Source organism: Pleurodeles waltl, unplaced genomic scaffold, assembly GCF_031143425.1.
Source record: "Pleurodeles waltl isolate 20211129_DDA unplaced genomic scaffold, aPleWal1.hap1.20221129 scaffold_67, whole genome shotgun sequence".
In the NCBI taxonomy this organism is placed as follows: domain Eukaryota; kingdom Metazoa; phylum Chordata; class Amphibia; order Caudata; family Salamandridae; genus Pleurodeles; species Pleurodeles waltl.
This window is the reverse complement of record NW_027150384.1, coordinates 3,213,229-3,285,317: the sequence shown is the minus strand read 5'-3', so window position 1 is coordinate 3,285,317 and position 72,089 is coordinate 3,213,229. Positions and strand designations below refer to the sequence as shown.

Genomic DNA, 72,089 nt, shown 5'->3' with positions numbered 1-72,089 from the left:
GTTAGACTCAATAAAGAAGATTTAACTCACTGTCCAGTGTGAGTTACTACAATCCGCTAGGCTGAGACTGCTCTGACTACCAAATTCAGAATTGACCATCAAATTGACGCTCATTTCAAATGTATTGGCAGGAACGGCCGTCACAATGATTCCAGTCAACGCTTTTCGCATTTTGGTGCAAGGCTCCATCAGCATGATGGAGCCTTGCACCAAACTGGTTTATTTTTTATTTTAAAAAAGATAATCCCATTCTGGGGGCAACCCCTCTCCCACTGGGATTTATGCCTGCCTGATGGGGGAGCAAAAAAGGGCCATCACTAAGTGACAGTAAATATTCACCTATGACCAGGAAGGCCCTGGTGAAGTTAATCATGTTGCCTGGCACACTCCAGATGATCATCCTTTCAGAGAAACAGTAACACCTCCCCACATCCAATGCTTTTGTTCTGCTCTGGAACAGTTTTCACACCTCATCAAGGGGGCTATGAAGCTGGCAGGTGACAGTCGGAACCCAGGGGCCTGCAGAGGCTTTAGTCAGGGAAAAGGTTATTAAAAATGTGATTTTACCATTAAGTAGGATTCTGAATAACTATCAAAAAGAGACTTTGAATTATATTTCTAGCTGTTCTCTAGCCAAAATTAGCATTATTAAATTTAACAGTGTAACTCTGTATGTTTCTATGGAACAGTCAGCATTGTTACAGTGAAAATAGCGTTAAGGACCTTTTCACTGAAAGGAAATGCTCAGCCTTAAACGTTTACAAATCCTAATTTTAAATACCATGCATTCTGTCGTATAGACAATAATACCTACTTAGGTGTGGCTTGGTAATATTTAAAAGGACGTTTTAGGCCTGTCAAAAGAGGTTATTCTGGAAGGTTCATTTCACAGCTTGGAACTGCAACAGTCAGGCTAGAATGGTAGGACTAGAGTCAAGTTTGCAATGTGACTATTGTGAGTGGCACAATGGGGGTTGCAGTTCACTGATGACATTTAACTTACAGGCCCTGTATACAATTTGTACGGTACACTAGAGATATTAGGAGTACAGCAGATGGGCAAGGACCTGGGTAGCAGAGTTCCAGTGCACAGAGTTAAAAAAAACAGCAGCATCTGTCAACACAAAATGGGGGTGGTCATGCAAAAAGAGGCATTTCCTACAGTAATCTCCTCAATTAACTGCAAATAAGTTAAGGCATGTGCATCATTCTAAAATTGGATTTTCAATAATACATATCCAAAACATCCTGATATTTTGACTTCTAACACCTACATACTCCATCACCATGTGTCCAGTCGTGTCACTGTTACTGGCAAATAATCGACTATTGTGTCATTCTCCGCCTCATGATAAACAAAAATGCCAGTTGGACCATAGGGACCTACCTGAGCAGGCTTCTCTGCTTAGGTTCCATTGACAACAATGCAATATGAGGGTAACACATTTAGGGCTAGATTTAAGAGAAAATTAGGGTGCGTGTGGCTTGCGCCAAATTTGGCAGCGTCACGCACCATAATTTTCACAACGCAGGGGTGCGCCATATTTAGAAGAATATGACGCACCCCTGTATTTCCCCCTGCACTAGCGGTGAATTTGCTGCCATGCGCCCGGGCAGAAACCCTTGCACCATAGTGCAAGGATGGCTGCATTGAGGGGGAGATTGTTTTCCTACACAAAAACAATCTTAAATGGCAATTTGCTTTTTCTATGTGTGCTGTAGAATGCAATACAAGAAATTAAAACGTTTCTCCTCGTTGCACCCTGCTAATGCCACCCTTGGGGTGGCGTTAGATTTTGGTGCTGCCTCTGGTTTACGAAAACTTGTAAATCTGGGACAGCGTCAAAATGCAATGGGTGTTGCTGTAGCAAGTGGACAGCAACACTCATTGCACGCCCTTTCCACGCAAAGTGCTGCATGTGAAGGGCCGTATTTACAAGGTGGCGTTAAGCCAAATAAAAGTGGCTTTATGCCACCTTGTAAAAACGGCACAGGGCATAGCGCCACCGTAGCGTCGGCTCTTAAATATGCCCCTTGGTTTCAGAACCATTAAAAACCTTCCACGCAAAGTGCTGCATGTGGAGCATTTAAGCAAATAAATCAATTTGAATGCTTCCAGTTTACAAGCTCTTGGTGTCAAAAGTTAAACCATTAAAGCAACAACAATATGTTCAGGAACCTTATGGTGCTGACTGCTTAAACAAACCAAACTAAAATATCTTTGTGTCAAACAGAATACCTGCTCACCTCAAGGGCGGCTGAACTCAATATTAGATCTTTAAAACAATCAAATACAAAAGAAAAACTGTGCTCAGTGCACTAAACCTCAAAAGGTCAGTATAATGTTAGACAAGCTCTTAATTTAGCATCATAAAACAGGAAGTTGATTTTGGATTGCACTATGGACTGTGTTGGGTGTGTTTCTTCTGTGTTGATACTTTCTGTTCGGGAGAGCAGGATTGTGGGAAATGTAGTAAACTCTGAATGCACTACTTAAAAGTAAACAGAATTTCCATTCCTTCTCCAATCTGAACTGAAACCTGCATGTTTTCTTACAGAAAAAAATCCTCTTCTTAATATCCCTTCTGGTGCACCCAAGGTGCATAATTTAGTGAAGAGCTTGCCAATAGTCTCAAATGCATTCTCTAAGTCAATATCCGTGAACTTAGACGCAAGTTAGTTTTTCGAAAGCCGGTGAGCTAATGTAGGAAAAAGCAGGCCAGTTTGAGAGAGAGCAGACGTAATTTACAGAAATCTGTTTGGGTGATGGATAACATTTGGTTTGAGTCCATCCTGGTTTCTGTGCTCTTATGTAGGATTCGAGCATGCGTGGCCCGTCCTTTAGGGCGGAGAGGCCACGCCGCCCACCTTTTGCCCCTCATGAAGAGTGTCTGTCAGGCTGAACAAAGGTCAGCCTGACAGACACTCTTCATGTGGTCAGGCAGCCAGGAGCAGACATGCGCGATTTGCGCAGACTCCTGGCTGCCTGAGCTGAACTTTGCTAGGCTGAGGAAGTCACAGCTCTTATGGGCGTGACCTCCTCGGCTCAGCAAAGGTGCCTTGAGGCCCTCCCCTGGATGACCAGGAAAGTGTCACCCATTGACTTTGACCTGGGTGCTTCAGGTTTAAGCCCTGAAGCGCCCAGAGCGAGTGTCAATCAGTGACACTTTGTCACAGAGTGGGGTGGGATCAGCAGTCTCACTGACCCCATCCCACTCTGTGACGAAGCTGGGACTGCTGCCTTCCCTAATTGGCTGACCTAAGTTCAGCCATCGAGGGAAGGCAGCAGTCCAACCCTCCCGGGACCAACGAGGCTGAAGGTAAGTGTGTGTGTGTGATCTTATAAAATTAATATTTGGTGCGTGCGTGCATGTTTGAATGCTATGAGTGTTGTTAATGGATGTGCGTGCGTGCGTGTGTGTGTGAAAGAATGAGTGTGTGTGTGTGCTTCCCACCCCCCCTCCTGCCTAAAGCCACCGGCCGCCACTGGATTCAAGCAAATATTTTAGTAGCTGGACACAGTGGCCCTCATCACAACCCTGGCGGTCGGTTATAAAGCGGCTGTAATACCGCATATAAGCCGGCAGTAAAAAAAATGGAATTATGACCACGGCGGAAACCGCCAACTCAGAGAGCCACTTTAACACATCAACTGCCAAGGCGGTAGCAACAAGCACCGTGGCGGTAACCGCCAATAGCCAGACGGAAGACAATGCTCCGCCCACTGTATTACAACAGGCCTATCTGCCACCTTTTCCGGGGCAGTACCAACGACAACAAAAGCATGGCGGAAACAGTACACAGAAGGGAAACGACTCACCTCTGGACACCCAGGGAAGAACCACGCCACTATGGAGCCCGAACTGCAGATCTTCCCCTTGCTGGTCTACCTCCTCCTATACCAGGAATACTAATGCCGGAGACGACGACCACGGTGAGTACTGCCGCCTAGCACACAGGTGAGGGGGGAGGAAAAAGAGAGTGACACACACACGCAACACCCCCACCCCCAACAGCATACACACAAACAGATGCAAGAACATTACACATCCACCCGTACCCCACAGGAATAATGCAAGGACAAAAGGAAGTGATTGAAGTGAGGGTAATAAGATAAAATTCTAGAAATACATCCTCAAAATTCAAAACAGTATTTACAGATATACAAATGGAGGGACAATGCCCAGTCCATAATGTCCGTGGGCCACAGGGCAACATCACATAGGCCAAGGCACCCTCCTGCATCAACACAGAGAGAACACTGCTGGGGCATCAGGTCGAAAATACACAGGCACCTCAGGGGGACGGGAAATGGGGGGGCACCTCAGCCGGAAGATGGTACAACACCACTTGTCCTGGAGGGGGCTACATGCCCTGTGCTTGGTCCTGGGGAGTGCAAAGCCACAGTCTCTCTAGTGGGTGGTTTGCCCACTGCTTGGTCCTGGGGAGTGCAAACCACAGTCTCTCTAGTGGGTGGTATACCCACTGCTTGGTCCTGGTGAGTGCAAAGCCATAGTTTCTCTAGTGGGTGGTTTGCCCACTGCTTGGTCCTGAGGAGTGCAAAGCCACAGTCTCTCTAGTGGGTGGTTTGCCCACTGCTTGGTCCTGGTGAGTGCAAGGCCACAGTCTCTCTAGTGGGTGATTTGCCCACTGCTTGGTCCTGGGGAGTGTAAAGCCACAGTCTCTCTAGTGGGTGGTTTGCCCACTGCTTGGTTCTGGGGAGTGCAAAGCCACAGTCTCTCTAGTGGATGGCTTCGTCCACTGGGTCTGGAGGGGGCCTTGTGCCCAGTGTGCTTCATCCTGGCAAGGAGGGGGTGAGTGGATGGCTTCGTCCACTGGTTCTGGAGGGGGCCTTGTGCCCAGTGTGCTTCATCCTGGCAAGGAGGGGGTGAGTGATGGCTTCATCCACTGGTTCTGGAGGGGGCCTTGTGCCCAGTGTGCTTCATCCTGGCAAGGAGGGGGTGAGTGGATGGCTTTGTCCACTGGTTCTGGAGGGGGCCTTGTGCCCTGTGATGCAGATCTTTGGGAGTGTAAGGTCACAGTCTCTCACCTGGGTGTCATACCCACAGGATTTGCTTTGGGCAGGATGCATTACACTCCATGGAGGCAGCATTCCAGACCGTCGCCCGGCGGCGACGGCTGCACAGTGGTAGCAGTGCCGGTGCTGGTGTCGGTGCTGCCAGTGGTGGGGGAGTCTCCGGCCCTTCCCCTGCAGCCTCAGACAGCTGCCCACTGGGGCTGCTGGCAGTGCTGGCAGTGCTGGGGGGAGGCTCCAGCCCTTCTCCTGCAGCCTCGGACGGCTGCCCGCTGGGGCTGGTGCTGCTGGCAGTGGTGCAGGAGGCGGTGCTGATGACGGTGCAGGTGGTGGTGCTGGCAGTGATGGGGAAGGATCCTGCCCTTCCCCTGCAGCCTCAGACGGCTGAAGCGTCATGGTTGGTGTTGGGGGCTCAGATTCTGTCACAGCACCGGGCCTCCTGTCCCTCCTGTCTGCAGGGGCAGGCCCTTTGCCCTTGCCGTCTGGTGGTGCCTCCTTGCCCTTCCCTTTGAATTATGGTGGTGCCTCCTTGCCCTTGCCTTTGGATGCTGGTGGTGCCTCCTTGCCCTTCCCCTTGTAAGCTGGTGGTGCCTCCTTCCCCTTGGCAGCTGGTGCAGGCACACTGCCAGTGCTGATGGGTGTCTCCTTGGAGCCTCTCACACCTGCAGTAGCTGAAGAAACTACAGTGGCCATGGACAGGGTGGCTGAGGTGCTAGCCTGGGTTCTGACCACCCTGGCCAGACGTCAAGGACAAAGGGGGAGGGGGAGGGAAGAGGTCAACGGCTGAGAGGAAAAGCTGCTTAGGGACACTGGGGTGGGAAGAGGGTGAAGGTATAGGAGTGGAGGGAGAGGGAGAGGGAGTGGTTGTAGGAGGTGTCTGTCTGCTGTGTGTGGGTGCAGGTGCATGGGCTGGATGCTATTGTGAGCTGGATGGCTGTTGGGTGTCTGAGTGTCTGCGTTTGGGTACTTTTGGAGGAGGGGGCACAGACACAGTGGGAGAGGACACAGGGGACGTGTGCATGGATGTAGGGGTCGTGACTGCCAGTGAGGGGCGTGTAGTGTTAGGCGTGCTGGTGATGGAGGTAGTGGATGAGTATGTAGTGCATGCAGGTGTGAGTGGAAATGCTACTGGGAGGGTGGTGGACGAGGAGGAGGGGGACACAGTGGAGGCAGTGGATGTTGGTGTATCTGCAGCTGGATGGTGTTTGTGTGAGTGCCTGTGGGATGATGTTAGGTGCTTGCATTTGCCCGAGCCACTCCTGTGTGTTGCGTTCAGTGCATGCTGGTCTGCCTGTGTGCTTGGGATAGGTTGGGGTTCAGGGGAATGGGACTGGGCAGACGAAGTTGGAGGGGGGAGGCTAGAGACAGGAACAATGGCTGCCATCAGGGAGGAGGCCGGAGCCTGGATTATTCTCCGTTGGGCCGCCATGCCAGAGTGAATGCCCTCCAGGAATGCATTTGTTTGTTGCAAATGCCATGCCAGCCCCTGGATGGCATTCACTATGGTTGATTGCCCAACAGAGATAGATCGCAGGAGGTTGTCTCTGCCGTGGTGCTCCCCTCGCCCTCCGTCCCACTGGTGCCCTCACCGTCGGTGGATTCGGCCTCAAGCGCCATGTGGGATGCAGCTCCCTCTGTCACCGGTGCCTCTGCTCCTCCGCCAGATGATGCTAATGCACAGAAGAACAGGGTGACAAAACAAAAAGGGGGGGGAGGAGACAGAGGATACACTTGGTCAATGGCAGCAACAACACCACCGTTGGTGTACACAACACACAGGGAACAGCCCTATGCACTAGGCACTGCACTACCAGTCACAATGCTAGTCGCCAGGCTATGGACAGGAATACCTAATGTCAGTTGCAGCATACCTGACACCCACAGAACCCTGCCCAGTAGTGGATGCCCACTAGCTTGTTTGGAGGTGGAGTTCATCAGCCCCTTCCCAACATGGAATCTACCCTGCAATGTCTGGCCTGGCCAGGAACACCAACAGGGTCACATCTCCACCCAGAGACCAACCCACCACGCGCAAGTAGTATACTGGGAACTGTACTCACCCCATTGTGGCTGCTGTGATGCCCCCAAGCGCCCATCTAGCTCTGGATAGGCTACCGCTAGTATGCGGAACATCGGGGGGTCAGGGTTCGACGGGCACTCCTTCTTCGTTGGGAGGCCATCCCCAGCTGGGCCTCCGCCGTCTTCCTTGCCCAGCGTCTCAGGTCCTCTCACCGTTTGCGACAGTGGGTGCTCCGCCTGCCGTAGACCCCCAGGGGCCATCCCCAGCTGGTCCTCCGCCGTCTTCCTTGCCCAGCGTCTCAGGTCCTCTCACCGTTTGCAACAGTGGGTGCTCCGCCTGCCGTAGACCCCCAGGGGCTGCACATCCTTGGTGATGGCACGCCATATACCCTCTATTTGATGGGCGCTGACCTGCAGAGGAAACACACATAGAAAAAGGATACCGTCCGGCCTGTTACACTAATGGACCACCATATTCCTCCCATCCCCTTACGCACATACATTGCCCATCATACATGCAGCATGCAGACCAGCACCCCTCAACCACCCCACCCTTACATTAGGCCCTCACATACAGCACTCCATGCATTCATGCCCCATGCATCGTGCTCACAGTGTACTCCCCTGTTGGTCTGGAGGCCCATACAGCATTCGGCACTGGGGTAGGACCCCATCCACCAGTCTCTCCAACTCCGCAGCGGTGAAGGCCGGTGCCCTTTCCCCAGTGACTCGAGCCATGGTTGGTTCCAGACACAGGTCATAGCAGCACTTGCAGTGTAGGTCCTCTCCTGTTGAAGGTCAGGTAGCAAATGAGTGAACAGATAGAAAACGGAGGTCAAGTCCGCGGCGGTGCATACTGTCACCGCCGGCGTATGTCACCATTGGCTACTGTAACCCATAGGGCCCAATGTTAATCAATGAGGAGTTGCACGGCGGTACTCGAGCGCCTCCCGTAACGGCACACAACGTCAGCGCCATTACCTCATTTCCACCTGTCCATCCACCCAGGACAGGCAGCCACCATTTCAGGGGGGAGCAGGCCATGGCACCTAACTGCATCACAGCACACATAGGCATAATTTGGGACTTTACATCAATATACTGTTTGTGTCACAACATGCAATGCACTGTACATTTAAGAAATGTGGAAAACTGACCAGATGCTCATTGTTTTGCCCCCTAGAGTACAACTGCTGAGGATGAATAGGAGATGGAGACATCCCCCGTGTACAGGCCCCTGGTGGACTTGGCAACAATGGAGGACAGGCACATTATCCTCACCTACAGACTTGATAGGGCCACAATCCAAGAGCTGTGTGCCCAATTGGAGCCAGACCTGATCTCAGCTATCCGTCACCCCACTGGGATCCCCCCTCTTGTGCAAGTCCTGTGCTCCATTTCTTGGCAAGTGGCTCCTTCCAAGTGACAGTAGGGTTAGCAGCAGGAATGTCACAGCCAATGTTCTCAAACGTGCTGACCAGAGTGTTGTCTGCCCGATGAAACACATGTGCAGCTACACTGTTTTCCCCCAGGTGGAGGATTTGGCAATAGTGAAAGCGGAGTTCTATGCAATGGGACATATCCCCAACATTATTGGGGCAATAGATGGTACACATATTGCCTTTGTCCCTCCTCCCCCCCGGAGAAATGAACAGGTGTTCAGAAATTGAAAGAGCTTTTACTCAATGAATGTGCAGATAGTGTGCCTGGCGGACCAGTACATCTCCCATGTGAATGCAATGTATTCTGGGTCTGTGCATGATGCCTTTATCCTGAGGAATAGCAGCATCCCATATGTGATGGCTCAACTCCAGAGGCACCAGGTGTGGCTCATTGGTGAGCCCATGGTTCACACCCAGTGGATGTTGGTGTATGAGTATGGAGTTGGCCCTAAAGGTTAGTGTCTGGCTAACAGGTATCCCTCGGTATTTGCAGGTATTTGCAGGTGACTCTGGTTACCCCAACCTCATTTACAATGAGGCACATGGGCGAACAGGAAGAATTATAGAATTGTAGAGCAAACCTTTGGCCAGCTGAAGGCCAGGTTTTGGTGCCTCCATCTAACAGGTGGTTCATTGTGCTACTCACCCAAGAAGGTGTGCCAGATCATCGTGGCATGTTGCATGTTGCACAACCTTGCCGTACGTAATCAGGTGCCTTTTCTGCAGGAGATTAATGCCGGAGATGGGCGTGTGGCAGCGGTGGAGCCTGTGGACAGTAACGAAGATGAGGCAGAGGATGAGGATGTGAACAATAGAACATCAATCATTCGACAGTACTTCCAGTGACACAAAGGGAAGACACTGTAACTTCACCTACCATTGCAGTTTTGTGTAGTAAATTTTAACTGGCATGCTGATATTCTCACTACTGTTGTTGCGTAGGCTCTCATTATTCTAATGAGACTACTGGATTTTGAGCGGCAGAATCGCCCGCGGTGTGGGAGACTAAATCCAACCCACTGCGGGTGACACGTGTCGCTCCAATACGGGTTTTGCTCCGGCTAACTACCAACTGCTTCTGCAGGCAGGTCGCTCCCCGCTCCGCCATCCGCGCCACCTCCTCACCAGCTTTGCTTTCCATTTTCTCCCGCCACTGCGTCCCCTGCGGCCCCTCCTGCCTCCCCCTCCTCCTCACCGTCCTTTTTGCCTGGTTTTTCCTGCCGCTGCGTCCCCTGCGGCCCCTCCCGCATCCCCCCTCCTTCTCACCGTCCTTTTGCATGGTTTTTCACGCCTCTGCGTCCCCTGCAGCCCCTCCCGCCTCCTCCTCACCGTCCTTTTGCCTGTTTTTTCCTGCTGCTGCGTCCCCTGCGGCCGCTCCCACCTCCCCCCTCCTCCTCACTGTCCTTTTGCCTGGTTTTTCCCACCGATGCGTCCCCTGTGGCCCCACCCCGTAGCCCTCTCATTCATCAAGCCCTCCCTCCTCCCAGCTGACACTCCCACCCTCCCCTCCTCTTATGGCAGGTGCGGCGCGGCTGCCGCAGCAGGCGCTCCACTGGCGTGCCGCTGGCGCGCCAAAGGCAAGCCCATCTGCGCCCGTCCGCGCCAAGACCGCAACCAGCGCCAGTTCCCCTGGCCCTCTCAGGCACACCTACTCCCCCCTCACCCTCCACTCTCTCAACCCAGGCCCCCGCCCCACATGCACCCCATCCAGCCCCACACACACTCATGGCCCCTTCACCTGCCACACCTGTCACTTCTCCTGCTCCTCATCCCTCACACCACACACCAACTATAGCGACCCCACCTTCAACAAACACGACACCCCCAACACAACACTCACCAACCCTGCCCCCACCAACCAACCCTGCCGCACACCAGCCCACAACCAGAACACACCCCGCAACATCACCCTCACGCACCACACCAACGCCACCCACCACAACCACCTCAACTGCCTGCTCCTCAACATCTGCTCCCTTCACAAACATGCTATAGAACTCTGGGACCTCATCACATCACACTCACCTGACATCGCCTTCCTCACGGAAACCTGGATCAACCCCTCCTCAGAACCCGACATAGCCATAGCCACCCCCAAGGGATACAAACTCCAACACAAAGACCACCTCAACAGGCCAGGCGGTTGCATCGCCATCCTACACAGAGACACCACCAAAGTTACCACCAGCTCCCAAGACACTATCGACAACACTGAACACATGCACTTCTCCATCCACATTAACAACAACTCCACCCTCAGAGGTACACTAATTTACAGACCACCCGGACCACGCCCCGCCTTCTGCGACACCATCGCCGAGAGCATCAGCTCACACGCCCTCACCTCCACAGACTACATCATCCTCAGTGATTTCAACTTTCACTTAGAAAACCTACAAGACCACAACACTACCTCCCTCATAGACAACCTCACCAACCTCGGACTCAAACAACTGGTCACCGCACCCACCCACTCAGCAGGACACACGCTCAACGCAATTTTCACCGCAAGCCAACACATAGCCTACACCCACACCACCAAACTCCTCTGGACTGACCACCACTGCGTCCACTTCTCCTTCACCAAACCCCCCACACACTACCATCAACACACCACCCCCTACCGCATGTGGGACAAGATCCCCACAGAACGACTAAACTCCCAACTGGCCCATAACCCACCCCACGCCAACGACCCCAACACAGGAGCACAAAACCTCTCCAAATTGATCACTACCTGTGCAGACACACTAGCCGCCCTCAGAAAACACATCGCCACCCGCAACATCAAGAATGCCCCATGGTTTACCCCTGAACTCCAAGACTCCAAGCGCAATTGCCGCCAAGCGGAGAAAATATGGCAACTAGAACCTTCCACAACCAACTTCTCCACCCTCAAAACCACCATTCGCACCCATCACCAACTCATACGCACCGCCAAAAGAGATCACTACAAGACAAGCCTTGACAGCAACTCTCAAAACAGCAAAGAACTCTTCACCATCATCAATGAACCTGCCAGACCCAAAGCCAGCAACATAGACCCCACACACACACAGCCCCTTTGTGACGCCATTTCTAACCACTTCCTCCACAAAATCCTGGACATCCACAACAGCTTCATACCACACACACCCACCACACACACCCCTCACTCACCCAACCCAACCCCCACTCATGAACCCCCCACCACACTCTCCACCTGGACCTCCACCACACACGAAGAAACCGAAAAAACCATGAACTCCATCCACTCCGGTTCCCCCGCCGACCCCTGCCCACACCGCAACTACAACAAAGCTAGCCCAACCATTGCCCCCATACTCTACAACATAATCAACTCCTCTTTTGACTCCGCCACCTACCCAGACCCCTGGAAGCACGCGGAAATCACCGCTCTCCTAAAAAAAAAAAAGCCGACCCGGAGATCCTCTCCAACTACCGCCCCACCTCCCTCCTCCCTTTCGAGGTCGACAAAGGCGAGACCGTCGCACTCATCCTCCCAGACCTCTCCGCAGCCTTTGACACCGTCTGCCACCACACACTCCGCACACGCCTCCACAACATAGGAATTCGCCACAAAGCCTTAGACTGGCTCACCTCATTCCTCACCGACCGGACCCAGAGAGTCCGCCTTCCACCGTTCCACTCCAACACTACCAAGATCACCTGCGGAGTCCCCCAAGGGTCCTCCCTCAGCCCCACACTCTTCATCATCTACATAATCCCCCTAGCCAACATCCTCCGAGCACACGGAATCACTATCCTCTCCTATGCAGATGACACCCAACTCATCCTCACCCGCAACCCCACCACCGCCAAAACCAACCTACACGCCGCTCTCCTCAACACCGCCAACTGGATGACCACTAACCACCCCAAGCTCAACTCCAACAAAACCGAGATCATCATCTTCGGCCCCAACAAAACCACATGGGACGACTCCTGGTGGCCCTGCACCCACCCCCGCAAACCACGCACGCAACCTCGGCATCATCCTTGACCCCTCCCTCTCCATGACACAGCAAATCAATGCTGTAACCAACTCCTGCTTCTACACACTCTAAAAAAATCCTTCAAATGGATTCCCCCAGAAACCAGAAAGACAGTCACCCACGCACTCATCAGCAGCAGACTGGACTACGGTAACACCCTCTATGCCGGTACCACACTCAAACTCAAACGCAAACTCCAGAGAATCCAGGACACAGCCGCACGCCTCGTCCTTGGCCTCCCCCACCACGAACGAATCTCACCACACCTCAAATCCCTTCACTGGCTCCCCATAGACAAGAGAACCACATTCAAGATCCTCATCCACGCACACAAATCCCTCCACAACACCGGCCCAACCTACCTCAACGATAGAGTGAACTTCCACACTCCCACACGCAGCCTCCGATCAGCAGACCTCACCCTAGCCACAGTCCCCCGCATCCACTGCACCACCACAGGAGGCAGGTCCTTCTCCTACCTCGCCCCCAAAACCTGGAACTCCCTCCCCACCGACCTTCCCAAAACCAAGGACCTCCTGGTCTTCAGAAAGAAGCTCAAGACATGGTTGTTCGATCAGTGACCCTCCCTGCACCCCCACCTCTGCATCCCCCCCAGCGCCTTGAGACCCTCACGGGTGAGTAGCACGCTCTGCACATTTTTTGATTGATTGATAGTGATGATTGGCCAGCCGAGCGCATGACATACTTGGCTTCTCAGGGAAGTCGTGGTCACACAGGTCTCATCCGGTTCTCTCATTTACAATTCAGTCTCATATTTAAATGACAAACAAAAGCAGTATACGTTTCAATAATGAGTTTAATAAAACAACTGCATCTTAGATAGCAAAGCGTGAGCTGCAATAACCAGGACGATACAACATGACAGTATTAGAATTGTGACCAGAAGAGTGAAGCATAAAAACAACGCTATCATAATATCACTATAATGAGTGGACTAATTCCTACCTAAGCTATGATAGAGCATAGCATGTTAAGCTCTAATTCTGCCCTTCAGGTTCCCCTGGGAAGACATCAACCCCCATACCAGAGCAAAGGCCTGTGGTCTGCGTTAGCATCTGTAGCGAAGCATTCGGCAATCTGCATACAGTTGTGGTTCCCTGGATGGAATCTCCCTCTAACGTGTAAGGGACAAGGAAGTGTTTTTATAATAACACAGGTGATGATCTGAGAAAATGTCCCTACGTAAGGATGTGTATTTTCTACGAATGTTGGAGACGAAACTTCTACCACATTCACCGGCAATGTACCATGGTGTAGCCTTGGAAGAAGCACATAGTGATCAAGAATGTCTTGTTTGAGAACAGAGTGCTGGCCTAGGCAAAAACAGTTAGATAGACGGAAATAAAACAAGACCGTAAAAATGGTTATTGAAACAATAATAAGATGAGGCTGAATAAAATATATCTAGATTAAAGTGCACAGAGGCCATGTGTGTTAAAATAACGTGCATGGAGCTATAACTTAAATGGCTACACAACACTATGGCCACTTACTGTACCCTTTGACGTGTCTATTTACAGATATGTGTGCCCCACTCTGGCTCCTGGTGTACTGACTGCAGCAAACTACAGGTCATACCTAGGTATACATTACTGTACAGTTGAATTGCAAAGTCTACCGATTGTGAAACAAATACATAGTTCAATCACTTGACAGATTCAATACTTGTAATTTTTACAATGTTGTTTATTCATGTGCCAATAAGTGGATAGGTTATTGCTATAGGGTGGGGCGGGGGGTAGAGGAGAGTCCAGGATAGAGTCCAGTCTATTTGTATCACAGGTGTATTATCCAAGGGGGCATAGGAAGTGGAGCAATGGCAGTTCAAGGTGGACAGGGTGACAGAGTGGGACAATCAGGAGAGTCCTATTTCCTGGCAGGGGTCTTGGCAATGTTCTCTGGCTTCTGCCTGGATCACAGGGACCGTTTGAGGGGTGGTTCTCCTTCTGAAGGGGGTGGGGTGCTGGTGGCCTGTTGTTCCTGTGGCGGGGCCTCCTGTCCACTAGCGTCAGTGGAGGTGGAGGTGGAGGGCTGTTCATCGGTTTGGCTACTGTCAGGAGCCCGTTGGTGTGCCACTGCCTCCCTCATGGTGTTGGCCATGTCTGCCAGCACCCCTGCAATGGTGGCTAGGGTGGTGTGGATGTCCCTCAGGTCCTCCCTGATCCCCAGGTATTGTCCCTCCTGCAGCCGCTGGGTCTTCTGCAACTTGGCCAGTATCTGGCCCATTGTCTCCTGGGAATGGTGGTATGCTCCCAGGTTGTTGGTGAGTGCCTTGTGGGGAGTCGGTCCCTGGGCCTGTCCTCTCCCTGTCGCTCAGCGGTCCTCCCAGCTTCCCTGTTGTCCTATGCCTCTGTCCCCTGAGCCGTGTGCCTACTGCAACTGACCTCAGGTCCCTGATCGTCCTGTGTTTGTGGGGTGTCCTGGGGTCCCTGTAGTGGTCGACACACTGCTGATTGACGTGTCCTGGGGACAGAGGTATGAGCCCGCTGAGTGGGTGCTGTGGTGGTGTTTCCTGAAGGTGGAGGCTCTGTGGTGGTATGGGACTGTGCCTGGGTAACCGACTGTCCAGAGATCCCTGATGGGCCAGTTTGGTCATCCTTATCCAGGTGAGCAGAGCTGCTGTCATCACTGTGGGCCTTCTGGGGGGGGACTGGATGTTGCTGGCACCTCCTCTCTGGTGAAGTTGGGTGGGGGACCTGTGGGGATGTAATTGCAGTGTTATTGTTTCTGTGTGTGACATCTTGTGCATGGGTGTGTTGGCCTCTATGGTTGTGAGTTCCCTGTCAGCTTTGCCTTGTGTGAGTAGTTATTTAGTGGGCTTGGTGATTGTCTCTAGTGTGCATGCTGTGGTGATGGGTGTCCATGCAGGGCTGTGAGTGATGTCCATGCATGTGTAGTGCATGCAGGGCTTGGTATTGGGATGAGTGGGTTGTGATGGTGGGGTGTATGTGTGGTGGTGGGGTGATGGGGATGAGGGCAGGGGTGGGGGTATGTGTAATAGTAGAGATTTGACTTACCAGAGTCCAGTCCTCCTGCTACTCCTGCCAGGCCCTCAGGATGCAGTATTGCCAAGACTTGCTCCTCCCATGTTTTTTATTGTGGTGGAAGAGGTGGTGTTCACCGCCAGTCCTCTGTACTGCTATCTGGTGTCTTGCAACCACGGAATGCACGTTCCCCTCTAGATCGTTCCACCTCTTCCTAATGTCGTCCCTTGTTCTGGGGTGCTGTCCCACGGCGTTCACCCTGTCCACGATTCTCCGCCATAGCTCCATCTTCCTAGCAATGGATGTCTGCTGCACCTGTGATCCAAATAGCTGTTGCTCTAACCTGATGATTTCCTCCACCATGACCCTTCACTCCTCCTCTGAGAACCTGGGGTGTCTTTGTGGTGCCATGGGTGTAGTGTGAGTGATGTGTGTGAGGATGTGTGGGGTGATGTGTTGGGTTGTGTGCTGTGAGGTCCGTGAATGGTGTTATGTGGCCCTGGTTGTGTGGGTGCTCTTGCTGTAGCTCTCTCTACTGGCAAGATTTTAGTGTCGTAAGGGGTCGTGGGTAGTGTGGGTGGTGTTTTATAGTGGTGTGGTTGTGTGGGTGTGGTATGTGTATGTGTGTCAGGTGTGGTGTTGTTTTGTATGTTTGTGTGTATTTTAAGCGCGGCGGTATGTACCGCCAATGGTTTACCGCGGTTGAAGGTCCACCGCGGTGATTCGTGGGACATAATGCTGTGGGCGTAGTTCTGTTGGCGTAACGGTGTGGGTTTTGGAAACGCCAGTCTATCACTGACCTTCGGGCTGGCAGACTTGTGTGTGTGTCTGTATAGTGACAGATTGCTATGTGTGTGTCATAATATGGGTAGCGGTATACTGCCGCGGTCGAGGTATGTTGGCGGCAGTCAGCATGGCGGTAAGCGGGACTTACCGCCAATGTCATAATGAGGGCCAGTATGCCCTCACTATTTTGTATTCCCAATTTCGAACTACCAAAACTTTGGGTTGATTAGTTTGGGATTACATTAAATTTCTTATTAACATTTCTTTCTAGATGGAAAGGGGTGTCTCCTCCATGCTAGCTAGTTACATGACCCCCAGCGTGTTTTGCTTTGTGGCTGCTGAATAACCACCTAAAGAACTGAAAATCCGTTGGAGATGGCTGGTGTTTTTCCCTCCGACAGAAAACTGTCTGTAAGATTTCGTGAGTTATTGCCTTTGGTGGTGACGCCTGCTACATGAGTCCCAGTCTAAGGGACAGGGCGCCATCCAGCGTCTCTCATTTGTTTTTATATATATATATATATATACATATACACTGAACAATCCAAAGGTAACAGGGAAGTTATAGTTAGGAAATAGAATTTTAAAAAACATAGAAATTCACTGAAAAAAACAAAGGTTACAGGTTCGGTATAGTTAGGAAATAGAATTTAAAAAATGTAGACATTCACTGAAAAAAAAAAAGGTTACAGGGACATTATAGTTAGGCTCTGAATTTACTCGTACAAAACCATAGAAATTAATCTGTTATAGTTAGAGTTATCTAAAGTAACCCTAACAGGGCCCCACCAAGATTTTCAGTGTCTGCCAAGCAGACACTGAAAATCACGACGGGTGCAACTGCACCCGTCGCACCCCTTCCACTCCGCCGGCTCCATTCGGAGCCGGCATCCTCATGGAAGGGGGTTTCCCGCTGGGCTGGCGGGCGGCCTTCTGGCGGTCGCCCGCCAGCCCAGCAGGAAACTCAGAATTACTGCGGCGGTCTTTTGACCGCGCAGCGGTATTCTGCCGGCGGGACTTTGGCGGGCGGCCTCCGCCGCCCGCCAAGGTCAGAATGACCCCCTCTGTCTCGAGACCTGTTATGGCAGCACCAACATCTTTTAACAATGTTGCAGACAGCCAATCACATCAATCTTTACTGCCAATCTAGCTCGAGGCCCGAGGTATTGAAAGACTGGGGAAAAAGTTTCTGCAGCCAATCATAGCGCAGCGCTATCTGGGTCCTAGATAGGTACAGGAAGTCTCCAACTTTTAACCACTTCAAGCCCACCCTGAGGACTTATTTAACGCTCATTTCTCAATAATGCCTCAAAGACTAGTCAGAAATTAACACAAAATAAAAAGCACCCTTTATGAACACAGTTCTAACTTTCTGACAAATGTGGTTTACTTCTGATCAATCATTTTTTTGTATTTGAAAACAAACTTTTCTATAGCAATTCACAATTTTAGAATCCCCCCCCCTTTTTGCCCTCATTGCTTTTTCTGAAGGAACCAAAGTGGGTGAAATAGTGTGTGTCTATTTGTATGTATATATATATATATATATATATATATTGTTAGAGTCCTGCTAGATTGGAAAAAGCTTTTTTAAAGTGTGGGTGTCTCTGCTGGGTTGCCTGCAAATAGGCAGCTAAGTGCAGTGCGGAGGTCTGTTGTGGTGGAGGTTATCTGTCCGCAGGTGGGTTGGGCTCAGCACCTGGCCACAGACCAATCCCTGTGGACAACCCCACACTGCGGGGAGTGGCTGTCTGCAGAGGTCTGGATACAGTGGCCAATCCAAGGGGTGATTGATATGGTTCTGTGTAATAAAACCTGAGTGAGTGGCATTGTGAATTAACCTTGATCTGCATTTTTTTTTATTACGGTGCTGCAGTCCCATGGGACTCTTGCAGGAGCAAACGCGGCCTACGTGGTCCTGTGAGAGAAGGCGCTGGCTCCTGCAAGAGTCCTGCAGGATCAGAAAACCTTTACAAAATGTGTGGACCGTGGGTGTCTCTGGTGGGTCAGCTGTGTGCAGGCGGTTCAGCGCAGGGATGAAGTTAGTCATGGTGGGGATTGGCTGCCTGCAGATGGGTTGGGCGTACCACCTGTCACAGACCATGACCTGCAGCCAATCCATGCAGTGACTGTCCACAGGGGTCTGGGCAGTGCAGGCAATCTAAGCCATGCATGGCATGTAATAAGAAAATCTTACTTTAAGCCAAAGAAACCCTAGAAATTCACTGAAAAAACTAAATATTAAAGTAACAATATAGTTACGTATGGTAATATTATCTTACTATACATTATTAAAAACGACAAACTTCAGTGAAAAAAAATCCGAAGGATAAATTGACGGTATAGTTAGATGAAAATGTCAGCTTCAACATAACATTTTAAGCAACAACAAAAAACACTGGATTTCAGCAGTTATGGTTAACTGAAATAACTATAACTCGGACCCTTGCCATGCACTGCTTATGACATCACAGGTTACAACACTCATGCCATGTTCCATGTCATCACTGATAACATCATTGGTGTCGCCTAAAATTACACCATTGATGACAATGATGTACATGGAGAGGGCACGAGTTATAGTCCAAGTTTGGTAATCACTTTGGAACCAAGCGCCATATTTAAGAAGCCCTTTGCTCCACATTGGTGTTATTTTTTTATGCAAATGTAGCGTTAAGGTGGCATTTCTCCCGTACCATATTTACAAAGTGGTGCAATGCTTGGATTGCGCCACTTTGTAAGCCCTTGTTCCACATTATGCCTGTGCCAGGCATAATGTATGCAATGGGGCGTTCCAGTGGTAGGAGGCCAAGAAAATGGTGCAGTGAAATTTAACAGATTTCACTATGCCATTTTTTCCATCATTTTTAACGCCTGCGCAGAGCAGGCGTTAAAATGAGGCACACATTGAAATCAATGGGTCTCCTTGCGCTTTGCTACACTAGCGTCGAACCTTTTGTTTCTAGTGTAGCAAAGTGCACAATAGCATCCAAATTGGTGACACTAGTGTTCTAACAATCACCATGGAGCGGCGTATTTTAAATATGGCACAGCGATGGTGTCATTAGGTGCCCTGGAAGGGGTGGGGGAGTGCGTGGAAAAAGTGGTGCATCAGAGCTGATGCATCACTTTTTCTTAAGTATGGGCCTAAATGTCTTATCCTCATAATGATTCTAAAAACAGACTCTGAGGTAAGAAGACTTCTCGTGTAGGTCCCTATGGAACAAGTGCCATTTTTTGTCATTGGTTGGAAACAGCCTTGTTCACCCACAGGGACATAGCTTAGTCAATGAGATCTGGGGGGGGAGGGGTGTGAATAGCAAATTTCCTAAAAAACAGTATTGGGTTTGGGATAAACTGTTCTCAAGCGAAACAGGTTAATTACTGATTTGCATTAGGTGGGCTCCTGTCTAAGATTCTGATTACAAACAAAAAGTTAAAACCTTTTAGTCAAACAAGGGGGATGAGAAAAACCAACAAAGGCATCGGATACCCGCATAAGAGCACCCAGACCCAAAGCTCAAGCCACGGATGCATTTATTTGATGGGGTGCCACACCCCAACCCCCCCTCCTCCCCGAGCTACGCCCCTGTTCACCACCAGATCGACAGGTAGTCGATTACTTGCCAGTAACAGTGACAGGACTGAGCATGTAGTGGTGACGGGTGCAGGGATGTCTGAAAGATCAGCACATATTGCACGTGTTGACAGACATCCACCTTGAGAAAGATGCAGGTGCATTTACTCAGCTGTAATCAATTCAAGGGGATTCACTATTGTGCGGGCAGCATGTCTGTGTGTTGGTCTCTCAAGGACGATGGGAGGAGGGGATGGATCACCTTTAATACATTGCGTGTTTGTAACTGTTATAACCATTCTTGTATTGTACAGGCAAGGTGCTTGTCGCTTGGTTTATCTAAAACAAGGCGCTTATTAGACTCATTGAACTGCAGATCTGAAAGGCACCACCAGAGGTGCTGATTCTGAACACTACACAATGTGTGTGTGTTTGTAATCAGTGCTCGAAACTACACAACGTGTGTGTGTTTGTAAGCAGTGCTGGAGACTGCACAATGTGTGTGTATGTGTAATCAGTGCCGGAGACTACACAATGTGTGTGTATTTGTAATCAGTGTGGGAGACTACACAATGTGTGTGTATTTGTAATCAGTGCTAGAGAATACACGTGTGTGTGTTTGTAATCAGTGCTGGAGACTACACAATGTGTGTGTATGTGTAGTCAGTGCTTGAGACTGCACAATGTGTGTGATTTGTAATCATTGCCGGAGACTACACAATGTGTGTGTATTTGTAATCAGTGCTTGAGACTACACAATGTGTGTGATTTGTAAGCAGTGCCGGAGACTACACAATGTGTGTGTATTTGTAATCAGTGCTTGAGACTACACAATGTGTGTGATTTGTAAGCAGTGCCGGAGACTACACAATGTGTGTGTATTTGTAATCAGTGCTTGAGACTACACAATGTGTGTGATTTGTAATCATTGCCGGAGACTACACAATGTGTGTGTATTTGTAACTACTGCCGGAGACTACACAATGTGTGTGTATTTGTGATCAGTCCTGGAGACTACACAATGTGTGTGTATTTGTAATCAGTGCTTGAGACTACACAATGTGTGTGATTTGTAATCATTGCCGGAGACTACACAATGTGTGTGTATTTGTGATCAGTCCTGGAGACTACACAATGTGTGTGTATTTGTAATCACTGCCGGAGACTATACAATGTGTGTGTATTTGTGATCAGTCCTGGACACTACACAATGTGTGTGTATTTGTAATCAGTGCTTGAGAATACACAATGTGTGTGTATTTGTGATCACTGCCGGAGACTACACAATGCGCGTGTATTTGTATCCAGTGCTGTCCCCAGAAATCCCTGATGAAGGGGGGACGGAAGTGGTACATTCAAAACATGAAGGAAATTCCAGTTAACCAGCTACAAAAGGCGTCTTCTACATTCATTTGCCGGCGTGTGGGATTTTTAACTTTTCAGGAACTGCGGTGGATAACGTGTATGTTGTCATTTCATGTCCACTGGAATTTTAATAGAACCATAACATTTTGTTTATTCATTTAGATCAATATACAGGTAACATGTGCTGGACTAGGATCCAGTAGAAACCAGTTGCAGCTGGTGAACCGGGGATTTCCAAGGAATGAAGAAAGGGACTTGTCTGACCTAAAACAAGTCATATTTAGATGCATTTATTAGAAATCCCTCATCTCTCTTCGCTCTGCAGGCGTCACAGGCTCCATTTCTTTATATCTACGTCTTTTCTGTGCTCGTGTCTCTCACTCTCTTTTAGCTCACTCACAGTGCATGAGTCTCTCACTCTATCGGACTCTTTTAACTCACTCTCAGTGCCGGAGTCTCTCACTCTATCGCACTCTTTTAATTCACTCCCAGTGCCTGAGTCTCTCAGTCTCTCACACCCTCTTAACTCACTCACAGTGCCTGTCTCTCTCACTCTCTCACACACTCTTAAGTGACTCCCAGTGCCTCAGTCTCTCACGCTCTCCAAACCTACTCCCAGTGCATGTGTCTCTCACTCTCTTAACTCACTCCCACTGTGAGTCTCCCACTCTCTCAACTCATTCCTAGTGCGAATCTCTCACTCTCTCACAGGCTTTTAACTCACTCCCAGTGCCTGAGTCTCTCACTCTCTTAACTCACTCCCACTGTGAGTCTCACACTCTCTTAACTCACTGCCAGTGCCTTACTCTCTCACTCGCTTAACTCACTCCTAGTGCCCGTGTCTCTCACTCTTTCACACTCTCTTAACTCACTCCCAGTGTCTCAGTCTCTCACCCTCCCACACTCTTTTAACTCACTCCCAGTGAGTATCCCTGAGGACCCTCAGTTGTGCTCACTTTTGCTTTATGATTCTATGCTCAGAGTCTGGACATTTCCTGCCTGGGTTTGTGTCAAGTCTGGTGCCTGCCTGTGTCAGTGCCTGGAGCATGTGCAGTGCCTGTGAGTGATGGAAGCAGCTGTCCTGCTGTCTGACTGTAAAGCAGTGGTCTTCAAACTTTTTAATGCCGCGCCCCCCCAGTTGAAAAATAAAAATCATTGGGCCCCCCACAGAATTTTTCACAATTATTTTAGAAAGATGGCCATGTTTGTGCCTGCGATGGTGCTCAGCGGCTAAAATGGCACCAGCACAAAGGATAAGGACAGGAATGGGCCGTATTGGATACATATGGTGCACTCCTGCCCTTTCCTTGCGACGTAGAGAGGTGCAGCAAGGTGACTTCCTGCACTGCCTTGCATCACAAAGCCCATAAATTAAGTCCTTAGTCTTTGAGGTTAGGGAGTAATGAAGTCGACTAGTCAAGCCATACTTTTGGAGGGTGCAGACAGAAGGAAAGGTTCAGGCAGCACTTGCATCACTCACCATAAATAAAAACTACGAGGGGTATTCTTTTAGCGACAAGGTGCAGAGACGCACAGTAGGTACAAGGCCTCCAAGGTGCAGAGATGCACAGTAGGTACAAGGCCTCCAAGGGGCAGACACTTACAGTAGGAACAAGCCCTCCAAGGTGCAGAGAATCACAGTAGGTACAAGGCTTCCAAGGTGCAGAGAATCACAGTAGGACTATAGGCCACCAAGGGGCAGAGACTCACAGTAGGACTATAGGCCACCAAGGTGCAGAGATTCACAGTAGGTACTAGGACACCAAAGGGCACACATGTCAGTCTCTTAGCAGCGGTTGGTTCATCGGAGATGCGCTCCAAGCTCGGGACGCAGGGGTTCATAGTGGTGATGGGACACTAAACACAAGTTGTCACACTGACATCACACTCACCAGCCTCACCCATGTAGTATATTATTGCTCTAGATCAAGCCATTTTGGGTGGTCAGCTTCTTACCATCAGAAAAAGCAGCAATGCAGAGACTCTGTTGTCCGCCTAGCTTAGCAGCAGTAAGTACCTCTTAGCAATGCACTGCACAACTGGGTCTCAGCCTCCGGTACTGCAAGATTCTCAGTGCTCCAGGCACTGTGCCTCCTTATTGAACAAGGCTCAGATATTGTCCTTGGTGATAGGAGTATGAACCTTACCCATCAAAAGCAGACAACCATAGACTTCATGGAGCATTTCTTATTTGCTCTTAACTTGATGCTGACTGTCTTTTTCCTTGTAGGGGATTAACCAGGAAGTTAGGTAACAATCAAATATCAAAATGTACACAGTAACCAATATGGCCTGCCAATGAAAACTCAAATCTGTAATAAAGTTAATGGGTTTTATTATAAACTGACACTCAGGTTAATGTAAAGAAATCTCCCAAATATCCTGTAAAGATACAGAATAACCATAGGGTAACCAAACCTTCTGAGGGAATGTAGAAGAGTTAGCATAAGGCAAACCCATAGTTTAGTGGCAGCAATGCAAAAGATTAACAAAAGAAGCTGATGTTATGAAGACAGAGAGCGTTCAATTCTCTTACACATTAGTGCAACTTAAAAGCATTTAACTAAGTTGAGCCAAACACACATGCTCTATAGGCTCTCTCAAGCCCAGCAACACAGCTGCAGAGGCTCTGAGCAATGTCAGGATTGGCCGCAGGGCAGGCTGGGAGCCTGTGCCTGCAGCCCGCAACGGAGAAGAGGAGCAGCGTGGCGGCGAGGGAAGGTAAGTGGTTGTTTTATTGTTTTTTTATTAAATTAAAGTTTATTCCCCCGTTCCCTGGCGCCGCCCCGCCCCTTTGGCACCCCACGAGCCGCTACTGATGAATGCCCCAGACCAATACGGGCTTCTAGAGTGGGCATAAACATGTTGGCTGTTTTGAAGATGAGCTCTGTCATTACACTCATGTTTATCACTGATTCTTGTTTTTAAACATATCAGTGGACACCCCAATTAAAGGTAAATTACTGGTAGTCCACTAAGTATTTTTAGGAACCTGGATCCCAGCATTATCCAGTAAGCTTTACCTAACAACTCCCTCTGGTAGGCCCGAACCAAGAGGTTGAGTCCGCCCTGGTGGCATTGTCCTACCAGGTTGGGAAGAGGTGGTCTATGATGAAGCATGACAATATTAAAGGGAGGAATTCCTGCTATTCCGGTTAATAAAAGGGTGCTTGTGGAACTATTAGTATGTTTCTACCTGGGTTGAGTCTCAAGTGAGCGCACTCACATTAACTTAGTTCCTCCTCCACACCTTTTGTGTGTATTGGTTAGCTGCTGGGAGGACGAGTGGAGGGTTGTGTTCCTCTCACACCTCTCTTTGTGTTTATCTTACTATCACATGCTCCATTGTATTCTACTGTCCCACCATAACTTGCAGCATCTTCACACGATCCCACAGCAGCCCTGGGAACATGGTTGTCCTTGGTCTTCTGGACATTATTTGCAACATGTATGAATAAGGGACAATCATCCTTTCTCTCTGTGTCCCTGTGTACCTCTCAAGGTTCTGCTCCCAGACTCTCTATAAGTAATACAATACTCACATTTCGTGAGAATGTGCCTGCAATGAAATGAAACGTTAGCAGAAAACGAAAAACTGTTCCTCATGCTAAGGAATTTCAAGCCTAGAAATGTCAAGTTAATAATAATATTCACTAGTGCACATTTGATATCAAATTATACTGTGTACCTATTAATTCAATTCTCATATAATATCAACTATATTAAATCAATTTAAATGTCATGTTGCAGTTAATATAAACGAAGTACAATTGTTATTAAATGTACTTCAATATAATGGGGAACTACATTTCTCAACATTAACCATAAACATTAGTGCACAAGTTACATAACTTATTGTTTCTAGTGCAAATATATCCAACTAACATAAGAATGATTATATAAATTCATCATGTGATTAAATGTCACAATAAATTAAGGTACTCAAAATACACTTCTCCTACTACTACAGTGAATGCACTTCACAGTTGAGTTTGAGTGCCCCACTTTACATTATTTCACTATTAGTTCACACATTATGCTTTATATTATGGTCACATATAGATCAATATTGTGACATCAGGGGTTGCAGCAAATCTGCATGTAGTAATCACATTCCTCTACAGTACTGGGGCTGTTGGCTCAAATTCAAAAATGCAGATAAATTAGAACTTCATCTCAAAATTCAGAGCACTCTGAATCCTGAATACTTATTGATCGTGTGCGCCACAAGTCCATGGCACCAAATCACAGGAAAATTGGAACTCCTATTCTGTGATTACTTCTGGATACCTTCTGTAGCCAGGCAGGTGCTGTTGCTGGGAGCACAGACCTGAGCCTGTGGGCATTGGGCAGTGACCCCGTTCCTTTGGTGCAGGTGTGCAGCCGTGGCCCGATCTTTGGGTCACTGTATTGCTTGGTGTTGACACATTTTAAGCTACAGACTAACCCGCTAGAACAGGCTTAGTCCAGGTCTAGTGCAATAAAGGAGCACTACAGTTGTGCAAGACTTTATAAGGGATTCTAGAGATTGGGGGGATCACAGGGGCAGCCCAATGTTTACCAGAAAGAGCCAGTCGGCAGTATCCTCACAGGGGTACGGGAAAAAAATCCTTTACTTCCCTACTATAATCAGCGGCCACCAAACATGTGCAGTGCTCGTGGAGGGGGGACCATGCATGTTACACAAAGTAGCACTTTGAGGTGTACCCCTGTCACACAACGAAGCCTACCACCCTGCTGCTGAGCAACACACACACTCGTTGTAGAGCTCTAAGGAGTCTTGTGACATGACACAGATCTCATGGACCAGGAACCAACCCAGCTCTGCCAGAATGGTGAAAGGTGGAGTGCACTGTCACATCAATACAGTGGCAGGACCTTTGGACTCGACAGACAGCTTCTTGTTGTTCCACATTTCTCATCAGTGTTTTACAGCCATTGAGAGCTGCCTGATTGGGGTGTTACTGTTGCATTGATAGGGGAACCCAAAGGCAACCCTATATACTTGTTATATATCTGGATGCAATACCAGAAACCTCAGGAAAAAAACATAATACCGGTTTAATGGAATACTATTGGAATCACGGAAATGCAGGGGCACATTTACAAGCCCCTTTTGCTGCCGTTGCGTCAATTTTTGTGATGCAATGGCGGCTCAAACCACCAAATCATATCTACTAGGCCACGCAAAGTCATTTTCCATGGCTTTGAATTGCGTCAGATATGGACAGTGTAAATCTCTGTGTTGCCTTACTCTGCACTAGGGAGGCATTCCATGGGCGTTGTGGTGGGGGTTATCATGTAACGCCCATGGATTCTGTTGCATCCCCAGATTTACAAGACCTTGTAAACCTGGGGATGTGCAAAAACCTTACGCCTCTCCAGGGGAGGCACGATGAGTAGAAATATCACTATTTATCCTTGCTTTCTTGTGTTTCTAAGTGTGCTGCATGTGATGCTTTCTGCTGCACACAAAGAAAGAGGAAAATGCCTTCCTAAAGGGCGCCGCAGGGGGGAAAGAAGAAATGCGCCTTCTGCCATAGATACCGCACATTCCTGCCCTTTCGCTTTGACACCGGGCAGCGCAGCACGGTGACTATGCCCTGTGCCAAATCCCCATAAATATGCCCCTTAGTTTATGTGTTTAAGCCGCACCCCTTCCGGACGCACCCACTTTTCCATCCCACGTGAATCCCTGTGTTCTCTTCCCTCTTCCTAGTTTATAATGTAATTCAGGGGGGGAGACCAGGAAGTGTCCCTCAGTGGAGGGGGCGACGTCAGCCGCACAGCTGCGTCATGGCGCGTTACAGGCCTGGTACGTACATGTTTCAAGTGAAAGCATTTCGAGGGCTGTTCGATGGGACTCTACCGCGTGCGCCGCCCCCTCTCCAACACTGAAAAGACCGCGCCACATTATACGGCAGGTAAAGTATGTATACTTATTCTAAGCTTCTATGTATTTTTTTATTAAAAAAAAAAAAAAAAAAAGGCAACTGGAGATGCCGGGGATTGAACCCGGGGCCTCATACATGCAAAGCATGCGCTCTACCACTGAGCTACATCCCCTGGTGCAGGATGTGGGAGTCGGTGTTATTCTCAGGTCAGTGCACAGGGTGTCTCGGTATTTCCTTCCGCTCCTGGTTTTCTGGCCGGACCCCCGAGGCGCGTCCCCCGCACCGCTTCCCACACACACTCCCTCTCCTTCCCCATCCGCCGCTGCCTCCGGCTCCTGCTCCACACCTTCTGCCCGCCCAGGCTCCGGGGAGCCTCGCACCGTGCCAGCCGAGGGACAGGGGGGACAGAGGTCCCCGTTACTTCCAAGCCCCCCCTCCTGCACTCACTCTCTGCACCCCCTCCTGCACTCACTCTCTGCACCCCCTCCTGCACTCACTCTCTGCGCCCCCTCCTGCACTCACTCTCTGCACCCCCTCCTGCACTCACTCTCTGCACCCCCTCCTGCACTCACTCTCTGCGCCCCCTCCTGCACTCACTCTCTGCACCCCCTCCTGCACTCACTCTCTGCACCCCCTCCTGCACTCACTCTCTGCACCCCCTCTTCTGCCCACCATCCCCCGCCCTCCTCTCGTGCACTCCCCCCAACCACGAGCTGCCCGGGGAGGAGGGGGGAAGTTACACACGCACCTTACCGGGTAATTAATGAGAAACCTTAGAATGTGCCGGGTTGATAATGGTCTCACAGTATAAGAAAGACGGTAGAAGCAAAAAAACAATAAAAAGAAAGAAAAAAATGTCCTTCGAGCCGGATTTGAACCAGCGACCTAAGGATATCAGCTTCACCACTACAGTCCTCCGCTCTACCAACTGAGCTATCGAAGGTACACGGTGATCACGGGTGCCTCATGTTTTGTACTCATTCACGCACACCTGGTGATCCTGCGGAAGCAATGGAGATGCAGATCTGTGTTTTAGAAAATGAATTGAACACCAGATGACCCCAGAACTACTAACACACACACTCGGGCATGGACTTTACTTTCATTCACCAAACTAATGCATTTTGGGAGTTGTAGTCCTTCACTTCTTATGATACAATTGAATAAACACATCTGAAAACAATGGCTTGTGATTCAAACAGGGGTCAAAGTGCATTGAAAAAAATATGAGAACAGTGATGCTGCGACCATTAAGGTGCGTTCAGTGAGTGTGGGTGCCCGGGTGTGAAAAAAATTTGAAACCTCCTGTTCGTTTTTGGGTCTTTCACCTTCAGGTATCTACATATAAAATAACATGCAGCTTAAATGTAAAATAAATTTAGTTAAAATATTTTTACTGCCACGATGTCCCAGCCTCTGACAGAAAGCACTGTGAATATGTCAGCCATTATTTTAAACTTGCATTATACACACTATAACAAAGACTGCTACAAAATGTGCAAAAGCAGTTAAGATAAAATGGTGATTCCAAAATGTAGATTTTAGCAAGTTCAGACTGTACATAATGCAGTTTTTATATATATATATAACAGTCCTTTAAAAGCACACACTTGACAGCTCAGCTAGTAACTCCCTTGCAATACCACTCCAAAACTATCAGTCTGTGTATTCAGGAAACTCCAGTGGCTCCATCAGTTAAAGCCAATACTTGCATTTCTTTCAGGCCAGCAGGCAGCCTGGCAGGAAGGCTTGTTTTTTATTTAGATATTGCCTTAGGGTCTCCTTTTTGATTTCAGAAAGTGAAGATATTCTTCCAAACAGAACAGTGGCATCAGGTTAGAGGGGAATAGAGCAATCAAATTAATGGTGAGGAGGTACGGAGAATTCCTTAGTTTTCTGAATGAACTGGAGCTTCCTGTATGCCGCTAATGGTACCACATTCAGTTCCCTTGGTCCTGGAAGTTTCCTTAGGAGCCCATCAGTCTTCTGTGACGTAACAAAATTGATGACAAATTTGGAAAAACAAGAATATGGTTCAAGTCTATTGTGGCTGGTCAGCCAAGGAAGTCCTAAGATCATAATGTGGTTAGGAGAGGTGATGAGGTCAAAAGATAGGATCTCTTGATGTTTTCCAAAGGCCAACCTTAAGGGAGTGGTCATCTCTTTACCAGGTCCAGAGATCAATGCTTTCTATCTACTGCATGGACCTCATCAGGGGATTGCTTGGGGACTTGGGATATTTGCCATTCTTGTGGCCATGTTTGAGCCAGGTACAACAAATAAGGCCAACACCTTTTCATTCTGTCCATTAGGAAGTTCCAGAAGTATGGCCAAGAGGAACAGGGGAGTAACCAGTTCTCTGGAGGAACAAGTACAAGGGTTTCCTGACTTTCCCATTCTCCCCCTTCTGACAGAGGACAGGATCTAGAATTTCCCTGAACTTTCTGTAGACTTGTGGGACAAATGGGGATTAGATGACCAGAAGAGATGCAGCACATACATTATCCCTGCCTGCTTCTATGTTCTCGTTCTACCACAGACAAAGCTTCGCAAGCTAGCCCAATTTGCATAGGCTCCTCTCCTGAAGATGAAGGATTCTCGGGAACAGGAGTGTCAGTCTTTAGATCTCTGAGAGAAGTCGTTGCTGGGGTTTGCTGAACCAGTGCCCTCAGCCTTTCATATCTGAGTTCATGGAGTCGGTGTTCAATGGACAGGGCCTGATCCATTAACGCTGCCATTGTTTCTGCAACGGGCGAATGTACCAGTTCATCTTTTATTTTCTCAGAAAAGCCCCAGTGAAAGAGAGTAACCAGAGTTTGGGAATAACCATGGAAAAAAGGCCATTTCCAACAACAGTGCTTTAAATTGGCCGGTACTCTGCAACTGGAGCCTGGCACTTTTTTATTTTGAGAGGGAGAGCCCTGCACTTCTCAAGAAAAACATAATACTTTTAATTGGAGAGTACCGGCACTTCTCAGAAACAAGCAGGTACTGTGGTGCCGAGTACCTACCCTTACATTTTCCCATTTCAAGCGCTGGCTGTAAATCACCACAGAAGGATGCAAAGCACTTTGCGGGTTGTTCTTTGTGTCCACTGCATGCACCGCTCTCTCACTAACACTGAAAGATAATTTCACATTTTGCGAAAGACAGAATTAAAGTTACATGCATTGATGCTCAAAATTGACAATAAAAATGCTAATGGAGATGCCGGGGATTGAACCCGGGGCCTCATATATGCAAAGCATGCGCTCTACCACTGAGCTACATCCCCTGGTGCAGGATGTGGGAGTCGGTGTTATTCTCAGCTCAGTGCACAGGGTGTCTCGGTATTTCTTTCCGCTCCTGGTTTTCTGGCCGGACCCCCGAGGCGCGTCCCCCGCACCGCTTCCCACACACACTCTCTCTCCTTCCCCATCCGCCGCTGCCTCCGGCTCCTGCTCCACACCTTCTGCCCGCCCAGGCTCCGGGGAGCCTCGCACCGTGCCAGCCGAGGGACAGGGGGGACAGAGGTCCCCGTTACTTCCAAGCCCCCCCTCCTGCACTCACTCTCTGCACCCCCTCCTGCACTCACTCTCTGCACCCCCTCCTGCACTCACTCTCTGCAACCCCCTCCTGCACTCACTCTCTGCAACCCCCTCCTGCACTCACTCTCTGCACCCCCTCCTGCACTCACTCTCTGCACCCCCTCCTGCACTCACTCTCTGCACCCCCTCTTGCACTCACTCTCTGCACCCCCTCCTGCACTCACTCTCTGCAACCCCCTCCTGCACTCACTCTCTGCACCCCCTCCTGCACTCACTCTCTGCAACCCCCCCTGCACTCACTCTCTGCACCCCCTCCTGCACTCACTCTCTGCACCCCCTCCTGCACTCACTCTCTGCACCCCCTCCTGCACTCACTCTCTGCAACCCCCTCCTGCACTCACTCTCTGCACCCCCTCCTGCACTCACTCTCTGCACCCCCTCCTGCACTCACTCTCTGCACCCCCTCCTGCACTCACTCTCTGCACCCCCTCTTCTGCCCACCATCCCCCGCCCTCCTCTCGTGCACTCCCCCCACTAACCACGAGCTGCCCGGGGAGGAGGGGGGTAGTTACACACGCACCTTAGCGGGTAATTAATGAGAAACCTTAGAATGTGCCGGGTTGATAATGGTCTCACAGTATAAGAAAGACGGTAGAAGCAATAAAAAAAAAATGTCCTTCGAGCCGGATTTGAACCAGCGACCTAAGGATATCAGCTTTTCCACTACAGTCCTCCGCTCTACCAACTGAGCTATCGAAGGCGCTGGAAAGCTACCGCGGACCCCTCTCTTTACCGCGTGCAGTGACACCGCGGGAATATGAAAACCTTGTATTTACTCCCCCCCGCCCATGAGCACATAGTTTACCGAGCAAGTGCTTGAGAGCTCTTCGGGTGCTTACAGGTGCTGTAACTACAAGCAGTTAATGCTCCACAATTTAAAGCTCTGTAAGGTCCCCATACAATTGGGTACAAAAGACTTAAAGCAGCAGTCTACATTGAGAACAGCCACATTTGTAAACGAAAAGCAATTCTGTGTCAGGACCAGGATCCAATTAGGCTTCTCAATCTTTACTGCTCCATAAACAGCAGCCAATAAGAAAACAGTAAAAACAGAAAACACACTATAAACCATGAGGCTTTAACCACGCCTCTCATATGACCCACCAATAGTAGCCCAACACAGTCTACAACAGAGGTCTAAACCTTTTGATGCCGGGACCCCCTCTCAAAATGTTTTAAATGAAAGGACCCCCTCTAACACAAATTTCTAGAACCTGGTACTCCTCATCATTGACAATCATAAACTGCTCCAGTTTACCTGATTTTGCATATCTAAGGTAGCGTAAAAATTCATGGGTGTTGCATGGGACCACCCACCACAACGCCCATGGAACGCCTTCTTGACGCAAAGTAAGGCAACGCAAGGACTTGCGCTGCCTTGTCTTACTCCATATCTATGAGGCCATTCAAAGCCATGCAGGGTGGCTTTGCGTCACCTCATACATATGATTGACGGGCCTGTGTCGCTGGAGCATAAAAAAAGTGATGCTCCAGTAGCGCAACCTTCTCATAAATAAACCCCAAAATATTCTGTACGTTTTTTTAGTCTTTCACCATCAGGTACATATAAAATGACAGCCAGCTTAAATGATAAATAAATAAAAGAAAGTTGTTACTCATTGGGAAATGCCCTGTAGTGCATTAGGAAACCTTTATTAGTTAATGCACCGCAGAGGTCTGTGTGTAACCAGTCAGCAACAGAATTAAATCTTGGTCGGTGCAGTGGAGAATAGTGACTTGAGTATTTTTAGTGCCACAAGGTCACAGCCTGTGACAGAAAGCAATTTGAATATGTAAGGCATTATTTTATACTTGGGTTGTGAACACTGGCACAAAAGCGTTTTTAGCTGTCTGTGTGTCTTTATTTCACAGCACAGGAGACTCAGTAAATCAAAGTTCAGCTGAGGCATTTTAATGATGGGAAGAAGTGAGGCCGGGGGAATACGCGACCCCCTGCCCATGTCTCCATGGCCCCCCTGGGGGTTCTAACCCCTAGATTGAAGACTTCTGGTCTAGAACATAGAGAGGCACCATCTGACTTCCTCTTTCTTTGCTACTCCGCAGTCAAGCTCAGTGCCTCTCTATTTAGTTTTATGGTCATTACATGAGAGTTACTTTGTATCACGATATTCATACTTGCCGGTTTGTTTGATTTTCTGCGCAGCAACACACCACTTTTGTCTCACGACCCCTTGGGTCAAGGCTTTTCAGTTTCTAAGCAAGTGCGTGTTGAGTCTAGTTTCTCGATACACCTTTTTCCGAACCCCTCTTCTTACCTCTCCCCGCTTTTGGCTTCAGGCTCCCTCAGCCCCGTAGCACCGTCTGCTCTTTTCAGCTGGACCTTTCCTGTCCAGGCAGCTCACTGCTTGGCTTTCCTAGGCCCGCCACAGTGTGAAGACGCGCAGCGTAGCCCAATTGGGCTACATGTGCATGCTGTTTCCGGGAGGGGCAACCGTGACGCTCCACACGCTCGGCCGACCTCTCTACATGCGGCAAGATGCCTCTCCCCGGGCTGCAATAACAAGGGATTTCCTTCACGTAGAACACCGCAGAGGATCAGTTTGTCTGCATAACAGGGACATTTTCATAGCCATTTAATCCCTCGAGATTATATAGTAATTTTTGGAACCATTCCTCTTCTGTCTGTGTCCAGCTTCACTCCCACCGACGTCCCGGACCTAAAGAAGGCTGGGGCTGCCATATTTGGATTAGTTCATTCTGTATTTAACTCTTGCACCCCTGAGTTATCTTGATTCAGAGTTGGAGGACCCTTGCTTTCCCTTTGGGACTGTATTTGGTGGAATTTGCCACTACTATGTCTGACTATGAGTCCTATCAGCAGGGCCTTGAGCTATATGGCTCTTATGAAGATGAAGATTATTATTTGACCCCTGCATGGAACAAGTAATAGACTCCTCTGTTAAAAAATCACTAGATAAGACGATTTCCTCAGCACTTCAGCCTTTATCCAAACGTCTGGATGAGATTTCAGGGCCTATAGTCCCCTCTCCCTCCTGGGGATCTCTCTTCCACTCCTTCTAAAACCCTGGCCAAACTGTCCCAGCCGTCTCTCCCCGAACATACGTAAACAGCATATTCTGCCCCTAAAAAGACTATCCCTCTGTTCTCCTCCCCACCTTCGGATTCTGATTCCGACTCTTCAGCTTCTTCACAAGAATCCAGTAAGACTCATAAACGATCCAAGAAATGCATACATTCCCCCTCCCCTTCCACCCCTTCCCACTTCACTTTTGAACCCTCTGACTGGGCTCCGGCCCCAGAAGTGGCAGAATACATGAGAATGAGGTGAGATCCAGATTAAAATCCGAATGCCCTTGACCTGACCTCTCTCATAAGATGGCTGTCACCCCTGAAACTGAGGGCAACATGGTGACTTTCCTTAAAAAGTACTTTGTTGTACTTTGTTGGCCCTAAGAAGGGTATAGATAGGGCCATAAGGACATGTCAGGACAAGCTCCTGGATGTTTCTGGCCCATTGGCCAAGATTCTAGAGCTGGCACTTCAAGCCAAGGAAACAGGAGCATCCATTCACTCAGATGTGCTGGCCGGATGGACACAATGAGCCATCTGTTTCTTCGGCAATGCGAACTGTGCCCTGGCCTCTGAAAGACTTACATCTGTCTTACTTCGCATTGACCCTCAACTTGTTGACTTTGCGCCTGCCGAAGCAGGTCCTGTTGCCGAGGGGTAGTTGTTTAATGATCACTTCATAAAAAACATTGAGAAATTCGTGAGCACTTTCACTTAGTTAGACAAGTCCCAATCATCCCTCAAGCGTATGTTCAATCCCCTTTTTGGAAGGGCTGGTCGTTTTTGAGGACGCCCGACCGGCTGGGGCTATCAACAAAGTCCTTTGAGAGGAACCCATCCAAGGTGCAGAGGATATTCTCAAGATCCAGCACAAGCAGGTTTCTACCATCCCAGAGCTGGAGGTGCACGAGGCTGCAGCTTCTGGGGCTCTGGCAGAGGTTAGAGAGCCATTGAAAGCTCCCCCACAAGTAACAAACCCTTTTTTTCCTTCTCTTCCTTTGGGGGGCCGACTCACGCACTTTATTCACAATTAGGTCAACATTTCCTCAGATGTCTGGTTGTTAAACAGAGTTCAAGGTTATGCCATAGAGTTAACTGCTACCCTTCATCAACTAAATCCCCCCCTCTCCTTTTTTCCCAACAAGACAGCTCCTTTATCGACTGCAAAATTCGAGAACTGCTAGCAAAACAGGCTACCGCCCTCACCTTTAACACCCAAATGGTTTCTGCAGCAATGTTTTTCTAATGCAAAAGAAAGGAGGCGGTCAGAGGTTGGTCCTCAACCTCAGGAATTTCAATCCTTTTGTGGTTTACCGCCATTTCAAGATGGAGGGTATCCACCTGTTGAGAGATCTCCTCCAGGAGAGATATTGGATGGTCCATCTCGATCTCAAGATTGCTTATTTAATGGTTACCATTGCTCCTTCCCACCGGAAGTTTCTGCAATTCCACTGGAGAGACAAATGGTACGAATATCTGACTCTCCCATTTGACCTATCTTCAGCCCCATGGGTTTTCAACAAACATTTGTGAAACGGTTGTGGAACACCTGTGCGGCATCACCTCGACGATATGATTCTTTTAGCACAGGACCAATCTCTTCTGCTAAATCATCTGTTGTGGACAGTATCTTTATTGCAAAATCCGGGCTTAGTGATCAATCTCAAAAAATCTTCCATGATCTCTTCCCAACAACAGGAGTTTTTGGGGTTTCAGGTGGACTCGGTCAAGGTCCAGCTGCTGATCCCTCTGCAGAAAATGAAGTCGATCAAGAGAGAGTTGAGGGTGACACTGTCAAATCAGGCGGTCTCTTTGAGGTCCCTGGCTCGTATTGTGGGGTTACTTGCTTCCTCTATTTAGGCAGTATTTCCGGGGCCTTTGCATTACAGGGCCTTACAGAGATTAAAGATTCATTATCTTCAACAGGGTCTTTCTTACAATCACCTGATCCCCTTATCTCTCAAAGCCCAGGAGGAGTTCCATTGGTGGCTCTCCCACATGGAGGCCTGGAATGGCACAGCCATCTTCGGAGCCTCTTCGGAGGTGGTGACAGAAATCAATGCTAGCTGGTGGGTCTGGGGAGCGAGATGTGGACAATTTTCGACAGATGGTAGGTGATCGTCCGAGGAATTACGGCTCCCCATCAATAGCCTGGAGCTCTTAGCAGGCTCCTTCACCATCAGGTCCCACTCCACTATCAAGAGCAACTGTTGCATCCTTTTGAGGATGGACAATGTGTCAGGGGTTCGTTACAGCAACCGTCTGGGAGGGACCAAGTCACGCCTGTTGGTGACCACTGCCAGGGAGTTCTGGCACTTTTGCCTGTCGCAAAAGATTATGATGCTGGTGGAATTCCTTCTGGGGAAGGACAACCCTGTGGCAGATTGGAGCTCTCAGTTCCTGATGGACTCCAGCGGACTTTCTTATTTCCAGGCAGACTAAATGTATATCTACATCTGTTGATTATCTGGCATTTCCACACAACGATAATCTTTGTGTGGTCAAGTGTTTAAAAGTGTATGAAGAACATACTGCTAGTTATAGAAATGATCCCTTAGGTCCTTTTCTGATTGCAATTCAGAAGCCTTTTCACCCAGTGTCAGTTGCTACCTTGGCTCGTTGGGTCCATTGGGGTATGCAGGCATCAATGTATCTGTGTATGGTGCACATTCCACCAGGGGAGCCATGGCTTCAAAAGCTTTTATTTTGGGTTCTAGGTTGGAAGATATTCTTCGTGCAGCTGATTGGTCAAATGATTTCGTGTTTAAACTGTTTTATTACAAACCAATTGTACATGTTTCTTCTTAGGTTTTTGATCAGCTTTGAACCAGCATAATCGGAGCCTCTGGTCCTGACATAGAATACAACATTTTCTAGCTTTGCAACAAGAATTTTAGATTCTATTAAGGACATGGAGGCAAGGATTATCCCACCCGTTGGCAAAAGTGATCTTGCAGAGTTTAATAGTGCTTGCATTACATTGATCTGTTAATTTGTATTTTGCCCTCACTCAAATTTAGCGTGTTGGGGCCGAATTTCAAACTCATATTTTCTTTCTTTTTAGGAACTGATTCTAAACAGACGTAATGCTTCGTGGATCTCCTGTTCTCTGTTGATTGCAGGGGTCGGTTACTAGGTTCGGCTGGAGTTGAAGACATCCTTGGTGTTTCTGGTCGGATCCCTTCATCTTCAATAGCCGTATTTGGACTGTTTTGCAAAGAAAGAGGAAGTCAGATGGTGCCTCCCTATTTTGTAGACTGTGTTGGGCTACTTGTGGTGGGTTATATGAAAGTCATGGTTCAAATCCTCATGGTTTATAGTGTGTTTTCTGTTTTTACTGTTTTCTTATTGGCTGCTGTTTATGGAGTAGTAAAATATTGAGAAGCATAATCCTCGCCTCCTTGTCCTCAATAGAATCTAAAATTCTTGTTGCAAAGCTAGAAACTTTTGTAGTCTCCCACATGAAATTGTGATATCTGTAGAGTCACAGCCTCAGTGACAAAACTGAGGTGCAGATGCTACCATCCAGGGTCCGAGCCAGAGGGGGATTCCTGGGACACCTCCCTGTGCTCCACACTGTTAGTGGAGCCCCACCAGAGTCACGTGCTTTAGCTAATAGAGAGTGTGCCTGCTAGGCGAGGTCAAGAGTGGTGTGACGGGACCCATCCTGGCAGCACACATGAATCTATAATAGTGTGTTCTAGTATTTATTGCACAGTGCGAGCACCCACTAGCCCGCATCAGTCAGCGACATAAACCTGCCGATGAGGGAGTCCCGCAGTGCCTCAACAGCACCAGAAACCGCACTACTGTCCATGCGGAGTCGCTATCATTGAGCAGACAGCCCCGCTTCCTCGAAGCGGCCCTACTAGTCTGCATCTCGCGCTCCCTCCAGAGGCGGCAGAGGAAGGTGTGGCCTGCCTGCCCGGAGCACCTTGCTGTTCAAGTGCCACACACTCACCTCTCGTTCCTGTGAGCGCCATCTCCGGTATTCAGCGACTCGACAGGGGCCCACCCAAGCTGGAACTACTCGCTGTGCATCAGCCCACAGAGCAGGTGAGCCTAACACTGTGTTGTTTGCCCTCCATCCCCAGGCCCATTAGCCCCCTTTGATGCTGCCTCCCATCAGTGCAACACTCCATTATCAAAAAAAAGAAAAAGAAGGAGAGAAGGCAAGCAATGATTAAAACAGCTCACCATACAGCAATAATAACACTAGCTAAAGAGAGATCCACAAAACTGCGAAATTGCGCCATACCCTCAGAGGGCACCAGTAGATCCTACGGCCTACCACTCATGTGCACAACGTGTGCCATCGGACGGCATGACCACACCCCAACTGCTGCCAAAACGCCAAGTTAGCTAAAACCGAGTACGATATCCACCATACCAGCAATAGAGCCTTTCATCATTGAGGGCACATCCTCAGCTCATGCCTCCAGGTGGAAGGATTGGGTGAAAAGAGCACTACTATTTTTTGAAGCTACAAAAGTAGAGAATGCACAGAAATGATCAATGAACTGGGTAGAAAGCACATACATAGGATCTCCAAAACAATCAACAAAGCCGCCCCCAAAACTCACCTCACTCTGATTGCAGCCCTCAATGCTCATTTCGATCTCATGACTAACACTGATTATGAAAGATTTGTATTTTGCCAGGCGCGGCAGCAAGCAGAGCACTCAATAGACACCTTTACATGAGGCTGAAAGAACTAGCCAGCACGTGCTGATTCACAGATGAAAATGAGGAAAACAGAGGACAAATAATACAACGGTGTGCTTCGGCGAAATTGCGAGAAAGAATCCTAGAGGAGTCAGGGAGTCTCTAGCTGACATACTGACAATGGCAAGAACAAAAGAACTGAACAAGGCCAGAGCATCACATATGGAGGCTGCATTACATGGACCAGTGAAAGTAGAACCAGTAAACGCAATCACACCGACACCCAGCAAACCCAGACCCAGGCGAGGTAGCGCCGCATCCAGGACATGCGGCTACCGTAGAGGGCCAACCCATTGCCCTGCGAACTGCCCAGCGAGGCGGAAAAGATGCGCCGGGTGTGAGAAGATTAATCATTTCCTAAAAGCATGCAGAGCGACAAAAGGACGCACCCGGAGTTCAACCGTCAACACCGCCTCCGAGGTGCAGGCCCAAAACAGTGACATGGATGACGATCATGAAAGAGAACACTCCATACACTCCATTTTCACAGTGGGCACAGCATTCCACACCACACGTCGACTACCCAGATGCATTATACAAGTGGGGGATCACTCAAACCCAGCAGTATTAGACACAGGAGCCTCTAAAAACATAATGGTGGTCATTACAACCCTGGCGGTCGGTGTTAAAGCAGCGTTAAAACCGCCAACAGGCCGGCGAAAAAAAAATTGAATCACGACCATGGCGGAAACCGCCAACATAGACAGCCACTTTAACACTCCGACCGCCACGGCGGTACAAACAAACACCGCGGCGGTAACCGCCAACAGACAGGCGGAAGACAGTGTACCGCCCACAGTATTACAACAGGCCAATCCGCCACCTTTTCCGGGGTGGATTCACAACAAACAAAAACACGGCGGAAACGGGACTTGGAAGGGAAAACGCTCACCTCTACACACCCCACGAGGAACCAGGACACCATGGAGCCAGAACTCCATATTCTCCCTGCCATTGTCTTCCTGCTCCTCTACCAGCAGCACGAACGCCGGCGGCGAAGACCACGGTGAGGACTCCACCTACGACACATGGGAGGGGGGAGGAAAAAGAGAGTGACACACACACGCAACACCCCCACCCCCACCCTACCCACTACAACACACACACTAATACATATTGATACATTACAGTTACACCCATCAACCCCCCCCCCCCCCCCGGAAGAATGCAAAGACAAAAGAAAATGATTTTAACGTTTGTAATCTATTAAAATCCAGTACTCAAAAATATATATACACTATAAACAAATATGTACACCAATAATACAAGTCCAGGTATTGCACCATTAAAGTCCGTGGACCACTGAGCCCAAAATGCATGGCGAGGCCCACACTCAATACCCGATCAAAACGGAGAGAACACTGCAGGGGCATCAGATAGAAATACAACAGGTACCTCAGGGGGAAGGGAAGGGGGGGCACCTCAGCCAGATGAGTGCGCGATGCCAGATCCACGAGGGGACTCCATGCCCACTGCTGTATCCTGGGGAGTGCAAAGCCACAGTCTCTCAAGTCTCTCCAGTGGGTGGGTTGCCCACTACTTAATCCTGGGGAGTGCAAAGCCACAGTCTCACAAGTCTTTTCAGTGGGTGGGTTGCCCACTGCTTTATCCTGGGGAGTGCAAAGCCACAGTCTCACAAGTGAATAACAGTGTCCACTGGTTCTGGAGGGGGCTTTGTGCCCAGAATGCTTCATCCTGCTTGTGGCGGCCTCAGTAGCCGGAGTTTTTGGCGCTCATTGGCCTGTGGTGCTGGTGACGGCGGTGTCCTTGGCAGCTAGTGAAGTGATCCCCAAACTTGAAAAAATCATAGCCACCCACGGCCTGATGCAAGAAATAAGGACGGACAATGGACCTCCGTTTCAGGGTCAAGAGATAGCTTCTTACCTAACTTTGCTGGGAATCATCCACAAGAAAATAACCCCACTCTGGCCCCAGGCCAACAGAGAGGTTGAGAGGTTCATGAGAACTCTAAAAAAGATCGTTGGAACTGCTACAGCCTGCCAAAAAACCCCGACCTAGCCATCTACTTGTTTCTTTGAAACTACCGCCTCACCCCTCACGCCTCCACCGGGCATTCACCAGGGCATCTTTCAATGGGGCTAGTGGTCGGAGACTCCATTCTACACCACCTGAAATGGACACCCTATCCAATTGATGATTAAAGGACCCAATGACAATCGTACGACGTCAAGGCACCCTTGTTTTTGCCCTACGTGGGACTGAGGAATTTACTAGAAACATATCCGCATTCAAGTGCTACTACCCTGTGGTATCCCTGTCAAGTCCATCACCAAGAACGGAGCCATCCCCTATTAGCCCGGCATGCCCCACGGTGGACACCTAGATGCCCCTCAGTCAGACAATAGCACATACCCAAGAGGAGGTCCCAACGCCGCCACAGGATGACTGCATGAGAGAACCACTGCTCGTGCCATCTGAGCCCAAGGCAGACCACGCCACCAACACCGGCTACGCCCTACGACAAAACCCTGCACTGTTCACCAGGCTGATGAACTATGTGACCTGAAAACAACCAAGCTCACTCATTTGGCCCCTAACAAGCTGCTGTTGACTTCCCCATGGGCAGCTGGTGTGTATGTGCATCCTGTTTTATGTTTTGCTTAAATTTGATGAGGAATGTATAGTTGCAGCCCCAGTGACACAACTGAGGTACAGATGCTACCATCCAGGGTCCGAGCCAGAAGGGATTCCTGGGACACCTCCCCGTGCTGCGCACTGTTAGTGGAGCCCCCCCCCGAGTCACGTGATGTATCTAATTAAGAGTGCGCCTGCTAGGCGAGGTCGGGAGTGGTGTGGCGGGACCAGTCTGTTGCAGTTATAGATATCAAGCCAGACATGGTAAGTCTCTGGGCATGTTTATTAGTAAACAATATATAGGAGCCACCTTAAACAATAACAAAACATTTTCTATATTATTCTTTTTCTTTTTAAGACTCCACCATAAAGTACGTGAGAGACTCCACCAAAAAGTTTGTGAGTCCCTAAACATGACGTCTCACACATCTGATCTTAGCTTCCACAGTAAAAAAAAATTCTGGGTAGACCTGTGTACACACATCTCCCCAGAGTCCGTGGCTCCCCTTTGGGTACTTGAACTAAACAAATCTTTGACCTGTACAGTAGGACCGTTATTGCAACCTCTTTCACATTCTTTACTACAATCACTCTCACATTCAACACCTTGGGAAGAGTCTTCAGATATCTTTACAACCTTGGACAAATTCCACCACCGACCTCCATCAACCATTACTGCATTGCCACAAATTGTTTTCACCCTAACAGGTTCACTAAAACAAGCATCACCTTTTTTAACAAACATACTTTTCTTTATCCGCACTAAATCCCCTGGGCAAATCATACGCAATTTGGTGGCTTTGATGAAGTCGTATCGCTTCTTCATACGTTCCTGTCCTAAATCCACATTTTCCTTTCACTCATCCCCTTACCTTTCATTGAACTTGCTAACCAGGACGGACACAAAATGGAAGTTGGTTTGCGACCTCTTAACGCTTCAAAAGGAGACACCTTAGTCAAGGAATCAGGTGTAGAACGATAAAACCATAACATGGTCTTAACTGCCTCTTGGATGTCAAAATGATTGTGTCTAGCCCATTTTTTGCAATCCCCAATCACTCTATTCATTCATCTATTCTGTTGAGTTGATCCCAGAATGCTCCAAACTGGCATTGTGCACCCAATTTCCGAAGTGCACTAACAAACTCATCAATTGACTCACTCTGCAACTGGGATCTCATGAAAAATTTGTGGCGTAATACGACGAGGCTCGGCTGTTTGTCAAATCTCAGAACAAGTTTTTTTACTGTTTCATGGTATTCGTCCAACTCTTCGCCTTCTGCAACTTCAACATCAGGGAGATGTTTTAAAGTTTTTCGGCCTTTAAAGCCTAAGGAGTGCAGTAACAGAATTTATTTTCTCTCAGGTCTGTAGCGTGAGGCACCAATAGCACCCAAATAAGTCTCAAATGTGTCAAACCATTGAGACCATAAAACTGGAGGTTCTCCGGGTGACTAAAAATGGCGGAGGGGCAGTCACAGATTGCATAGTGCTGGACACGTTATATCTTTGTTTTTTAATACACTTTGATTTGTGTATTATGGAGTAATGTCTGCAAAACCAGTGTGAAACTGCACTCCAAATATGTATAGCAGCAAATAATGCAGGTAAATGTCTAAGCGACCGGCAAAGGTGCTCTCCACTATGTTCTGAATATGCAGCGTTAAATATAGTCACCAAAATAAAACGGATGTTAACCAAATGAAATGAGAGACACGGCAAGGATTTCAGGCGTTGCCTAGCAACAGATCCACACAATGAGGCTCTTCCGTAAGAGCTCTCCTGTTGCTAGGTTACCCAGTAAGAAGCTCACAGCGTATGCTGCTTTCGATGAGAACGCGCACGCACACTCTGCTCGCGCACACTCTGCTCGCGCAGGCAGTGAGTGTGGCAGCACGCGCTTAGTAAGATTGTCAGCCAAAAGTCATAAAACACAACTTCCGATGAAGTCCCAAAATGGATCTCACCGCTTCAGAAAGCAAGATAACTCCTTCCACGTCGTCCGTTCCGCGTTTTTTCCGGGAAGTGCAGAGACGTGCTAGTATCAGTAACTTGAATGCGCAGGTCCTGAGGTGGCTCCAACAGCTCGTCGCCAAAACTATGTTGCAGCTATAGATATCAAGCCAGACTTGGTAAGTGACTGGGCACGATTATTAGTTAACAATATATAGGAGCCACCTTGAACACGGCATGTCGTCCCTCCACCAACCGCCGGTCCTCTGTCTCCCGTCTCCCCGACAACCCCCGCACGAGCCCATTCCAAGCCCTGCATTCCAATAGCTCCGCATTCCAATAAGCATAACACAGTCCTGACAGCACAGATGAATCTATAATAGTGTGTTACAGTATTTATTGCACCACGCGATAGGCTGCGCAAGTACGAGCTAGCCCGCGTCAGCCAGCGACATAACGATATCACCCAAGCATTGACCCTCCAGGGAGGGTGAAGTCAGGACTGCAGGCCGGTGATCCCACTGAAGCAACGGAGATGTAGGTCTGTTTTTTAGAGGATGAATGGTCAACACCAGATGACTCCAGTACAACTAACACACGCACTCCAGGCATGGCCTTTCCTTCACCAAACTAGTGCATTTTGGGACTTGAAGTCCCTGTTCACTTCTTATGGTACAATTGAAGGCACACATCTGAAAACAATGGCGTGTGATACAAACAGCGGTTGAAGTGCATAAAAAAAATATGAAAACGGTGATGCTGTGTGCATTATGGCGGGGTCAGTGAGCGTGAGTGCCAGGGTGCAACTAAAAAGGAAACATCCTGTTAGTTTTTTTGGTCTTTCACCTTCAGGTAGCTATATATAAAATAATGCGCAGCTTAAATGTAGAATACATTTAGTAAAAATATTAGTAAAATATCTTTAGTGCTACGAGGTCTCACCCTGTGACAGAAAGCACTGTGCATTTGTCAGGCATTATTTTAAACTTGCATTACTCACAGTATAAGATAGAATGCTACAAAATGTGCAAAAGGATTTAAGATAAAATGGTGCTTCTGAAATGTTTAATAGTTTTTAGACTGTACATAGTCCATTTTTTATATATATAACAGTTCTTCAAAATCACCCACTTGACAGCTCAGCTAGTAACTCCCTTGCAATACCACTCCAAAACTATCAGTCTGTGTATTCAGGAAACTCCACTGGCTCCATCAGTTTAAGCCACTACTTGCATTTCTTTCAGGCCAGCAGGCAGCCTGACAGGAAGACTTGTTTTTTTATATAGATATTGCATTAGGGTCTAATTTTCAATTACAGAAAGTGAATATATTCTTCCAAACAGAACCGTGGCACCAGGTTAGAGGGGATTAGAGCAATCAAATTCATGGTGAGGAAATAAGGAGCTTTCCGTAGGTTTCTGATTGAACTAGACCTCTCTGTATGAAGCTAATGGTTGGTACGACATTCAGTGTCCTTGGTCTTGTTAGTTTCCTTAGGAGCCCATCAGTCTTCTGTGACGTAACAAAACTGATGGCAAATTTGGAAAGACAAGGATATGGATCAAGTCTTCCAGATGAACTGATGTACAGATTGTGGCCATCAGCCAAGGAAGTCCTAAGATCATAACGTGGTTAGGAGAGGTGATGAGGTCAAAAGATAGGATCTCTTGATGATTTCCAAAGGTCAACCATAAGGGAGGGGTCATCTCTTTACCAGGTCCAGAGATCAATGGTTTTCCATCTACTGCATGGACCTGATCAGGGGATTCCTTGGGGACTTGGGGTATTTGCCTTTCTTGTGCCCATGTTTCATACAGGTACAACCAGCGTGTCCCAGTGCCCAATAAGGCCAACACATTTTCATTCTCTGTTAGGAAGTTCCAGTAGTATGGCCAAGAGGGGCTCGGAGTAACCAGTTCTCTGGAGGACCAAATAGAAGGGTTTCCTGACTTGTCCATCCTCTCCCCTCTTACAGAGGACTGGATCTGGTGTTTCCCGGAACTTTCTGTAGACTTGTGGGACAATTGGGGATTAGATGACCAGAGGAGCTGTAGTACATATATAATCCCTGCTTTCTTCTATATTCTAGTTCTGCCACAGACAAAGCTCTGAGAGCTAGCCCATTTTGCATAGCCTCCTCTCCTGAAGATGAAGAATTTTCAGAAACAGGAGTGTCAATCTTTAGAGCACTGAGATAAGTCGTTCCTGAGGTTTGCTGAACAAGGGCCCTGCACCTCTCATATCTGCATTCATTGACTCGTTGTTCAATGGCCTGCTCCATTAACCCTGCCATTGTTTCTGCACCCGGTGAATGTACCAGTTAATCTTTTATTTTCTCATGAAGGCCCACGTGAAAGAGAATAACCACAGTCCGTTCCACCCATGTCGCTCTAACCCTTTCGGCTAGCTACCAGCTCCTCACCAGAACACGAGAGTAAAGGTGATTTGTGCCAGCCTATTGCATGACACTCCAAGGCTGCTCAGGGAAAATCGTGGTGGAGCACATCTACGCCTTTCTCTCAGTTATACATGTCTCATACATGACTAACAGAAGCAGGATTTGGTTCAATGTGTTTTATTGGAGCAACTGCATTCTATCTAAAAATGCATGAATTGCAGTTACCAGAATAATGAAACTCAATTTAGCACAGTGACTAGAAAAGTGAAACAGAGGAAAAGTCCCACCATACTATCACTATAGTGAATCTAAAATCCCTTCTTGCACTACCAAGATTCTACATGGGAGCAATAGCAGTGTTAGCCCTAATTTGCCACCTAGTTCCTGAAAGGAAACACAATCCCCACACCTGTGCTATAGGTAGAGAAGAGGTCTGCTGGTCTGCTGGGAGTCCTCCCACTTGGATGAAGAGAAGACACAGAGTTTCAGCAGAAACTGCAACAGCAATGTGCGGCATAAGATGACTCGCTGGGTGCAATGTCCCCTCTGATGTGATGAGGATAGTGTGGTGCTTTATAATAAAACATGTTGCTGTTCTAAGAACTGCCCTGATGTGACAACATGTATTTTTCTGTGTCGGATAGGCATTGTACTCTTTGGACCGGCAATACCAGGTAAACTATTGTGTGCAGCCTTGGGTTGAGCACGGAATGAAAATGTTCTCCAAAGAAAATAATAACAAATTCTGCATGGAAGGGCAACTGATAAAATAAAAATGAAACATCTCCACTAAAATGAAGCTGTGCTAAAATGACCGGAGTTAAAATAATGTGCCAGTGTAAATGCTAAAATGACCTCATGACACAGCTCTAATAAGGTGCAGAGACTCACAGTAGGTACAAGGCCTCGAAGGTGCAGAGACTCACAGTAGGTACAAGGCCACCAAGGTGCAGAGACTCACAGCCGATAAGTCACCACCAAAGGGCAGTCACTATGATGGGAACACAAAGTCTCTTAACTTGGTTCCTAGGAGATTCACTTCAATCTCTGGAAGCAGGGGTTCATAGTGGTGATGGGACACTAAAGACAAGTTGTCACAATGATGTCACACTTGCCGGCCTCACCCATGTACTGTAGTATATTGTTGTTCTTGATCATGCCATTTTGGATGTTCAGCTTCTTCTGGTCAGAAAAAGCATCAATGCAGAGACTCAGGTCTCCGCCTAGCTTAGCAGCAGTAAATATTGCTCTAGGCACTGTGCCTCCTTATTGAACAGGGCTCCACTCATAGAACTTGTCCTTGGTGATAAAAGTATGAACCTTACCCATCAAAAGCAGACAACCATAGACTTGACAGAGCATTTCTTATATGATCTTATCTTGAGGTCGACTGCCTTTTTCCCTGACAGGGATTAACCAGGAAGTTAGGCAACCATCAAACATCAAAATGTATAGTGTAACCAATTTGGCAACACAGTGAAAACTCAAATGGGTAATAAAGTTAAAGGATTTTATTACTAATTGACACTCAGGTTAATGTAAACAAATCTCAAAATAATGCTGTAGAGATACAGATTAATATAGAAAAACCATAGGGTAATCAAACCTTCTGAAGAAATTTAGAAGTGTTAGCAAAAGGCAAACCAATAGTTCAGTGACAGCAATAGAAAATATTAACAAAAGAATTGAATGTTCTGAAAACAGATGGAAATCCTTCAAAAAGCCTACATTATTCCAAAAATGTAATTCCATGTAAGGACATGAGGGCAAAAGGTGAGGAGCAAAAATAGGACAAAAAGGATTTGGAAAAATGAAAAAGAAACTGGAACGGAAGGGAAGGGAAGGAGTCACCAACTCAGATGCTCAGTAAAGAGTCTTCTTCAGTGAAATTCAAGTGTAAGCCTGAAAGAAGCATGGGGGACAAAGGCGTAGTCAGAGGTCTGTACCTCTCAAAGTCCAAGGAAATCTAAACTACAATCATCCAGTGCGAGTGTGCAAAAAGTCCATCAGGTAGCACCCCTCGGATCTTACTATCACGTGCTCCATTGTATTCTCTTGTCCCACTGTAACTTATAACATCATCAATCAATCCCACAGCAGTCCTGGGAACGTGGTTGTTCTTGGTCTTCTGGACATCATTTGCAAAATGTATGAATAAGGGACAATCATCCTTTCTCTCGGGGTCTCAGTGTCAAGGTTCTGCTCCCAGACTCTCTGGGAGTAAAACAATAGCACATCTATTCTCAAATTAACATTTTGTGAGAGTGCTCCTACAATGAAATGACACATTAGCAGAAAACTAAAAACAGTTTCTCATGTTAAAGAAATTCAGTCCTAGGAATGTCTAGTTAATAATAATATTCACTAATGCTTTTTTGATATCAAACTATACCGCGCACCTCTTAATTTTGCATTCATATAATGTCACGTATTAATTCAATTTAAATTTCACATTGCAGTTAAAATAACTGAAATACAACTGTTAATAAATATACATTATATAAATTGTTATAATTTCTAGTGCAAATACATTAAAATAACATAAGACTGATTATATAAATGTATCATGTGATCATATGTCACTTAATAAATTAACCGGTTCTGTGCTCAGGACGTAATGGTTACGTCCTGAAGCACAGTGCTGCTGTGCCCAGGACGTAACCATTACGTCCTGGTCACAGAGCCCAGAGGGAGCGCTAGCGCTCCCTCTGTGGGGTTCCCCAAGTCAAGGATGGAAGGGGAAGCCCTTCCCCTTCCACCCACCCCGACCCCACCCACCCCCCCTGTGACGTCAGTGCGCGATCGTGCGCTGAATGTCACAGAGCCTCCCCCATAGCGCTGGAAGCTCAGCTTCCAGCGCGATCAAAAGAGAAATGCTTTGCATTTCTCTTTCGATCACGTGGGGGAGGCCCGGAGAGGCTTCAAAGGGAAGGAAATGTATTTCCTTCCCTTTGAAGTCTCTCCAAGCGTTTCAAAAGCCGGATTGCTTGCAATCCGGCTTTTGAAACGCCCACTAGACACCAGGGATTTATTTATTTTTTTGAAATTGTCATAAGGGAGCGACTCCTTGGGCAAGGGTCGCTCCCAGGGGGGGCATTTTTTGGGAAGGCCTTTTCTGCCCCCCCTGGGGGCAGATCGGCCTATTATTAAGCCGATCTGCCTCCAGTGGGGGCAGAAAGGGGGGCCCCCAGAGGGGCACCAGGGATATATATTTTTTTTCTTTTGTTTTTGTTCATGTTTTTTTTTTAGGTGTGGGGAGCGACCCCTTAGGCAAGGGTCACTCCCCTAGGGGGCAAATTATATTTAGGCCATTTCTGCCCCCCCTGGGGGCAGATTGGCCTATTTGATGAGGCCAATCTGCCCCCTAGGGGGACAGAAACCACTAGACACCAGGGAGTTTTTTTTTTTTTACGTGAATTTCACGCAAGGGGAGCGACCCCTTAGGCAAGGGTCGCTCCCCGGGGGGGAAATTATTTTAGGCCATTTCTGCCCCCCCGGGGGGTAGATCAGCCTATTTTGATTAGGCTGATCTGCCCCCAAGGGGGGCAGAAACCATTAGGCACCAGGGTTTTTTTGTTTTACAGATGGGGAGCGACCCCTTGGACAAGGGTCGTTCCCCTGGAGGGGGAAATTTTATTTAGGCCATTTCTGCCCCCTTTGGGGCAGAAACCACTAGGCACCGGGGATTTGTTTTTTGGCGCCAATGTCACGCAGGTGGAGCGACCCCGTAGGCAAGGGTCGCTCCCGGGGGGGAGTGGGGGGGCAAATTTATTTTAGGCCATTTCTGCCCCCCCCTGGGGGCAGATCGGCCTATAGTCATTAGGCCGATCTGCCCCCAGGGGTGGGCAGAATCCTCTAGGCGCCAGGGCAAATTATTTTTTTGTGTTTTTTTGTTTTTTGTTTGTTTTTTTAGAGATGGGGAGCGACCCATTAGGCAAGGGTCGCTCCCCTGGGGGACAAATTGTATTTAGACCATTTCTGCCCCCCTTGGGGGCAGATTGGCCAATTTTAGGTCAATCTGCCCCCAAGGGGGCAGAAACCACTAGGCACCGGGGATTTTTTTTTTGCGCCAATGTCACGCAGGGGGAGCGACCCCGTAGGCAAGGGTCGCTCCCGGGGAGGGGTTGGGGGTGTGGAGGGTCAAATTTATTTTAGGCCATTTCTGCCCCCCCTGGGGGCAGATCGGCCTATTGTTATTAGGCCGATCTGCCCCCAGGGGGGGCAGAAACCTCTAGGCGCCAGGGCAAAAAAAAAATTGTGTTTTTTTTAATTTTTTTTTTTTTTTAGAGATGGGGAGCGCCCCATTAGGCACGGGTCGCTCCCCTGGGGGGCAAATTGTATTTAGACCATTTCTGCCCCCCTTGGGGGCAGATTGGCCGATTTTAGGTCAATCTGCCACCAAGGGGGCAGAAACCACTAGGCACCGGGGATTTTTTTTTTTGGCGCCAATGTCACGCAGGCGGAGCGACCCCGTAGGCAAGGGTCGCTCCCGGGGGGGGGGGTTGGGGACAAATTAATTTTAGGCCATTTCTGCCTCCCCTGGGGCCGGCTGAGCTAGAGGCCAAAATCCACAGGTAGGCACTGTTTTCTATGAAAAAATGTGATGTGTCCACGTTGTGTTTTGGGCCATTTCCTGTCGCGGGCGCTAGGCCTACCCACACAAGTGAGGTATCATTTATATCGGGAGATGTGGGGGAACGCTGCATGGAAGGAAATTTGTGGCTCCTCTCAGATTCCAGAACTTTCTGTCACCGAAATGTGAGGAAAACGTGTTTTTTTAGCCACATTTTGAGGTTTGCGAAGGATTCTGGGTAACAGAACCTGGTCAGAGCCCCACAAGTCACCCCATCATGGATTCCCCTGGGTTTCTAGTTTTCAAAAATGTGCTGGTTTGCTAGGTTTCCCCAGCTGCCAGCTGAGCTAGAGGCCAAAATCCACAGGTAGGCACTGTTTTCTATGAAAAAATGTGATGTGTCCACGTTGTGTTTTGGGGAATTTCCTGTCACGGGCGCTAGGCCTACCCACACAAGTGAGGTATAATTTTTATCGGGACGCTTGGGGGAACGCTGGGTGGGAGGACATTTGTGGCTCCTCTCAGATTCCAGAACTTCCTGTCACCGAAATGTGAGGAAAACATGTTTTTTAGCCAAATTTTGAGGTTTGCAAAGGGGGTAACAGAACCTGGTCAGAGCCCCACAAGTCACCCCTTCTTGGATTCCCCTAGGTCTCTAGTTTTCAAACATGCACAGGTTTGGTAGGTTTCCCTAAGTGCCGGCTGAGCTAGAGGCCAAAATCTACAGGTAGGCACTTAGCAAAAAACACCTCTGTTTGCTTTCAAAAAATGTGATGTGTCCACGTTGCGTTTTGGGGCATTTCCTTTTCGCGGGCGCTATGCCTACCCACACAAGTGAGGTATCATTTTTATCGGGAGACTTGGAAATTTGTGGCTCCTCTCTGATTCCAAAACTTTCTGCCACCAAAATGTGAGGAAAACATGTTTTTTTAGCCAACTTTTGAGGTTTGCAAAGGATTCTGGGTAACAGAACCTGATCAGAGCCCCACAAGTCATCCCATCTTGGATTCCCCTAGGTCTCTAGTTTTAAAAAATGCACAGGTATGGTAGGTTTCCCTAGGTGCCGGCTGAGCTAGAGGCCAAAATCTACAGGTAGACACTTTGCAAAAAACACCTCTGTTTTCTTTCAAAAAATTTGATCAGTCCACGTTGCGTTTTGGGGCATTTCCTGTCGCGGGCACTAGGCCTACCCACACAAGTGAGGCATCATTTTTATCGGGAGACTTGGAAATTTGTGGCTCCTCTCTGATTCCAAAACTTTCTGTCACCAAAATGTGAGGAAAATGTGTTTTTTTAGCCAAATTTTGAGGTTTGCAAAGGATTCTGGGTAACAGAACCTGGTCAGAGCCCCACAAGCCACCCCATCTTGGATTCCCCTAGGTCTCTCGTTTTCAAAAATGCACAGGTTTGGTAGGTTTCCCTAGGTGCCGACTGAGCTAGAGGCCAAAATCTACAGGTAGGCACTTTGCAAAAAACACCTCTGTTTTCTTTCAAAAAATGTGATGTGTCCACGTTGCGTTTTGGGGCATTTCCTGTCGCGGGCGCTAGGCCTACCCACACAAGTGAGGTATAATTTTTATCGGGAAACTCGGAAATTTGTGGCTCCTCTCTGATTCCAAAACTTTCTGTCACCAAAATGTGAGGAAAATGTGTTTTTTTAGCCAAATTTTGAGGTTTGCAAAGGATTCTGGGTAACAAAACCTGGTCAGAGCCCCACAAGCCACCACATCTTGGATTCCCCTAGGTCTCTAGTTTTCAAAAATACACAGGTTTGGTAGGTTTCCCCAGGTGCCGGCTGAGCTAGAGGCCAAAATCTACAGGTAGGCACTTTGCAAAAAACACCTCTGTTTTCTTTCAAAACATTTGATGTGTCCACATTGCGTTTTGGGGCATTTCCTGTCACGGGCGCTAGGCCTACCCACACAAGTGAGGTATCATTTTTATCAGGAGACTTGGGGGAACGCTGGGTGGAAGGAAATTTGTGGCTCCTCTCTGATTCCAGAACTTTCTGGCACCAAAATGTGAGGAAAACGTGTTTTTTTTAGCCAAATATTGAGGTTTGCAAAGGATTCTGGGTAACAGAACCTGGTCAGAGCCCCACAAGTCACCCCATCTTGGATTCCCCTAGGTCTCTAGTTTTCAAAAATGCACAGGTTTGGTAGGTTTCCCTATGTGCCGGCTGAGCTAGAGGCCAAAATCTACAGGTAGGCACTTTGCAAAAAACACCTCTGTTTTCTTTAAAAAAATGTGATCTGTCCACGTTGCGTTTTGGGGCATTTCCTGTCACGGGCGCTAGGCCTACCCACACAAGTGAGGTATAATTTTTATCGGGAGACTTAGGGGAACATAGATTAGCAAAACAAGTGTTATTGCCCCTTGTCTTTCTCTACATTTTTTCCTTCCAATTATAAGAGAGTGTGTAAAAAAGACATCTATTTAAGAAATGCCCTGTAATTCACATGCTAGTATGGTCACCCTGGAATTCAGAGATGTGCAAATAACCACTGCTCCTCAACACCTTATCTTGTGCCCTTTTTGGAAATACAAAGGTTTTCTTGATAGCTATTTTTCACTCTTTATATTTCAGCAAATGAATTGCTGTAAACCCGGTATAGAATGAAAAAGCACGGCAGGGTGCAGCTCATTTATTGGCTCTGGGTACCTAGGGTTCTTGATGAACCTACAAGCCCTATATATCCCCGCAACCAGAGGAGTCCAGCAGACGTAACGGTATATTGCTTTCGAAAATCTGACATTGCAGGAAAATGTAACAGAGTAAAACGCAGAGAAAAATTGACGTTTTTTTCACCTCAATTTCAATATTTTTCTTTTTCAGTTGTTATTTTCTGTAGGAAACCCTTGTAGCATCTACACAAATGACCCCTTGCTGAATTCAGAATTTTGTCTACTTTTCAGAAATGGTTAGGTTTCTGGGATCAAGCAGTGGTTTCATGCCCATTTCTGTCACTGACTGGAAGGAGGCTGAAAGCACAAAATATTGTAAAAATGGGGTATGTCCCAGTAAAATGCCAAATTGGTTTTCTGATTCAAGTCTGTCTGTTCCTGAAAGCTGGGAAGCTGGTGATTTTAGCACTGCAAACCCTTTGTTGATGCCATTTTCAGGGAAAAAAACACAAGCCTTCTTCTGCAGCCACTTTTTCCCCTTTTTTTGAAAAAAACGAAATGTTCACTTAATTTTGGCTAATTTCTTGGCCTCATTCAGGGGAACCCACAAAGTCTGGGTACCTCTAGAATCCCTAGGATGCTGGAAAAAAGGACGCACATTTGGCTTGGCTAGCTTATGTGGACAAAAAGTTATGAGGGCCTAAGCGCAAATTGCCCCAAATAGCCAAAAAAAGGCTCGGCACAGGAGGGGGAAAGGCCTGGCAGCGAAGGGGTTAAGGTACTCAAAATACATTTCTCCTACTGCTACAGTGAATGCACTTCGTACTTGAGTTTAAGTGCCCCACTATACATTAGATTATTGAAATGTTGGGAGCTTAATTGAAAACTATGGAGTGCTCCGGGCTTCTAATGGCTGGTAGAAGCCTAGAGCTCCACCATTCCAATGTTGTCTGGTTCATAACTGTTGCTATGAACAAAGGCCTCACCGAGCCCAAGGGGATTCCAATCCCCATCGGACTTGGTGAGGCCTTTGTTTTATTTATTGAAACATTCTTCTTTCTAGTGGCAGAATGTTCTAATGGCCTTGTAGCCCTCCGTAGCAGGGCTATACCGACATTAAAGTGCTGCTCCCTTCGGCTCGGGCCTTTAACACTATAGCGGGCCTTTAATGGACGTATAGCCCGCTCTAAGGCTATATTAGTTCAATATTAGTTCACACATTATGCTCTATATTATGGTCACATATAGATCAACATTGTGACATTAGGGGTTGCAGAAAATCTAGTCTTCACTAGACTGCATGTAGTAATCACATTCCTCCACGGACCCAGTACTGGGGCTGTTGGCTCAAATCCAACTGTTCAGATAAATTAGAACTTCATCCCAAATTTCAGAGCACTCTGAACACTGAACATTTTTTGATTGTGTATGCCACAAGTCCATGGCAACAAATCACAGGAAAACTGGAATTCCTATTCTGTGATTACTTCTAGATACCTCCTGTAGCCAGGCAGGTGTTGCTGGCAGCACAGACCTGAGCCTGTGGGCATGGGCAGTGACCCCGTTCCTTTGGTGCAGGTGTGCAGCAGTGGCCCTACCTTTGGGTCTCTGTATTGCTTTGCTGTTGACACATTCTGCTGCATGTAGGGAAAGAGGAAAATGCCTCCCAGGATTGTTTTTGTGCAGGAAGGTGTCCCTTCCAGCACAAAAATAATCCCGCATTCACACACACACTCTTCCACCGTGGTGCAAGGGTGCTTGCGTTGGTGCTAGGCAGCTAAGAGAGCGCCAGCCCAGGGGGAAAACAAGAAGTGCGCCTTCTGCCATAGATACCGCACATTCCAGCCCTTTCACTCACTTTGACACAAGGAAGTGCAGCACGGTGACTATGCCGAATGCCAAATCCCCATAAATATGCCCCTTAGTTTACATGTTTAAGCTGCACCCCTTGCGGATGCGCCCACTTTTCCATCCCACCAAAATCCCTGTGTTCTCTTCCCTCTTCCTAGTTTATAATGTCCTTCAGGGGAGGAGACCAGGAAGTATCCATCAATGGAGGGGGCGACGTCAGCCACACACAGCTGCATTTTGGCACGTTACCAGTCAAGTAGGTACAATAATAAATCTTTCTAGTGTAGTCGGGTGCACTTAATTTTCCTATAGATAGTTGTTAGTAATGGGGTCTCTAGTTGGCAGTCGGTTTGCACCCTGTCCAAGAAGGGACCCTTATTCTAGTTAGGATAAGGGAGCTACCCACTCAGATAACCCCTGCTCACCTCCTTGGTAGCTTGGCACGAGCAGTCAGGCTTATCTCAGAAGCAATGTGCAAAACACTTGCACATAAAACACAGTGATACAGTGAAAACACTACAAGAGGACACCACACCAGTTTTAGAAAAATAGCCAATATTTATCTGTGTAAAACAAGACCAACATACAGTGCTAAAGATATGAATTTTGTAAGATTTATCATAAAAATACAGGGGCATATTTATACTCTGTTTGCGCCGGAATTGCGTCGTTTTTTTTTACGCAATTCCGACGCAAAACTAACTCCATATTTATACTTTGGCGTTAGACGCATCTAGCGCCAAAGTCCATGGAGTTTGCGTAATTTTTTAGCGTGGACACCTACTTTGTGTTAAGGATATGCAAGGTAGGCGTTCCCGTCTAAAAAATTGACTCCGAGGCATGTGTGCCGTATTTACACTCCCGGGCAAAATTCACGCCCGGGAGTGGGCGGGTCAAAATAAATGACGTCCGGCCGCTTTTGCGCCGTTTTTTAGCGCCTGGTCAGGGCAGGCGTTAAGGGACCTGTGGGCTCGGAAGGAGCCCAGAGGTGCCCTCCCAAGCCCCCAGGGACACCCCCTGCCACTCTTGCCCACCCCAGGAGGACACCCAAGGCTGGAGGGACCCATCCCAGGGACATTAAGGTAAGTTGGGGTAAGTATTTTTTATTTATTTTTTTGTGGCATAGGGAGGCCTGATTTGTGCCCCCCTACATGCCACTATGCCCAATGACCATGCCCAGGGGACATAAGTCCCCTGGGCATGGCCATTGGGCAAAGGGGCATGACTCCTGTCTTTGCTAAGACAGGAGTCATTTCAATGGGGGTTGGGAGTCGAAAAAAATGGAGCAAAACGGGTTGAGGCGAAAAATTTGCCTCAGCCTGACTTGCCCCATTTTTTGGCGCCCAAGCTCCATATCCCCCTACACCGGCGCTGCCTGGTGTACGTCGTTTTTTTTCACGCACACCAGGCAGCGCCGGCGGCTAACGCCGGCTAACGTCATTGAATAAATACGGCACCCGCATGGCGCTTCAGAATGGCGTTAGCCGGCGCTAATTTTTTTGACGCAAAACTGCGTTAGTGCAGTTTTGCGTCAAAAAGTATAAATATGGCCCACAGTTCCTTGAAGTCGATAGCTCCACATGGGGCTATCACAGCGTCATGATCACCAAAACCAACAGTTCAGGACAGCCGCAGCGTTACGGGCCAACTACGGTGTCGGGAAGACCTGCAAAACAGTACCTGTGGAATTGCAGGGTGTAGAGATCCTCACTGTGAGCTCCAGAGTGCAGTGTCACTGACGTTGGGGTGTCGGTTCCGTAGTTGGTGGGGGGGTCATCGGGCCCATGAAGTCACACGCTTGCAGATCAAACTCCGGGCTGATGAAGTCAGGAGCGCTGGAGTGGATGGCATCTGGCTGCGGTGGAAAGTGGGACGATGCAACGTGAGGTACCAACAGGTCATGGTGCAGGCAGCGGCTCAGTGACGCCATTCAGCAGATTTGGTGAGACCAGGGCTGCCATGTGAAGCAGGCGGTGCAATGTGCAGTTTTACCAGGTCACGGTGCAGGCAGCAGCGTGGTCGTTGCTGAAGCTCTGTTGTCAGTAGGCCCAAGCCAGCGGTGCGGGACGGGACGATGTTTTGTGACCCTCGCGAGCGGTGTCCACAGGCCACGGTGCAGGCAGGAGTGCCTGGTGACGACACTGGAGTCGATGGGGCTGGTGTGGGTGGACCGGGGCTGCGGTGCGAGAGGGTGCTTTGTGTACCTCACAAGCGGTGTCCACAGGCCACGGTGCAGGCAGCGACGCAGGTGTCAGCAGGAGCGGTGTCGTTGGGGATACCCAGGCTGCGGTGTGAGCAGGTGATGTCGGAGTGTGGGGCCCACAGGTCACGGTGCGAGCAGCGGCTCGGTGAAGTTGTCCGATGATGGCGTCGGTGAGACCAGGGTCGCGGTGCAAAGCGGGGCAGTGCAGCTCCGTCCGGCGTCAGCAGGTCATGGTGCAGCCCAGCGACGTTGACGGCATGGCAGTGTTTTTTCTCCTTGAACAGCACAAAACACACAGTTCATTGTGCTGTAGGAAGAGGAAACTGATGTCTTTGATATCCCTGAGACTTCCAAAAGGAGGCAAGCTCTACTCCAAGCACTTTAAGAACTTCCTCAAGCAGGACACACAGCAAAGTTCACCCTTTGCTCTCTTGTCAGGCAGAAGCAGCAACTGCAGGCAAGTCCAGCAAAGCAACACAGCAAAGGGACAGTACTCCTCCAGCTCTTCTCCTGGGCAGAGGTTCCTCATGATTCCAGAAAGATTCTAAAAGTCTGGGGTTTTCGGTCTTCTTCTCATACCCTGTTCTGCCTTTGAAGTTGGCAAACTTCAAAGCAAAGTCTCAAGGGTATGCAAGATCCTTCCTTGTCCAGGCCAGGCCCTAGACGTACACCAGGGGGTCGGAGACTGCATTGTGTGAGGGCAGGCACAGTCCTTTCAGCCACCACTCCTCCCTCCCCTCTAGCTCAGCTGGCTCATCATGATATGCAGGCTACACCCGCCCCCTTTGTGTCACTGTCGGGAGAGGTGCAAAACAGCCCAACTGTCAAACTGACCCAGACAGACAATCCACAAACAGGCAGCGTCACAGAATGGTTTAAGCAAGAAAATGCCTACTTTCTAAAAGTGGCATTTTAAAACAGACAATTTGAAAACCAACTTCACTAAACAATGTATTTTTTTATTGTGAGTTCAGAGACCGTAAACTACACATTTTCATCTGCTCTCAAAGGGAAACTGCGCTTTAAGGATAGTTAAAGGCAGCCCCCATGTTAAACTATGAGAGAGATAGGCCTTGCACAGTGAAAACTGAAATTAGCAGTATGTCACTGTTAGGACATAAAAACACACTAGTATATGTCCTACCTTAAACATACACTGCACCCTGCCCATGGGGCTGCACAAGGCCTTCCTTAGGGGTGCCTCACATGTAGTAAAAGGGAAGGTTTAAGTCGAATTGGCAGTTTAAAACTGCACACACAGACACTGCAGTGGCGGTCTGAGACATGATTACAGGGCTACTAATGTGGTTGGCACAACCAATTCTGCAGGCCCACTAGTAGCATTTGATTTACAGGCACTGGGCACCTCTAGTGCACTTTACTAGGGACTTATTAGCAAATAAAATATGCCAATCATGGATAAACCAATCATTAGTACAATTTATATGGAGAGCACTTGCACTTTAGCACTGATTAGCAGTGGTAAAGTGCGCAGAGACAAAAACCAGCAAAAAGAGACCCGAAAAAATATAAGGAAGAAGGTGAAACGTTTGGGAATAACCATGCAAAATAGGCCATTTCCAACAACAGTGCTTTAAATTGGCCGGTACTCTGTGCAACTGAGTCCTGGCACTTTTTTATTTTGAGAGGGAGAGCCCTGCACTTCTCAAGAAAAACATAATACTTTTAATTGGAGAGTACCAGCACTTATCAGAAACAAGCAGGTACTGTGGTGCAGAGTACCTACCCTTACATTTTCCCATTTCAAGCGCTGGCTGTAAATCACCACAGAAGGATGGAAAGCACTTTGCGGGTTGTTCTTTGTGTCCACTGCATGCACCGCTCTCTCACTAACACTGAAAGATAATTTCACATTTTGCGAAAGACAGAATTAAAGTTACATGCATACCTATTTGATGCTCCGAATTGACAACAAAAATGCTAATGGAGATGCCGGGGATTGAACCCGGGGCCTCATACATGCAAAGCATGCGCTCTACCACTGAGCTACATCCCCTGGTGCAGTATGTGGGAGTCGGTGTTATTCTCAGCTCAGTGCACAGGGTGTCTCGGTATTTCCTTCCGCTCCTGGTTTTCTGGCCGGACCCCCGAGGCGCGTCCCCCGCACCGCTTCCCACACACACTCCCTCTCCTTCCCCATCCGCCGCTGCCTCCGGCTCCTGCTCCACACCTTCTGCCCGCCCAGGCTCCGGGGAGCCTCGCACCGTGCCAGCCGAGGGACAGGGGGGGACAGAGGTCCCCGTTACTTCCAAGCCCCCCCTCCTGCACTCACTCTCTGCACCCCCTCCTGCACTCACTCTCTGCACCCCCTCCTGCACTCACTCTCTGCAACCCCCTCCTGCACTCACTCTCTGCAACCCCCTCCTGCACTCACTCTCTGCACCCCCTCCTGCACTCACTCTCTGCAACCCCCTCCTGCACTCACTCTCTGCACCCCCTCCTGCACTCACTCTCTGCACCCCCTCCTGCACTCACTCTCTGCACCCCCTCCTGCACTCACTCTCTGCAACCCCCTCCTGCACTCACTCTCTGCACCCCCTCCTGCACTCACTCTCTGCACCCCCTCCTGCACTCACTCTCTGCAACCCCCTCCTGCACTCACTCTCTGCACCCCCTCCTGCACTCACTCTCTGCACCCCCTCTTCTGCCCACCATCCCCCGCCCTCCTCTCGTGCACTCCCCCCACTAACCACGACCTGCCCGGGGAGGAGGGGGGAAGTTACACACGCACCTTACCGGGTAATTAATGAGAAACCTTAGAATGTGCCGGGTTGATAATGGTCTCACAGTATAAGAAAGACGGTAGAAGCAAAAAAACAATAAAAAGAAAAAAATATCCTTCGAGCCGGATTTGAACCAGCGACCTAAGGATCTCTGACTTTGCACTACAGTCCTCCGCTCTACCAACTGAGCTATCGAAGGGGCTGGGATACCGCACCTGACCCTGTTTTTTTCTCCATCTCATGCAAGCACACCTGCTGATCTCACTGCAGCAATGGAGATGCAGGTCTGTGTTTTAGAAAATGAGTGACCATCAGATGGTTCCAGGACAACTAACACAAGCACGCCGGGCATGGCCTTTCCTTTCCTTCACCAAACTAATGCATTGTGGGAGTTGTAGTTCTTCACTTCTTAGGATACAATTGAACGCACACACCTGAAAACAATGGTGTGTGATTCAAACAGGGGTCGAAGTGTATTAAAAAATACGGGAACAGTGATGCTGCGCCCATTATGGTGCGTTCAGTCAGTGTGGGTGCCAGGGTGCAACAAAAAAATTAAACATCCCGTTCGTTTTTTTGGTCTTTCACCTCCACGTGCAGCTTAAATGTAAGATAAATTTAGTTAAAATAATTTTTGTGCCACGAGGTCCCACCCTGTGACAGAAAGCACTGTGAATACGTCAGTCATTTTTTAAAAACTTTATTACACACAGTATAAGAAAGACTGCTACAAAATGTGCAAAAGCGGTTAAGATAAAATGGTGCTTCCAAAATGTAGATTTTAGCAACGTTCCGACTGTACATAATGCAGTTTTGATATATATATATATATATATATATACATATCAGTCCTTTAAAAGCACACATGTGACAGCTCAGCTAGTAACTCCCTTGCAATATCACTCCAAACTATCAGTCTGTGTCATCAGGAAGCTCCAGTGGCTCCATCAGTTAAAGCCAATGCCTGCATTTCTTTCAGGCCAGCAGGCAGCCTGGCAGGAAGACCTGTTTTTTATTTAGATATTGCCTTAGGGTCTCCTTCTCGATTTCAGAAAGTGAAGATATTCTTCCAAACAGAACAGTGGCACTAGGTTCGAGGGGTATAGAGCAGTCCAATTCATGGCGAGGAGGTAAGGAGGCTTCCTCAGGTTTCTGAATGAACTGGAGTTCCGTGTATGATGCTAGTGGTACCACATTCAGTTCCCTTGGTCCTGGAAGTTTCCTTAGGAGCCCAACAGTCTTGATGTACGGATTGTACGGATTGTGGCTGATAAGCCAAGAAAGTCCTAAAATCATCACGTGGTTAAGAGAGGTCAAAAGATAGGATCTTTTGATGTTTTCTAAAGGTCAACCTTAAGGGAGGGGTCATCTCTTTACCAGGTCCAGAGTTCAATGGTTTTCCATCTATTTTATGGACCTGAGCAGGGGGTTCCTTGGGGGTTTGGGGTATTTGCCTTTCTTGTGCCCATGTTTCCTCCAGATACAACCCGCTTGCCCCACTGTCCAATAAGGCCAACACCTTTTCATTCTGTCCATTAGGAAGTTCCAGAAGTATGGCCAAGAGGAACAGGGGAGTAACCAGTTCTCTGGAGGAACAAGTAGAAGGGTTTACTGACTTTTCCATCCTCTCCCCTCTTACAGAGGACAGGATCTGGTGTTTCCCGGAACTTTCTGTAGACTTGTGGGACAATTGGGTATTAGATGACCAGAAGAGCTGCAGTACATATATAATCCCTGCTTTCTTCTATATTCTCGTTCTGCCTCAGTCAAAGATCCACGAGCTAGCCCAATTTGCTTAGGCTCCTCTCCTGAAGATGAAGGATTCTCGGGAACAGGCGTGTCAATCTTTATGGCACTGAGACAAGTTGTTCCTGGGGTTTGCTGAACAAGGGCGCTGTATCTTTCATATCTGCGTTTATTGAGTCGGTGTTCAATGGACAAGGCCTTATCGATTAACGCTGCCATTGCTTTTGTGCCTGGCGAATGTACCAGTTCATCTTTTATTTTCTCACGAAGGCCCTGTGTGGGACAATTGCGGATTAGATGACCAAAAAAGCTGCAGTGCATACATAATCCATGCTTTCTTGTATATTCTCGTTCTGCCACACACAGTGCTCGGCGATCTAGCCCAGTTTGCATAGGCTCCTCTCCTGAAGATGAAGGATTTTCAGAAACAGGAGTGTCAATCTTTAGAGCCCTGAGACAATTAAGTTCTGTGGTTTGCTGAAAAAGGGCCCTGCGCCTTTCATGTCTGAGTTCATTGAGTTGGTGTTCAATGGACAAGGCCAGATAAATTAACAATGCAATTGTTTCTGTGCCCTGCAAATGTACCAGTTCATCTTTTATTTTCTCTTGAAGGCCCTAGGGAAAGAGAATAACCACAGTCTGTTCCACCTATGTAGTTTCAGCTGATAACTAGTAGAAGTGAGTGATGTATTGCAGAACATCTTCATCACCCTGCTGAATGTCGCAAAGAGCTTCTTCAGCTGAAGTCTCTAAACCAGGACTTTCAATCATCCGTTTAAAGGCTGTGAGAAAGGTTGCATAGTCAGAAAGGCTTGGATCTTCTGCATCTGCCAATGGGGTTGCCCATGCTAATCAACACAAAAAAGTATGGGGTTCACCAATGATACAGAGCTAAAACCACGGGAGATTATCCACGGGCTCCTAGACCTCGCTGGGTGTCAAAAAGTGGCGTGTGAGTGCTGTAGGATGGTGGTGAGTGAGGGGAGGGGGTATTTCCTTTACGGACTAGGTGGTCTCACACACTATATAGTGTCATGCTTCATCATTTGACCACCTAGCCCCACCCAGGTAGGACCGTGCCATCTGGGCGGACTCAACCTCACCGTTAAAGGAACGTGAGGGAGTGCGTAAATATATTTTATCTGGAGTTAGTGGGATCCAGCTAAGCTAAGGGAAGATATAAAAACACCTAGGCAGTTACCAGTGTGTAATCTACACTTTTAATAGTGGTGTCTGCTGGTGTATTAAAAACAAGGATTGGACACCTCAGTGAGAGTAAGGACTCACTGGGTCGCCTATCTAAAAATTGTCCGACAGTGTAGAATTACAATAGGTTGCAATAGGCAAGCATAGGTCTAGGTGCAACACAAACCATATACTCCAAAAGTGGAATGTGAATCACAAATGGACCCCAGATCTATGGGAGCTTGTAGAGGGTCACTGGGACTGTAAGAAAACTGTCAGGGTGCCCAAGATACCCCACCCCAAGACCCTGAAAAGTAGGAGTAAAGTACACCTACTACCCCAGAAGAGCACAATAGTCGTGATAGGGGGATTCTGCAAGAACAACAAACACCAGCAATGCACTGAAAACTGATTCCTGGACCTGAGGACCTGCAAAGCAAGGGGACCAAGTCCAATAGTCGCGACAGTGTCCTGGGGGGCAAGGAGCCCAGAATACCCCGGTTAAAGGTGCAAGGAAGCTGCCTCCGGATGGAAGAAGCTTGGAGTTCTGCAAGAAATAAGAGGACTAGGAACTTCTCCTTTGGATGGAAGATGTCCCACGTTGCGATGAAGCTTGCAGAGGTGTTCCCACGCAGAAATACGCAAACAAGCCTTGCTAGCTGCAATGGTTGCGGTAGAGGTTTTTGGGTGCTGCTGAGGACCAGGAAGGACCAGGATGTCACCTTTTGGAGGAGGAGACAGAGGGGGCGCTCCGCAACTCAGAGAGTTCTCACAGAAGCAGGCAGCACCCCAACAGGCACTTGGAAGATTAGTGAACTGGAGTCCATGCGAAGTTACAAAGGTGGGTCCCACAACGTCGGAGGCCAACTCAGCGGGTTGTGCACTACAGGACGGAGTGCTGGGGACCCAGGCTAGGCTGTGCATGAAGGAAATCCTGGAAGAGTGCACAGGAGCCGGAGTAGCTGCAAATCACGCAGTACACAGGTTTGCAGTCTAGCGTGGGGAGGCAAGGACTTACCTCCACCAAACTTGGACTGAAGAGTCACTGGACTGTGGGAGTCACTTGGACAGAGTTGCTGTGTTCCAGGGACCACACTCGTCAGGATGAGAGGGGACCCAGAGGACCGGTGATGCAGTCTTTTGGTGCCTGCGTTAGCAGGGGGAAGATTCCATCGACCCACAGGAGATTTCTTCAGAGCTTCTGGTGCAGGGTGAAGGAAGGCTACCCCCAGAGCATGCACCACCTGGAAACAGTTGAGAAAGCCGGCAGGATGAGGCGCTACAATGTTGCTGGTAGTCGTCTTGCTACTTTGTTGCGGTTTTTCAGGTGTCCTGGAGCAGTCAGCGTTCGATCCTTGGTAGAAGTTGAAGAGGGAGATGCAGAGGAACTCTGGTGAGCTCTTGCATTCGTTATCTGAAGAATTCCCAAAAGCAGAGACCCTAAATAGCCAGAAAATGAGGTTTGGCTACCAAGAAAGGAGGATTGGCTACCAAGAAAGATAAGAGCCTATCAGAAGGGGTCTCTGACGTCACCTGCTGGCACTGGCCACTCAGAGCAGTCCAGTGTGCCCCCAACACCTCTGTTTCCAAGATGGCAGAAGTCTGGGACACACTGGAGGAGCTCTGGGCACCTCCCCTGGGAGGTACTGACCAGGGGAGTGGTCACTCCCCTTTCCTTTGACCAGTTTCGCACTAGAGCAGGGCTGGGGGATCCCTGAACTGGTGTAGACTGGCTTATGCAGAGATGGGCACCATCTGTGCCCATCAAAGCATTTCCAGAGGCTGGGGGAGGCTACTCCTCCCCAACCCTTCACACCTATTTCCAAAGGGAGAGGGTGTAACACCCTCTCTCAGAGGAAATCCTTTGTTCTGCCTTCCTGGGCCAGGGCTGCCTGGACCCCAGGAGGGCAGAAACTTGTCTGAGGGGTTGGCAGCAGCTGCAGCTGCAGTGGAAACCCCCAGAAAGGCAGTTTGGCAGTACCCGGGTTCTGTGCTAGAGACCTGGAGGATCATGGAATTGTCACCCCAATACCAGGATGGTATTGGGGTGACAATTCCATGATCTTAGACATGTTACATGGCCATGTTCGGAGTTACCATTGTGAAGCTATACATAGGTAGTGACCTATGTATAGTGCACGCGTGTAATGGTGTCCCCGCACTCACAAAGTCCGGGGAATTTGCCCTGAACAATGTGGGGGCACCTTGGCTAGTGCCAGGGTGCCCACACACTAATAAACTTGGCACCCAACCTTCACTAAGTGAAGGTTAGACATATAGGTGACTTATAAGTTACTTATGTGCAGTGGTAAATGGCTGTGAAATAACGTGGAAGTTATTTCACTCAGGCTGCAGTGGGAGGCCTGTGTAAGAATTGTCAGAGCTCCCTATGGGTGGCAAAAGAAATTCTGCAGCCCATGGGGATCTCCTGGAACCCCAATACCCTGGGTACCTCAATACCATATACAAGGGAATTTTATGGGTGTACCAGAATGCCAATGTGAATTGGTAAATTTAGTCACTAGCCTGCAGTGACAAATTTGGAAAGCAGAGAGAGCATAAACACTAAGGTTCTGGTTAGCAGAGCCTCAGTGATACAGTTAGGCACCACAGAGGGAACACATACAGGGCACATACTATGAGCACTGGGGCCCTGCCTGGCAGGGTCCCAGTGACACAAGGGCTAAAACAACATACATACAGTGAAATATGGGGGTAACATGCCAGGCAAGATGGTACTTTCCTACACAATCCCCCCCACCCCCCAAACAAAGGACAATAAGACTAGCCATGACCTGATGAGTCTTCATTGTCCAAGTGGAAATATCTGGAGAGTCCATCTGCATTGGAGTGGGTACTCCCAGGTATATGTTCCACTGTATAGTCCATTCCCTGTAGAGATATGGACCACCTCAACAATTTTGGATTTTCACCTTTCATTTGTTTTAGCCAAAGTAGAGGTTTGTGGTCTGTCTGAACAATAAAGTGAGTGCCAAACAGGTATGGCCTCAACATTTTCAGTGCCCAGACCACAGCAAAGACCTCCCTCTCTATGGCAGACCACCGCTTTTCTCTAGGGGTCAACCTTCTGCTGATAAAAGCAACTGGTTGATCCTGTCCCTCAGAATTCAGTTGTGATAAGACTGCCCCTACCCCTAATTCAGATGCATCAGTCTGAACAATGAATTTCTTGGAGTAACACTGGCTTTTTACGACAGGTGCAGAGCACATGGCCTGTTTGAGCTCTTCAAAAGCTTTCTGACAGCTAGCTGTCCATAACACCTTTTTAGGCATTTTCTTACTTTGTGAGATCATTAAGAGGGGCTGCTATGGAGCCATAGTTTTTAATGAATCTCCTGTAATACCCTGTGAGGCCTAAAAAGGCTCTCACCTAGGTCTGAGTTGTAGGGGGAGCCCAATCCATGATTGTCTGGATTTCCCCCCCCCTGTAGTGGTGCAATCTGTTCTCCACCTACCAGATGGCCCAGATAAACCACTTTCCCCTGCCCTATCTGGCACTTTGAGGCCTTGATAGTGAGGCCTGCCTTTTGCAGGGCCCCCAAAACTTCCCAAAGGTGGACCAGGTGCTCATCCCAGGTTGAGCTAAAGACAGTAATATCATCAAGATATGCTGCACTGAAAGCTTCCAACCCTTGCAGGACTGTGTTCACCAACCTCTGAAAAGTGGCAGGTGCATTTTTCAAACCAAAGGGCATTACTGTGAATTGGTAGTGCCCTCCTATAGTAAAAGATGCAGTCTTTGGTTTAGCATCTTCTGCCAATCTGATCTGCCAATACCCTGCAGTCAGATCAAAAAGTGCTAAGATACTTGGCAGATGCCAGTGTATCAATGAGCTCATCTGCCCTGGGTATAGGCTGAGCATCAGTTTTAGTTACCTGATTGAGACCTCTGTAGTCTACACAAAACCTCATCTCCCTCTTTCCATCTTTGGTGTGAGGTTTTGGTACAAGCACCACTGGGCTAGCCCGTGGGCTTTCAGAAGGTTCAATCACTCCCAGATCCAACATTTTCTGCACCTCTTGTTTAATGCAGTCTCTGGCATGGTCAGGCTGCCTATAAATTGTACTTTTGACAGGCAGGCTGTCTCCAGTGTCAATTGTGTGTTCACACCAGGATGTGGTACCTGGTGCAATTGAAAAGAGGTCAGAAAATTGTCCTGGGAGATTGATGCAGTTGTCTTTCTGTTCTGCATTCAGACAATCTTCCAAAACTACTCCCTCCACTAAGGCATCCGCTTCAGTGGTGGAGAAGAGATCAGGAAGAGGGTCACTCTCTTCTTCCTGTCCCTCATCTTTTGCCATGAGCAGGGTGAGATCAGCCCTGTCATAGTAGGGTTTTAGGCGGTTGACATGAATCACCCTAAGGGGACTCCTGGCAGTGCCCAGGTCTACCAAATAGGCAAATAGGTAACCTCACCCTTCTTCTCAACAATTAGATGGGGTCTTGGAGTGCTCTTGGGGCCACATGCTCCAATACCCACACCTTCTGTCCTGGTTGGTACTGGATCAGAACAGCCTTCTGGTCATGCCATTGCTTTTGCAGCTCCTGGCTGGCCTGAAGGTTCTTACTGGCCTTTTTCATGTACTCAGCCATTCTGGATCTTAGGCCAAGTACATAATCCACTATGTCCTGTTTAGGAGCTTTTAAAGGTTGTTCCCAACCCTCCTTCACAAGAGTGAGTGGACCTCTTACAGGGTGCCCAAAGAGGAGTTCAAAGGGGCTGAAGCCCACTCCTTTCTGGGGTACCTCCCTATAAGCAAAAAGGAGGCAAGGTAACAGGACATCCCATCTCCTCCTGAGTTTTTCAGGGTGTCCCATTATCATTCATTTGAGAGTTTTATTAAACCTCTCAACCAGTCCATTAGTCTGTGGATGGTAAGGGGTGGTGAACTTGTAGGTAACACCACACTCCTTCCACATTGCTTTCAAGTATGCAGACATGAAGTTGCTACCTCTGTCTGATACTACCTCTTTAGGAAAACCCACCCTGGAAAAGATTCCTAGGAGGGCCTTTTCCACTGCAGGGGCTGTAGTGTTCCTTAAAGGTATGGCTTCAGGGTATCTAGTGGCATGGTCCACAACCACCAAGATAAATCTATTGCCTGAAGCAGTAGAAGGGCCAAGGGGGGCAACTATGTCAACCCCTACCCTTTCAAAGGGCTTCCCCAACCACTGGTAGTGGAATTAGGGGGACCTTTGGAGTGCCACCTGTCTTGCCACTGGCTTGGCAGGTCACACAAGACTTGCAAAAATCTTTGGTGTCCTCTGACATGCGTGGCAAATGAAACAAGGGAACAAGTCTTTCCCAAGTTTTGATCTGGCCCAAATGCCCAGCCAAAGGAATGTCATGTGCTAGAGTTAGAAGAAATTCTCTGTACTGCAGGGGAATGACCAATCTCCTGGCTGCTCCAGGTTTTGGGTCCCTTGCCTCTGTGTACAGGAGGTTATTTTCCCAGTATACTCTATAGCTGTCACTGACATCCCCATTTTGCTGTTTGACAGCTTGCTGTCTGAGACCCTCTAATGTGGGACAGGTTTGCTGTGCCACACTCAGCTCTTCCCTTGCAGGCCCCCCTCCACCCAAAAGCTCAGCAGTGTCTGCTGCCAGCTCATCTGGTGAAGGTTCTGCACAGGGAGGAAATTCCTCTTCCTCTGAAGGACAATCATCTGTAGAGGGGGGGTAGTGGGTAGGGATTTACCCTTGCTAACCCTAGCTGTAGGGAGTACTTGGTCCATTGTTCCAGGATCCAAGTTACCCTGTCCTTTTTGCTTTTTGGCCTGAGCCTTGGTTAAAGCAAAAATATGCCCTGGAATGCCCAGCATTGCTGCATGGGCCTCCAACTCCACTTCTGCCCAAGCTGATGTCTCTAAATCATTCCCTAGTAGACAGTCTACAGGTAAATCTGAGGCAACCACAACTTTCTTTGGACCAGTAACCCCCCCCCAGTTGAGATTCACAACAGCCATGGGGTGGCTAAGAGTGTTGTTATGAGCGTCTGTCACTTGGTACTGCGGACCAAGTAGGTGTTGTTCAGGGTGGACCAGTTTCTCTATCACTATAGTTACACTGGCTCCTGTGTCCCTGTAGGCCTGAACCTCAACACCATTTATTAGGGGAAGTTGTTTGTACTTATCCATATTAAGGGGACAAGCAACCAAGGTGGCAAAAATCAATGGGACCTTCAGAGACTAAAACTGCCTCTGTGGTCTTCCTAACAAGACCAACCCCAACTACATTGCCAATAGTGAGCCTAGCTATACCCTTGGATTGGCTATTAGTAGATTTCCCACCACCACTGCTATTACTAGGGGCACTAGAATTTGCAGCAGGGGTTGTGGTGGTGGGAGATTTGGTGTTTTTCTTTGGACAACTGGAATCAGTTGCCCAATGGCCTTTGACTTTACACAAATAACACCAAGGCTTTTTTGGTTGATTGTTGGAAGAGGATTTGGACCCACCACCCCTAGAGGATTTTTGTGGGCCTGATGAAGACTCAGTATGTTTACTTTTGTCCCCACCCTTGTCAGAAGACTTACAATCCTTCTTCTTGCCATCCTTGTCACCCCCTGTATGAACTTTTCTGTTCACCCTTGTTCTGACCCACTTGTCTGCCTTCTTTCTCAATTCTTTGGGAGAGGTCAGATCCGAGTCCACTAGGTATTGGTGCAACAAGTCAGACACACAGTTGTTCAGAATATGCTCTCTCAGAATAAGATTATACAGGCTTTCATAGTCAGATACCTTACTGCCATGTAACCACCCTTCCAAGGCCTTCACTGAACAGTTCACAAAATCTGTCCAGTCTGGAGAGGACTCTTTTCTGGTGTCTCTGAACTTAATCCTGTATTGTTCAGTGGTTAAGCCAAATCCATCCAAGAGTGAATCCTTCAATACTGTGTAGGTGTTAGCTTCACTTTCTCTAACAGTAAGGAGCCTATCCCTACCCTTTCCAGTGAAAGATAGCCACACAATAGCAGCCCACTGCCTTTGAGGGACCAACTGTACCAAATAGGCCCTCTCAAGTGCAGCAAACCACTTGTTGATGTCACCCCCCTCCTTGTAAGGGGGGGACTATCAGGTGCAGATTCCTGGAATCATGTTCTCTAACAGGATTACTATCAGGAATACTGCTGCTGCCACCATGGGGTCCTAACCCCAACCTCTGTCTTTCCTTCTCAATGTCTAGGGATTCCCTATCTAAGGCCAGCTGTTGCTGTTTAAGCTTCAGTCTGTTCTCTTCAACCCTCAACTTTTTGAGTTCCCTTTCTAACAAGTTATCTTCCTTATGCGTTGACACAGATGACAAATTGGAAACTGTCTGGACCCTGGTAACCTGGCGTCTAGGAATAAAGGATGCCCTACTGTGATGGGAACCTCCATCACTACCAGCATTACTAGGTGCCCTGCTAGGGGGCAGACCCTGTTCAGAACCCTCCCCACCCTTCTCAGGGAATTCTTCTGAGTCAGACTGGGAAGTTTCTACATGTTGTAACCTCTCATTTGATGGGCCAGCTTGGTTCTGGTTATCTACAACAAGCATGTTAAACAGAAACTCTTTTGTAGGGTTTTTTCCTATAACTAAACCTCCACCAAACTTGGACTGAAGAGTCACTGGACTGTGGGAGTCACTTGGACAGAGTTGCTGTGTTCCAGGGACCACGCTCATCAGGATGAGAGGGGACCCAGAGGACCGGTGATGCAGTCTTTTGGTGCCTGCGTTAGCAGGGGGAAGATTCCATCAACCCACGGGAGATTTCTTCTGAGCTTCTGGTGCAGGGTGAAGGCAGGCTACCCCCAGAGCATGCACCACCTGGAAACAGTCGAGAAAGCCGGTAGGATGAGGCGCTACAATGTTGCTGGTAGTCATCTTGCTACTTTGTTGCGGTTTTGCAGGTGTCCTTGAGCAGTCAGCGTTCGTTCCTTGGTAGAAGTCGAAGAGGGAGATGCAGAGGAACTCTGGTGAGCTCTTGCATTCGTTATCTGAAGAATTCCCCAAAGCAGAGACCCTAAATAGCCAGAAAAGGAGGTTTGGCTACCAAAAAAGGAGGATTGGCTACCAAGAAAGGTAAGAGCCTATCAGAGGGGGTCTCTGACGTCACCTGCTGGCACTGGCCACTCAGAGCAGTCCAGTGTACCTACAACACCTCTGTTTCCAAGATGGCAGAGGTCTGGGACACACTGGAGGAGCACTGGGCACCTCCCCTGGGAGGTACTGATCAGGGGAGTGGTCACTCCCCTTTCCTTTGTCCAGTTTCACGCCAGAGCAGGGCTGGGGGATCCCTGAACCGGTGTAGAATGGCTTATGCAGAGATGGGCACTGTCTGTGCCCATCAAAGCATATCCAGAGGCTGGGATAGGCTACTCCTCCCCAGCCCTTCACACCTATTTCCAAAGGGAGAGGGTGTAACACCCTCTCTCAGAGGAAATCCTTTGTTCTGCCTTCCTGGGCCAGGAATGCCTGGACCCCAGGAGGGCAGAATCCTGTCTGAGGGGTTGGCAGCAGCTGCAGTGGAAACCCCAGAAAGGCAGTTTGGCAGTACCCGGGTTCTGTGCTAGAGACCCGGGGGATCATGTTACATGGCCAGGTTCGGAGTTACCATTGTGACGCTATACATAGGTAGTGACCTATGTATAGTGCACGTGTGTAATGGTGTCCCCGCACTCACAAAGTCCGGGGAATTTGCCCTGAACAATGTGGGGGCACCTTGGCTAGTGCCAGGGTGCCCACACACTAAGTAACTTGGCACCCAACCTTCACTAAGTGAAGGTTAGACATATAGGTGACTTATAAGTTACTTAGGTGCAGTGGTAAATGGCTGTGAAATAAAATGGACGTTATTTCACTCAGGCTGCAGTGGCAGGCCTGTGCAAGAATTGTCAGACCTCCCTATGGGTGGCAAAAGAAATGCTGCAGCCCATAGGGATCTCCTGGAACCCCAATACCCTGGGTACCTCAGTACCATATACAAGGGAATTATATGGGTGTACCAGTATGCCAATGTGAATTGGTAAATTTAGTCACTAGCCTGCAGTGACAAATTTGGAAAGCAGAGAGCATAAACACTGAGGTTCTGGTTAGCAGAGCCTCAGTGATACAGTTAGGCACCACACAGGGAACACATATAGGGCACATACTATGAGTACTGGGGCCCTGCCTGGCAGGGTCCCAGTGACACAAGGGCTAAAACAACATATATACAGTGAAATATGGGGGTAACATGCCAGGCAAGATAGTACTTTCCTACAGCACTGTCCTACCTGGGTGGGGCTAGGTGGTCAAATGATGAAGCATGACACTATATAGTGTGTGAGACCACCTAGTCTGTAGAGGAAATACCCCCTCCCCTCACTCATCACCATCCCACAGCACTCACACTCCACTTTTTGATACCCAGTGAGGTCTAGGAGCCAGTGGATAATCTCCCGTGGTTTTAGCTCCGTATCATTGGTGAACCCCATACGTTTTTTGTGTTGATTGGCTTTATATGTAGGGAGCTAGTATGGGTCGATTCCTACCAAATACATGGTTCCAATCTCCCTTAACTCTCCGGTTGTGATAGGGTTGCCCATGCTAATGCCAGGCCTGACAGGGCAGAAGACAAAGAATACTGTTAGGGATTCTAGAAATTATTTTAATTTGTTTGGATCGACAGAGAAACAAAGGGTTGCTGGAGAAATTAATGAAACAGCAGATGCTTTAGCAGTAAGGCTT

General features: G+C 48.4%; 6 non-coding genes across 6 annotated transcripts; all 6 read right to left on the bottom strand.

The window, feature by feature from the left end:
* Positions 1 to 27,218: 27,218 nt before the first annotated feature.
* Positions 27,219 to 27,290, bottom strand: TRNAA-UGC (transfer RNA alanine (anticodon UGC)). Its single transcript has one exon. It is a non-coding gene; the product is annotated as a tRNA-Ala (tRNA).
* A 685-nt stretch (positions 27,291 to 27,975) lies between these two features.
* TRNAY-GUA (transfer RNA tyrosine (anticodon GUA)) lies at positions 27,976 to 28,061 on the bottom strand. The gene is given in 2 exon segments: positions 27,976 to 28,011; positions 28,025 to 28,061. It is a non-coding gene; the product is annotated as a tRNA-Tyr (tRNA).
* A 2,259-nt stretch (positions 28,062 to 30,320) lies between these two features.
* Positions 30,321 to 30,392, bottom strand: TRNAA-UGC (transfer RNA alanine (anticodon UGC)). Its single transcript has one exon. It is a non-coding gene; the product is annotated as a tRNA-Ala (tRNA).
* Positions 30,393 to 31,319: 927 nt separating this feature from the next.
* TRNAY-GUA (transfer RNA tyrosine (anticodon GUA)) lies at positions 31,320 to 31,405 on the bottom strand. The gene is given in 2 exon segments: positions 31,320 to 31,355; positions 31,369 to 31,405. It is a non-coding gene; the product is annotated as a tRNA-Tyr (tRNA).
* A 27,219-nt stretch (positions 31,406 to 58,624) lies between these two features.
* TRNAA-UGC (transfer RNA alanine (anticodon UGC)) lies at positions 58,625 to 58,696 on the bottom strand. Its single transcript has one exon. It is a non-coding gene; the product is annotated as a tRNA-Ala (tRNA).
* An 840-nt stretch (positions 58,697 to 59,536) lies between these two features.
* Positions 59,537 to 59,622, bottom strand: TRNAY-GUA (transfer RNA tyrosine (anticodon GUA)). The gene is given in 2 exon segments: positions 59,537 to 59,572; positions 59,586 to 59,622. It is a non-coding gene; the product is annotated as a tRNA-Tyr (tRNA).
* Positions 59,623 to 72,089: the final 12,467 nt, after the last annotated feature.